Consider the following 72,089-nt stretch of genomic DNA (forward strand, 5'->3'; position numbering starts at 1 on the left):
GAGTTGAATGATATATGATTGGTTCCATCTAAACCGTATTCTTGTTTAGATCTAGGACACTTGATTGAGTTGTTATTTCTCTTGAGTTGAGTTTCGAGTGGGTTTGATGTTTCCTTTATATCATTTCATTCGGCCATTTTACATACCAGTACATTCCACGTACTGACGCCAATTGGCCTGCATTATTTCATAATGCTAAGACAGGTACCAGAGATCACTAACCGGTGCTCCGTTAAAGATCCCCACCCCCTCCCAGCTAGCGGTGAGTCCTCCTAATTCCGAAGGATGTTGAGCTCTTTTTGTATAGTTCTGATGTTACTTGTTTTATTTTGATTGTTGGTAGCCATGGGCTTGTCATGGGCACCTTCCAAATTGTAGATAGAGGCTTTATAGACTGGAGTGTAGAAATGTTGAATTGTTCTTTTGAGTAGCCCTTTTTAAAATTTCTTGTCGAGTTGATGATTGTTTGACCTTTGGCCCTAAGTTATGAATAGTATACCCTTAATTGAGTTTTCCGCTAAGAGAATGTGATTGAATGAATGTGTGACTGGACCAGGTAGTTCGCTCGGAGGTTAGAAATGGCCTTCGAGTGCAGGCCACGCCTAGGGTACCCTCCCGGGCCGTGACAATATTCCATACTCGAACCCTAGGAACTACGCTGCCAATGTAGGTAGGGATGGAACTGTTAAAGTCGAATGCTTCCCGTGGGATCGAACCGTTAAAGTCGGATGTTTTCCTTTTTTTTGTCCTAAAATGATAGGACTTGACTAATCGATGGAATCCATTATTAGGGAGGCGTTCATGCCCTAGAAAGGTATGGATGGACGTGGAAACAACATCTGATTGTTGTACTATCACTAGCTTATAGGTGATGGTTGTCGGATAAGAGAAACTCCCATCTAGGTCTTGATAGTACTCCGAGTCGGTTGAGTTAAGTGGCTTGTGATTGGTCCCATCTAAACCATTTCTTGTTAGACTAGGGGCACTTGAGTGAGTTGTTATGTGTATATATATGAGTTGAGATCCTGAGTTGATATTGATGTTTTCTTGATGTTTGTTTCATCCGGCCATTTTATATACTCGTACATTCCATGTACTGACGTCATTTGGCCTGCATCGTTTCATGATGCAGAGATAAGTACTAGATATCATCAACCGGTGCTCCGTTGAAGATCCACATACACCCCCAGCTAGTTGGTGAGTCCTCCTAGTTTCCGGAGGATGTTGAGCTTTCTTGTGTAGTTTTGTTGGCGTTTCCTTTATTTTGATTTTTGGTAGCCATGGGGTTGTCATTGGCACCTCCTAGACTTTGATAGAGGCTTCATAGACTAAAGTGTGGGAAGGTTGGACTACTACTTTTGAGAAGTCTTATTATAATTGTTTTGATGAGTTGATAGTGATTGGCCCTCGGCCCTTATATTACGAATAGTATGTTATGATTGAACCCTCCTTTGAGTGGATGTGATTGAATGATAGTGTGACTGAATCAGGTGGTTCGCTTGAAGGTCAGAAATGGCTTTTGAATGCCGGTCACGTCTAGGGTACCCTCCCGGGGCGTGACAGCCTCTTTGCTAGCTTGTGTAGCTGCTACATATTTTGCTTCCATCGTAGATGTAGTCATGATAGATTGCAATTTTGAAACTCAGCTCAGAGCTCCTCCAGCAAGAGTAAACAGATAACCTATGGTGGACTTGCTTTTATCAAGATCACCTGCATAATCTGAATCAACATAACCTTTAACAGTAAATTCTGATCCTCTATAACACATTGCAACATCTGAGGTACCCTTAATATATCTCAGGATCCTCTTAACAGTATTCCAATGCTCTCTACCAGGATTAGTCATTTATCGACTAACCACTCCCACTACTTGTGCAATGTCAGGTCTTGTACATACCATGGAGAACATTAAACTTTCCACTGCCAATGCATACGGTACTCGAGACATATCCATCCTCTCTGCTTTATTGCTAGGACTCATACTTGAAGATTACGTGAAATTAATAGGAAGTAGGATAGAAATTGACTTACAATCTTGCATCTTGAAGCGTCGCAAGATTTTCTTCAAGTAGTTCTTTTGAGAAAGCCAAATCTTCCTATTATTTCTGTCTCGGTGAATTTGCATCCCTAAAATCTTGTTTGTTGGTCCCAAGTCCTTCATTTCAAACTCCCTAGCCAACTGTACCTTTAAATTTATGAGACGATCTTTGTTGGGGCCTTCTACCAACATGTCATCAACATACAACAGCAAAATAACAAAATCTTCATCACCAAATCTCTTGTAATAAACACAAGGATCTGAACTATATCTGTTGTATCCAAGGCTTATAATGAAGGAATCAAATCTCTTATACCAACATCTCGGCGCCTGTTTGAGACCATATAGAGATTTGTTCAACCTGCAAACCTAGTTCTCTTTTCCCTATTCTTCAAAACCTTCTGGTTGGAGCATATAAATTTCTTTTTCAAGTTCTTGATGAAGAAATGCAGTTTTGACATCTAACTGCTCCAAGTACAAGTCAAATGTAGCACACATCGCTAGGACCACTCGAATTGTTGTGAGTCTAACCACCAAAGAAAATATCTCATTGAAGTCTATACCTTCTTTCTGAGCGAATCCTTTCACCACCAATCTTGCACGATACTTTTCCACTTGATCATTACCATTGCGTTTGATCTTGTAGACCTATTTGTTTCCAATGGCCTTCCTTCTTTGCGGTAATTGAACAAGATCCCATATTTTATTTTTATGAAGAACTTCAATTTCTTATTGCATTGCTGCCATCTCAAATTTTCATATGATTTAGGTAAATGATATGTAATTTAATTTTAAATCTGGGTGCACCCACTCATTAATAATAAGAAATATATTTTGTGCACTCATTCAGCTAAAAAAATTTACTCTTTAAGTTTGAACACCCTTGACGAAATTTCTGACTCCGTCACTCCCCATACCGTACAATTTTTTATAGGTTTATCATTCAAATTATGGATGTGTGACATTATGTAATGACGGAAAATGATACAATCTATCCAAACATTGTATTTATAAGAACAATACAGTACAATACAATACAATACAATACAACACAATACACATTATGAAGGAGAGCCTTGGAGTAACTGGTAAAGTTGCTGCCATGTGACCAGGAGGTCACGGGTTCAAGCCTTGGAAACAGCCTCTGACAGAAATGCAAGGTAAGGCTGCGTACAATAGACCCTTGTGGTCGGGCCCTTCCCCGGACCCTGCGCATAGCGGGAACCTTAGTGCATAGGGCTATCCTTTACACATTATGAAACAATATATAACAACCATCCAAACAAAGTGTTGAGGAGCCTAAATTTGAAATTTTGGGTGATTTGATCTAGTGATGCTCGGCTTCAAAGAAGAAGATGAAGTCAGTTTTTTATATAAAATTTTATATTAGTATATAAATGTATAAATACCTCTTTAATTGTGTATAACATTATATATTGGGTGTATAATATTGTATATCACGTTTTAAAACAGTTTGTAAAAAAATGAGAATTTTGTATATTGTTGTATACTGAAGTATAATGTTGTACATCAAATTGTGTTTTGGGCTAAAATATTTTTATGTAAATTTTGGGCTATATGTTGTCAACATAAGCTAGGTAATTGTATGTTTCTGAAATTTTTCCTATTTTAATAATTTTGTTGCTGTGTTTTGTGCTGTTCTGTTACTCCATTTGGGTACATCTTTTGTTACTCATTATAAATACAAAGCTATTTATATCTATCGTTTAATTAATTATTTTTTTTTTGTATTTCCCTTCTTGGATGAGAAAATCAAATAAAAATTTGAGTATTGTGATAAAAATTGAGACCTAAAACAATATATCAATCAATATGAAAATTGTGATAAAATATTCATATTAATCATTGTTTTTTAATGGGTGTCCAGTCGGTCACGGGTTCAAGTCTTGTAAACAGCCTCTAACAGAAATATAAGTTAAGATTTCGTACAATAGACCCTTGTGGTCAGACTCTTTCTCGAACTCTGCGCATAGCGAGAGTTTTAGTGCAGCGGGCTTCTTAATGGGGGTCCAAAGTTCAAAAGGGACATATAAAAGTGAATGGGGTGAGAATTAAAAAGTTGAGGATGGAGCATATTACTAATGGAGTCAATATGATCACATGAAAATTCTTTAATTACATTTACAACAATACATACAGTTGCATGGTTCCACATGGAAAGATGCATGCATGAAGACAAATGTGAAGAGGGAGCCCCCTTATCAGAAAATATATAGATGCATGCAGCAGCCTGGCATGGTAATGGCAAATGCAGCAGAGACATCATATCAAAGTTACCTTTTTTGAAGCAATATATATATCTACTGGTCCAACTTCCCAACCCCATGCACATATGTCTCTTTTATTACAACTACTCTTTCTACCACTATTTATGTTTTTTAGACCCATAACTTGTCCATATTTCTCTCAAACTTATCTTCCTCATTCTTCCAATATAATCCATTCAATGTTCTTGTGGAAATTCCTTTTCTATCTGCTTAAGTTGTCCTACATCAATTGTGGGTTTTGGATTTGGTCATTTTATACCTGGTTTTGGACAATTTTCGTCTCATGAGTTAGTTTTTAGGATTGAGTTAAGTACAAAATCAAATTTCTTATCAAGATATATATCGGAGTTAGACTCATCCTAATTCTTAATATACCTGATGTAATTGTGCTTCCATATTATGTTGTCCGTGCTCCGGTTGGCTAACCTGGTCGTGTGGGGATGTTAAATACTTTCACACGCATTAGTTATAGGATGTGTACTTGATTTTCTTAATGGTCTTGGAAGTTAAGTTAGAGTTCAAAGTTCATTTATTATCAGTTATACGATACATGTGTTGACGAGAGATGATAATTACTTCACTTGGTGAAATAGTTGAAGTTTGTATAAGGTGACTCATACACCACACACCATTATAAAAAATAAAAAAAACTAGGAACAAGGACATATTATACGTGCGTGAGTAGTGGCTTCACCACCACAAGGCTAAGATACGTTTAAAATTATAAGAATTTATCCTGCAGGATGTAACAAATTGGTCCCTCACAAATGAAAGAGATATACTATAAGACCACAAGACATCAGATTGGTACTTAATTGGACTATTCCTTGCTTTGATTTCAGCGTTTTTATATGTATAGTGTGTTCAATGCATGAACCCCCATGCAGTTTATTTTTTGGTTTTATTATGTCAATTATTTTTGTAACAATGTGACAAAAAAATATGTTTTTATTGAATTGAACATGTTCATTCATTTTGACTATTTAAGCATAACTTTCAAAGCAGGTTATATTGAGGAAATTATATTAGAGGAATATTTTTTGCATCTTCTCCAATTTATTAGTATACTAAAAGTGCCTTAATTAGGCTAGACCATTTCCTCAAACAAAACAAACACAATCCAGCATAGTGTTTTAGATGCTCTTGAGACATTGCTTAATTTTTCTTGAGTAATTATATTCTACTAATTAATTATTTTTAAGAGAAATCAATCACAACAACCAATTTCTAAGATATTTAAGCTAACAACCAAATCATGTCTAAATGCATTATTTCTTGAAGGATTTTGAACCGTACGTACTCCAAAAGGACCAGGACCGGACAAGATCAATTACATATATATAATATAATTTATTAATGATTAATAATTCAGATAATAATTATTAAAAAAAAAACTAGAATCTTGAAAAATACAAGTTTGTTGGATGGGTGTCAGGTCTAACATGAACCTCATCAGTTTTGTCTCTGCGAGACGAATTGATTTATATAAATTGCTTCGATAATATAATCCTATTTACACATTATAATTAATTTTCATATGTCTCCCTCATGTACAACACTACAGCTAGCTAATAAGACCCGAATATTTTGGTTATGTCAATCGTTTTAAATATAAATGCACGCACGTACGGTGTAATCAAAAATTAAATTAGAGTTACTAAATACTCTACGATACCGAAGAATCATTTTTACACTATGAGATCTCCTAAATAATAGTAATTATCCGATAAATTACCGGCATGAGAAGATTTACATCTCCCTTGCCTTGATAGTCTCCCAAGACAAGTGACTGGTTAATTTAATTCAAATGGATTAAATTAAGGAAGATCCCTAACCTTAGGATTAGGAAGAAATAAAGCCTTATGAATTGGTCTTTGATATGATGATATAAATATTGCTGATCATTTGTACAATTTTGTGGAGCTAATCGTGTTTAGGATAAAATTTAAAGAGACCTCGTATCTCGTATCTCTTAGAAGTTATAACAGTTCGACTCCTTAGTTTCTTTCAAGGAGGCTAGGCTTCATATACTCATTGTATATGTATTGTGCTCAGGGGCGGACCTACATGCAGCCTAGGGGTTCATCCGAACCCCCTTCGTCGAAAAATTACATCGTATATATAGAATTAATTTGTTGGTTTATGAGTATATATTTAATAATGAACCCCCTGAACACAAGCCAAAGACTTGGTCCAGCCGTAAAGGAGTTCACAAAATTGCAATTTCTGGAGCGAAACTCTGCGAGTTCGAGCCCGCGTAACAACATTTTTTTTCATATTTTAGTTTCAGCCAATTTTCATTTTTATTTGCTTAATAAATGAAAAGTCTAACCCCAATATTGTAATATTAAACTGTATTATATGTGTTTAATTATTTTACATAAATATTTTAGAGCACAACATAAAATGAACTACACTTTACAATAATTTTTTTTCTATTTTTATAAAATTAAGTAAAAGTTATAACTTTTTTTGAGTTTTCATATTTAAAATTAAAAAAAATATTCTCTCATACTCATTTTAAGTCAAACATTTAATTTTTATTTGATTAAGGAATAATATGGTTATAAGTAAGATTAAATAAATAAGATTGGATTTTGAAAGTATTCTCATATCCTTCTACTACAAAATATGCCTTTAACGTACAAATCAAGAATTAAGAAAACCCTCATTATTAAACTTTTATTTAATTATTTATCTTATTTTCATATATTTTTTTGGATAGTATAATCTTTTGTGTTCCTTATTTACTTTCAAAAATTGAATAATGTATATATACAATAATGACGGCGACAGAACACATAATTAAAATTTTAAAAATATATTTTCTCATATTGATTTTAATATTATGTCAAACGCGTACTTTCTCTATTTTATTGTTAGTGTTGAGCTAAAGTTGAATTTTATCTAGTTGCTTATATTTGATCCGACTCGTTCGTATATGATCCGATCCGACCCGCTTATTTGTAGATACTATTAGTGTGCTTACTTATTTTTTTGAACCCCCTCAATGAAAATTCTGGTTCCGCTACTGATTGTGCTATGTTCTATTGATCTACAAGGTAGGGGTCTAGCCTACACCCTCCGTCAAGAAGGTGGATTAAAATAATTTTGTGGAGCTAATCGTGGTTAGGATAAAATCTAAAAAGACCTCGTATCTCATATCTCTTAGAAGTTTTAACAGTCCAACGCTCCTTAGTTTGTTTCGAGGAGGTTAGGCTTCATATACTCATCGTACATGTATTTTGCTATGTTCTATTAATCTACGAGATAGGGGTCTAGTCTAACCCTCCACCAAGAAGATGGCTTAAAATAATATTAAAATTACTAGCAGATAATTTGTTAGAATTATAGGTTAAATTAAACTAGTAACTTAAATATTTTTTATATTGTCTATTTGTATATGAAAATTAAATGCTTTAATTAATAAGTAGTAGTACAAAAGAATGCCTATTTTATCTAGCTTTGCCTTCATCTCAGGACACTGCTACATTGATTGGACAATTGGACCCCTGTGTACCTCCTTGCCCATAACTACTTCCCTATCTTTCATGCTATATATATATACATATATAGCTCAAAATACATATCCATTATCCAGGGCACTCAAGACTCACAATCAAATCTCTAAGGCAAAAAAAAAAAAAGTATAGAAAGAAAAATGGCCTGCTGGTCAACTGAAAATGCTACCAAGGCCTATCTTAGAGCAATAAAAATGGTTAGTGTCACTTTGGTTACATCTTTTTTACCTTCAATTTCCAATTTATAATGTTGTCATTTTCTAATATTTGATTATTATTGGTATTTTTTTTTCAGGGAAAGAGAGCAAAGGAGCCAGAGATGGCAGAATTCATTTCAGCACTTGCTGCAGGCAACAATGCACAACTTATGGTTGTTGCATGTGCCGGTGCAGCCGACTCGGCCATCACATTAGCTCTGGTGGCTGCAGCGCACCAAACAGGTGGCCGAGTCATCTGCATCATTGGATCAGCTGACAAGCTGATCCAATCGATTAAATCTCTAGGACACAACTCAAGACACGTTGAGTTTGTCTCTGGAGATGCCAAAACATTACTAATGAATGACTATAGAGAAGCGGATTTCGTACTCATTGACTGCAACCTCAACAACTGCGAAGGGATTCTTCAAACAGCGCGAATGATGGGAGAAAACGTGAGTGTTTTGGGATACAACGCGCTTTGTATGGATTCGTGGAGGTGCCAGAGCTTTAATGCTCATTTGCTTCCTATAGGGGAAGGGTTGTTAGTGACTAGTAATAAAACGGCGAAAAAAGGGGGAAATTTGGGAGTTTCAGGGAAGAAGAGTAGATGGATTGTGAAAGTAGATAAATGCACAGGGGAAGAACATGTTTTCAGAATCAGAGGAAAACCAGTTGAAGCCTAAAGCTCTCTGTTTTGTGAACTCTCTTTTGATAGATTGATTACTAGTGTTGATTAATTAGGAAAAAAAAGATTTTGAACTGTAAATAGCTGCAATGTTTGATTAATGAAGCCTATTGAATTAGTAAATACTTTGCCATTTTGAATAATGCAACTGCCATTTTCAATGTTTCTCTTGCCATAATTTGAGATGTAGCATATGGTTAACATTCTCTACAAGATACTCAATATTCACATCAAGGGATTCTCAGCATCTCGTATAAAAAAAATATGTAACGTAGAATTTGAAGAAGAGTATAAATAAGACAGAAGTTTTCATAATTTTATTTTTTTATCATAAATAATCGCCAACAAGAATTTGGTTCTTTTTACGTATTTGATATTGATAAATCTGTGAATCTAGAAATTTATTTCAGCTAATTAAACCTTCTCGAACTGTTTCTTTTTAAGAACCAAAAAGATTTGTGCCAAAATGAATCTAGAAATTCATTTCAGCTTATTACTGAAATCATGCTAAATTTATATGATTTTGTGTAAACACCCGAGTAAAGTCATTTCCCTAAATATGTGTATGGATTTCATTTGGGATTGAATCGGCCAGCTTTCACCAACTACGTACGTACACGTTCTGGTTTGTGCTAGATGACTAGTACAATAATATTATACTTCACTTGTTGTACTTTTCATTAATTCTTAATCAAAGGGGTTACAAGTCTAATCTGATGGGCAAATACCAAATCAATAATTTAAGTATGAATTCGATCAGTTATGTTGACTGAAATTATTTGAGCTAATTATATGAAAAGATGCTTATGATCTGCGACTCATCCACATGAATAACAGCGTTATACGCACGTGTGCCTGTGCTTGTCATGGTGACTAAATATAATTGATACAAATGACTAGTATTTGCTATTTTAGAAAATCAAGATAGAAATAAATTTTACCACCTTTATCCTTTATAAAATGCTGAAAAAAAGAGTTAAATTGAGATCAAAGAAAAAAAAGGGGGGCTTATTTAGACATGCGACATAGAATCGTGATTTGAAATTAATTTGATTTGAAGTTAAATTGAACATGCAATTTAAATCTTAAGTTGTGTTTCTTTTTTTTTTTTGTAAACATGAAAATTCCACAAGCCATGAAAATATCAAAAAATTTCAATTCTTACACAATCTTACTAAATTAGAAAATTTTGGTTCATAAACAAGATATCGAAATATCCTAAGATGTCGAATTAATAAATTGCATATCTCCATGTTTCTTTATAAATAAATGTTTTTAATTACAAACTTTCAAATACATATGATTTTATAACTAAGATCCACTAGTCAACAATAGTAATAACTAGTTATTCTTTAATATGATCTGTTCACACGGTACATATAATCTATTTACATGAAGCATGAATCTTTTTCTGCAAAAATTAAAATGTTGAGTCTTGTTTTATATATAAAATATAAATTTATTGGTCAAATTTTACAGTTTAAAAAAAATGAAATCACAATTTGGAATCTCAAATTATATGCTTTTTGGAAAATTTGAAATTTGAAATCATAATTTCAAATCTCATGTTCAAACGCTGATTTAAAATTATAATTTCATATCACATGTTCAAACGCAAGCTAAGGATACTCAAGTCAAATCATCCTTTTATTTTCTTAAGAGGTGCGCAAAACGTAAACATGACAACTAGTTAAAATGGACTAGAGGGAGTAGCTGGTATCTATCAGTGTATTAGGGTGGTTGAGTGTGAGAACAAAATTTCACATTGGTAATTGAAACTAAATATGAGTTGTAGGAATATTAATTAATGGTGTGAGATCTTTGGAAAACAATATGGGATTGGCTCAAAGCGAATAGTATCGGATAGAGATTTTTTAAGCTGACTTAGTCAAATAATTTATATTAAAGTCAATGATTCAACAAGACCACTATGAAAATAGTGAAGCAATTGGTGATGCTCGGTTTACTGCCTTTTGCTAGTAAACTGTATTGTAAATATTGAAACCAGTAACAACAAGTAAAGGTAATAAAACACAGAATCTGAAAAATTAATGCAGAAACAGAATCGAGCCCACTGAATGCACAGTGTGTCCTTAAGGAAATTATTCCCCTCAAAGTACCCGAGGTTTTGGAATTTTTCCTCCCAGGATAGAACGATTTACTCACCAAAGTAGAGGTACTGCAAATCTTTGATGACTGCGAACCACTTGAAGGATGTATATCACACGATTTTAGGAAGTGCAGAAAGAAGAAGAAGAAGATGGTATGTTCAGAATTTCGTATGGAACATTCTGAAGATTTACAGATATATATAGACTGTTTACACCTTTTCAGAAAAGGCACCTGTTGGGAAAAGGTTTGCCTGTTGAGAAGGTTTGCAACTTTTCGGACAAGGTTGCAACCATTCAAAAATCCGTTGGAAAAAACGAAGGGAAATTTTAAATTAATCCGGGAAAGAAACGGGTCGCGGGTCGCGGGTCAGGATTTTATTTTTCACTTAATTAATTAAATAAATAAATAATATTAATTAATTAAAAATTCAAAGAAAATTTGGTCCAAAAAGATTATCAATCAATCATATCAATTGTTCAAATCCAAATCCAAATCCAAATCCGAAGCCGAAGCCGAAGCCGAAGCCGAAGCCGTAGCCGAGCCTAGCCGAGCGAGCGACGACGACGACGGCGCGAGGGGAGACCCTCTTCTTGACCCTTTAGCAACATGAAGGAGTGCTTCTACTTTTAAGTAGGAGACTTTTCATTTCCACCACCTATGTGGGACCAAAGCTTATTTAATAAAGCAAGAGAGAACATATCATTTCCTCTCCACTTCTTTTTTCCTCAATTTCCCATTCAACCTATCAATTAAACCCAACACCTTTACCATGTCAAGGATAGCTTAGAGACCCATGCACAAGAAGAACTATAAGCTTTGACAGCCATAAATAGCCGATCATGTAGATGACACATAGTGAATTGTAATAATGGGCCACATAGTACTTAATTAGTTCGAGGGAAGACCTGTGGATCATGATGATGGACCACGTGAAACTTATTCAAAGGGAGAAAAATTATGGATAAATTAACCATTTACACATGTTATATTACCATATTTACTAATACTCCCAACTAGTTGGAAAAATAGCAAAAATTCCTATTTTTTTAATTTTCTCACTCTTTCACTAATACATCACTTTTACCTTATATCAGTTACCTAAATTCACGCCTATTCTTTAGCCTCTTTGATGGCAGTTTCTTGTTTTCAATTTCAGTTCATCTATTACTCAATTTCAAGAATCTAAGTAAGGTATATTCAAGTTTTTCCTTTAATAGTATCTCACTTCATTCTCACCTTCTTCGATTTCCTCTGCTTTCTTCTGTAAAAAAAATTTCTCACATTGTTCATTGATACACATAGAATCCGCTCCATCTTTTAGTGTTGGTCTCACTCAGTTGAATAAAAATCAAGAAAATCTTGATTCACCGGACGAGGTTAGATCCAAACATTGTTACGATCCATCAGTGATGGATAAGCTCCGTGAGAAATTGAAGTCGAAATCTCAAGATCAACATTCACCCAAAGAAGCCGACAAGAAGATTGAAGGGGTTTCAACACGCCCTAATCTCCCAAAGGTATGAGTTTCTATAAGTTTTTTCTAATGTGTTTTTATGAAGATTTACTACTTTTGATACATATAATTTTATGTATCAGATTCGTATGTATCAAGCTTACATGAGAATATTATACATCATGTTTATATTTTTTTTTAAATGTCATTTTTATAAAGTTTTACTGATTCCTGATACATATACTTTATGTATCAGATTCTTATCTATTTTCTGATACATCGTCTTTTTCTATCAAATGCTCATATATCAGGATTTACTGCTTTTGATACATATTATTTATATATCAGATTCTCAGGTATCAAGCTTACATGAGAATCTGATACATTCTGTTTATATAATTTTTTTAAATGTCATTTTTCTAAAATTTTACTGATTTCTGATACATCTACTCTGCGTATCAGATTCTTATCTTTTTTTTGATACATCATTTTTTATCGGATTTTCATGTATCAAACGTTAATGCTCCTGATATATCTTGTTTATGTATCAGAATCTCATGTATCAAGATATAATGCTTTTGATACATCATGTTTAAATACAAAAATTAAGTTGTATTTAATCAGATTTCATGTCAATGCAGGGAATGAAGTACGTCATCAAGAAGATCCCCTCACACTCTCTAAGATTCGGCACTGCATATACGATTAATTTTATTGATGATTTCAAATCATCAATAGGTGATGAAGATATACAATTATTTCGACAAATCATATTTGGTCACTATCTAGATATGCCCCAGTGCAATTTTCAACGGCAAATCATCAAATGTCTCTTACTTCTTGAGGTCGAGCAAAAAAACAGAGAGGAATTGCACAGTATGAGTACATGTCTGTAATGTCTAGAAGGCCAAGGATGGTTATGTCAGCGACATCGATGATCCAAAAAAACCTAAGAGAGATTGCATACCTCCTGGTCAAGGAGAACCGATGGACGTCGAGTAGTTTTTTTAAAAAATTTATAGTAGTAGAATGTACAATTATGTTTTTACACCAGTAGTAAATATTTTTTTTGGTTATTCAACAATTTAGCAGACTTTTAAATTTTTCTAATATTTATGTATCATATTTTAATTTATCAAACTTGAATGCTTCTGATACATCTACTTCATGTATCAGATTGTAATGTATCAAGATTTAATGATTCTGATACATCTACATTTATGTATCAGAATCTCATGCATCAATATTTACAGCTTCTGATACATATTGTTTATGTATCAGATTGTAATGTATCAAGATTTAATGATTCTGATACATCTACATTTATGTATCAGAATCTCATGCATCAATCTTTACAGCTTCTGATACATATTGTTAATGTATCAGATTGTAATGTATCAAGATTTAATGATTCTGATACATCTACATTTATGTATCAGAATCTCATGCATCAATCTTTACAGCTTCTGATACATATTGTTAATGTATCAGATTGTAATGTATCAAGATTTAATGATTCTAATACATCTACATTTATGTACCAGAATCTCATGCATCAATCTTTATAGCTTCTGATACATATTGTTAATGTATCAGATTATAATGTATCAAGATTCAATGATTCTGATACATCTACATTTATGTACCAAAATCCCATGCATCAATCTTTACAGCTTCTGATGCATATTGTTTATGTATCAGATTGTAATGTATCAAAATTTAATGATTTTGATACATCTATATTTATGTATCAGAATCTCATGTATCAATCTTTACAGCTTCTGATACATCTACAACCTATATCAATACAACATGTTATGTATCAACCACAATCCAGTTGACAAACTAATACAACAACCTTTAAAGTATCAACCTTAATACGTCGAATGTTTATATATCCGCTATTCTTATGTATCAGATTCGAAATTACTATCAATACCAAGTAACTTACAATGAATATAATTACCAACCATCCATGTATCAATTATTGATATTCAATTACTATTCTGGTTAATTGATATATGTATCAAATACAACCCACAATATAAAAAAAACTATGTAGATGTAAGTACATGATCCAAATAGAATTTATCCTGGCATAAAAACACCATTTCTCTTTGGGATGAAATTATAAGTCTTTCTGTTGTGGCCTTCATGGCCACAACGACTACAGGAATTTGTGTTCGTTCTTATCTTCTCACTAGAGTACTTTTTTCTTCCTTTCTTTGGTCTTCCTGGCATCCTTTTGTATCTTGGTGGCTAGACGAATTCTTCCAAAATTTCTTTCGGAACAGAACAATCTTTCTTATCTGGCATTGAAACCATTGAAAATTCATAAGTATTTGCCAACGCCTCTGGCTTGTAGTAATCAGAACAGTATGGCTGCATGTTTGTAATGTTCTTGCTCTTAATACTACAATTGTGTGTGAACATGGTATCTCGTCTAGTTGAAACCTGCCACAATTGCACGTTATCCTTTTAAAACACACAATGTATCTTATACCTGACTCATAAACAGAATAAAGATATTCTGATGAAACAAGAACCTGCATTAAATAATTATTACAGATATGTATCAGTAATGATGTATCAAATACAGAAATGATGTATCAGGCAATACTGATAACAGGAAATACAGAACTGATGTATCCTATAGCCATGTATCAAGCAACTATGTATCAAGTAGATAACTACTTAAAAAAAATAACTGGTGTGTACCTTCATTCTCGAACACTTCATTGTGTTTGATACTAGGATATCTTCGAATTTCCTACCCAAAAGTATGTTTTTTATAAGCTGCTATTTCCCTATTTTTGCAGTTCCAAGCACCAAATAACATTCTCGTTTGCTCCAAAAAGTCAATTATAGGCAGCTCTCGTGCTTTAACAAGACATTCATTGATATGCTCTGTTTTTTATTTTCTTTCATAGTCAAGCTCTGTTTCTTTTTTTAAAGAATTTTTTTCCTTAATTAGCATGGTAATTGATTGAAACAATCAATCATAACTTGAATTACGTTACTTTCCATAAATAACCCAACAACATTAATTGTTTTACACCCCAAAACTGATGTATCAGCTCAGCAAGTAATGTATCAAAAATTTGAAAAAAAAAGGGGAAATCGCGTAATTTCATAAAAATAAGGGATACATCGTAATTGAGTCTTTTCAGTATGTGATTTAGGTAAAGTATACAAAAATTATTGGGCATATAAATAAAGTCCTATATTGATACTGAAAAAGATGGGAAAACATTATATAGGTGTAGGAATATTCTTATTAGCATGTGGCTTTCTGGAGAAAACACATAATATAACACATAATATCACAACATATTAAAACTATTTTTGGGCTAGTTTAACTCAATGACAGAAAACTACTATGACTTCTCCCCATTAGCAAGTTGGTGCTAATATGTCCACCATTAAGTTAACACTTCCAATACAACATACTAATATTTAGCTCACAGTTTGTACTATAATCATATAACAAAATAGTAAACTTATTGACTTAAATCTCTCTTCTGTCATTTCCATTTTCTTAAATCATATCATATTAATTTCTCTTGGTATATGTTTAGGAGAATAAACTAGAATAAGAAAGAAAGTTCCAAGAAGTGTCTTTTTTGTGGCCTATTGGGAAGAATAGTTAAATTCTGTTTCTCTATTACTTACCACAAGTGCAGAATCAGAAGATAATGTATGAATGGGTCGTGGTCTCTAAAGACCAGGGGACAGAGAATTTATGCACGTTGTTTCTCTGTTAGACAAGAAGTTCTCAACTTGATCAGATCTACATCTCTGCTTCCCTATACAGAGGCAAACCAAACTCTGACTTGTTCTGCTTCTGAACTACCGGCTATTCTTATGCTGTATTGTCATTACTTCAAGGCTCATTTCCTAATTCATACAAACTTATTGTTCAAGCCTCGAAAACACTAGCCTTTGGCATAAATGGAAGGTAAGTCTACATACAATAAACCATAGTGGTTTACTAATAGTAGCCTTTGCGCATTACCAAGAGTTGTCATCATGAAAACTGTCTCTGGCAAAAATATTAAGTAAATAAAAAAGGATTAAAAATGTTATTGAACTATACGTAATTGAACAAAAATGATCTTATTTAATAGTTTGGTCTAAAAATATTCTGTCTTTAATAGTTTGATCTAAAAATGTTCTTATTCAATAAGTCAAAAATACTTTTTTTCAAATAAATATATTATTTTATTTCTTTTTAAATACATTATTTTCCTAATAATAGCTTTTATTATTAGCAAATGTTATCCTACTTCAATTAGAAAGAGATTAAGAAATACAAATATTTTCTATTTTATTGGATTTTTGTTATCATTATCCAAATAAAATTAATGATGAATTTACTATGATCTTATATATATGACATATATTATCAGTTATAAAGGTACATGCATGTAGGTATTCTATTTTAATTGTTTCCTACTTATTTAATAGTTAAAGTGATTTTAAAAGAAAACAAACAAGAATAAGGTTCTTTAAAATTAATATTTTTATGAGAAATAAAATGTGTTTAAAAAAATTATAGTATATTTATTAGGTAAAAGGCATTTTTGATTCATTAAAAAATTTGGACCAAACTATTAGCGGAAGGGGCATTTTGGGTCAAAACTGTTAGCAGTAGGGACATTTTTGAACCAAACTATTGACGAAAAGGATATTTTTAGACCAAATTATTAATTGACGACATTTTTGTTCAATTTCACATAATTTAAATGTATTTTTTACCCATTTCCTTGAAGTAAATTAAGAAAAATAAAATCTATGTGGCTATTTTGGAAGCGAGTTTTGTTGTGTGAAAATTGTTATTTATTGATTAAAAAGAGAAATAGTAGTGAATTTATAAATTAAATGAGTTTTCCTATACCTAATAGGCTAGTATTTTAGGATGAACACTCATATTCAGTTTTATATAACAATTATTATTAACGTAGATCGATCAATGCTTGAAGAGGCAACTCAAAATACTAGCCTAATAGATTGTCAAGAGTGGTTGAATAAAGTGTGTGAGAAAGCAACAAAAAGAGTTGTTTATTTTTCCCTTCTTTTGGTCCCAATTTGTCATCAAGCTTTTTTCTTGCTTGCTGAAAACTCAAATGGTCATCTTTATCTATAGGTGATGATGGAATGATCTAGTTAGAGATATTTACTACTCTTTAGGATACTCCCAATTATCTTTTTCTAGAATCACTCTAAAATTCTTTCTTTAAATTCTCTAGAATTGGTTGAACATTCTAGAGAAGGAAACAATCTAAAAAATAAAATTGGTAACTATTTAAGGTCAGTAAACTAGACACAAACAGAAAGTGAAGTACGTAAATTAAAGTATACATTCACTTTTACATGAAGATCTCTTTGGTCAAAGGAGTAAGAAAAACTACAATCTACCATGTTAGGATTTGCCTCAAAACTTCACTAACTTCACAGATAGTTTTAGATTATAACTCAATAACTAAAGGACCTATAAACTCGAGTACCTTAAACCCCTACCATCAACACAATTATAGTTGCCCTTTTCAACACCATACTCCTAGTCTATAAAGCTAAACAAACTTCACAATTGATCACCTACAACAATACTTCTAATAAAGCAAAATAGGTTACAATTAAAAAACACAATTCAAGTCTAACCAACTCAAGAGCTAAAGTAGCTTCGTCTTTTGGAACAAGTTCTTTCATTGCTTCTTGCAATGAGTCCTTATTTGCCAAGAGTGGTTTCAATGTTTGTGCAAAATAATGTTGTCTTTAATAGTAGTAATGTGGTGCTTTTTAGCACTCATCAAGCCAAAATAATTAATGTTTATATATGCACCAATAAAGCCACAAGGGCCCCAACAAATAGACAATTACAAAAATAAACTACTCCATTTGTCTCAATTTATGTGACAGTTCAAATGTCAAGAGTTAAATAGTTTAATTTGATCATGGATTCAGACATAAAATCTTTTTTTAAAATAAAGTTTACATATTTGAAAAGTATATAAAAATTATTATAATTCACAATAATTGATAATTCAAGATCACTAGAAAAAAAATATTGAAAAAAATATTATAAAAAAAAACTTATTTAAATCTCAAAATTCGAAAGATATCACATAAATTAGAACAGATGGAATATTGCCTCCCCACACACAAAAATAACAACAATTTGGAGAGGACAAAACAAATACACATTACTAGTCGTATTTTTTTTATTTGACTCGGATATGGATTTTGGGGTGGTTTGTAGGTTTTATTTGAACACTTCTAAGTAAAAATGACAATGTCATGGGGTGTCTTATTTTGGTCGTCTCATTTAACTAAATATACCCATTGTATGTTTCTTTTTGCACAAATATCCAATATTAAATAAGTTTTAGGCAAAAGTATATATTTCTTTTCCGCTTCTTTTGTTTTTGCTTCTGTTGCGTCTGAAATTTAGTTATTTTTAACTTGTGTTTCGGTCATATATGATTGAGCGCAGACATACGTAAAAATAAAAAAGTGTTAGATGAATTTGTTACATTTGTTGTCATTTTGATAAATAAATGATTGGAATTTGTTATTTGTGATTATGCAATCTATGTTTCAAATTTAAGCCTATTTGAAATAGATTTGAGTGTTGAAATTTAAAATATAAAATTATTATTTTTTGTCAAAAAAAATTAGTCAATTTCATCATGTGTTTCAGTCATGCATTAGTTAAATGATAAATCTAAAATAAGTATTTGTGCACTTCGTTCCGCCCTAATGCTAAGTGCTTACAAGCTAAATCATTCAAAAATCATACGTTGATACTTATATTTTGCAACTTATAAGAGCTTTAATTTAATTTTTTGATAAAATATTTTACTATTTTATCTCTTTTATTTTTAAAAAAATTCAAATACTTTCTCAAAATAGATTGCTTATTTAACGAATCACTTTGAGCAAAAAATGAACACATTAAATGTTTATCAGCTATTCTAAATTATCTAACCCAAAGTGGCTCGTAATTTTCTTTTTTAAAAATGGCTAAACACTTGAATCCTCCATGATTAAACGCTTGTTTATGCTTTGGTTAAAAAATAAAAAAGGAACCTCCCCCCCACCCCCATACAAAACAACAACAAACTAGTAGTACTTGAGTAGTACAATCCCAGCAACCTAAAGTGTTGATTCTTGAATCTTCACAAAAGACAGCTGTGAGAACCTGGTTTTTTAGCAATTAGCACACAGTTTGTACCTTAAAACATGCTAATACTGCTTAATGAAGTAATAAGTTTCAACTCCACCTTCATTAATGGACTCCTCGTCATCAATTATTTTATCTATTTTATCAGTCTCTGGGAAGGTCACCTTAGGTCATTCATAACATGGTCTACACGTTACTTTATGCCCAACAACTTGTGACTCAAAATATACACCCAAATTAAATAGCGTTCATAGTTTGATCTGACACGAAATTTAAGAAAAAAATAATTTGTAATTTGTGGTCTAATAAAAAACGTAGATATTTGTATGCCTATAAATCATTTTATTAAGACTAAAATAGGCATTTTAAAATAGAATAATTATAGTAAATGATCATTTGGTCATTTTAATTATCGAAAAAATGGTTCTTCGACGTATATTTCATGTATAGAGTGCATTATAATGTATATTCAGAGTATAGTTCATGTATAAGTAATCTATATTGTATATTCAGTGTATATTTTCTATGACTTTTGACAAGCTATATTGTATTGTATATTTCATAGGATTTTGGCTATTTTTTATGTAAATAAACATGGCTACATTTGTTTTGGACTAATTAGTTTATTGTATATATTTGAAATTGTCTCATTTAAAATCAACTTATTACTAAATATAAAGATGCGTCATTCTTTTGGGGACTGATTAAAAAGGAATGTGGGTAATATAAATTGCGACAGTGGGAGTAATACTAATTGAATCTTGCGACCTACTAGCAGTATTTAGCCCGCCTACGTGGCATGCCTCAATGATCAGAAAATCTATTTATCATTTTTTCTCCATTTTATTTTTTTTAAAAAGGTAATCTATGTACAGTAGAACTCAATCGTCACTTTAACATTTATCGAAACATCCCTTCTCTTCTCCCCTGTTCAAACGTCACTTTCCTCCAATTATAGCCTCCTCTCATCGTTCCTTGATTATCGTTTCACAAATCATCGCTTCCCTTGATTATTGTTTCACAAATTGATCCTCCTTTATTTTAATCCCTAATCTGTTACTTTTAGCCATCTTTACGTACTTCACTCTTTTTCTCTATTTTGTGATTCAATTTTCTATTACATCATCAGCTTATTACGTACTAGGGTTATAAATAATGGTGCTTTGAAAGATCCAACTTTGAATCTTATGTGTATTCTCAATAGGATGTTCACAGGTGAGTATAAAAACTATAATTACATCGTTCAAAGTGTTTCAAGTATTATTTTTACAGTAATAAAAATAGAATCTGGCACTAAGTAATATGAATTTTGTTCTTTTCTTTAGTGTGTAACTTTCCCGTCCTTCCCACCCTAGAGAGGTCATAGGACCACTAACAATTAACAAACACGACAAGAAACATATAACATGAACTAGATTCGGTACTATGACCCAACATGAACTAGATTCGGTACTATGCAAAATGCGTTAAGGCTTCTCTTTCATTATTATTATGTTCTAGGGCTTCAAAAAATGCCGATCTATCTTCTTCAGCGAATTTTTATCCATCCTTTTTATTATTGAATTTCCTTTATTAATCTTTTCCTTTTTGTGTAAATGTATCTTTTAATTTGTTTCTTTATAGCCTATTCTTATCAGTTTCTTCTTCAATTTTTCGTTTAACGAGGAAAAGGGACCTCCTTGCGAAAACAAAAGGATTCACGCTAGATCAAATAAAACAATCTATTGATTTTAATTTTCAAATGTGAATGGACTTCCACTAAATAATTGTGAAGCATTCAAAATATTAGCCATGATTCCAAAAGGTGGGAGCTTCAAAATAGTCCTTTTTTTATAGTCCTTTCTTTGTCTTCCGTTTTTTTTTTTTCAATTTTTTTTATGATGTCTTTTCCTCTTCTTTATTTAATTTAAATTATTTACAAATGTAATTGCAATTAAAATTTTCATAAATGTAAATGTAATTTATTTAACGCATCAACAACCATTTTAATCAAAATTTTACAGTTATTCCATCATCGGTTTGAGAAATAGAAGAGATGCAAGAAAATTGAGAAAGTTCTCTTTTTTGATGCTATATGAGAAGGTAGAGTTGTTTTCCTTTCTTCCTGCAACTTTCTGGGCTTCCATCATCTTTCTTATTTATTATAAAAAATAATTCATATAGTCTCATTTATTGTACTTTATTTTTTTTGTTTCGGGTGCCCCTTTGTAGAGATTCTTCAAGCTAACAAACACATAGTTTATTCATATTTTTTTATTATTCCATTTGTTAGTATTTATAAAACTTTTTTTTCTGAATAGAAATATGTCTTTTAACTAATATGAAGGGATAAATGTATAATAAAAAAGATATTTTCTTAATAGAAACATGTCTATAAGCTAATATGAAGGGCTTGATGTTATACCTTTACTTTATTTACTTATCAATAATTAAAAAAATTTAAGATAAAATACATGTTACTTTTGTTTCAAAATTAGACAAACAAACTTAAAACAAAGAAAATCTGTAAGTTTTTCTAAAATTGATAGCTAATTATGCAAATTGTGAATATAGCTTTTCTTATTAAGATATAAATTTTATTAAAGTTCATTCTTCTCTTTGAATATATCTACTTCCTCGGAATCAAGTCTCATGTGATGAAAAGTTAGAGAAAATATAAAATTATGAATGAATAATGAGAAGTATTAAAACTTAAAATCTAATTCTTTTGGTATGAGGATTATAATATTCAAAACTATTTTTAGTTTCAAAAATTATAAAGAATTTTACATAAAAAAAAATAATAGGGTGTTTTTATATTCACTAGTAAACAAATAAAAAGGCATCCATTTTGTAATAATTTTTCATAATTTATTTTAGGTAAGGCCAAGTTGAGAATTTTTACCAAATCAATTCCACATGGACACATCCTGTATATAAATACAGAATATGCCTCCCCAAAGTAACGTAAGCATAGGGTTGATTACATCTCTAGCTCTCCTACTTCTTTCAAGAATTCAAAAAAGAAAAATGGGTTGCTGGTCTGCTGAAAATGCCACCAAAGCCTTTCTCAAAACCATGAATATGGTAAGCACTACTATGATGAAATCTAGTCAAACCTCTCTGTAACAGTATTGTTTATTCGAATATTTTTAACTACTATAGCGAAATGTGTTATAGAGAATGATTTCATAGAAAATATGATTGTTATAGTGAAATATTGTTATAGAGAGGTCTGACTGTATATGTTAAAGAGTTTCCTTAGAAAAGATTTGTTTTCCGATTGAATCTCTTGCTAATATTGTGTTCATCTGATTAATTCAGGGAAAGAGAGCCACAGAGCCAAACGGGGCAGAGTTCATTTCCGCGCTTGCTGCAGGAAACAATGCACAAATCATGGTAGTTGCTTGTGCCAATGTTGCAGACTCCACCACCCTTGCCCTGGTGGCTGCAGCACAACAAACCAGAGGACGAGTGGTCTGCATCCTCCGGGGCATAGAAGAATTACATCTCTCCCAAATGGCTCTAGGCGCGAATTCTAGTCACCTTGAGTTTGTTGTCGCGAACTCTCAGACTCTAGAGATGCTGCTGCCAAATTACTACAAAGATGCTGATTTCATAGCTGTGGATTGTAACATTCAGAATCATGAAGAGATTCTTGAATCATTGCGAAAAAACAGAAGGGATAAAAGTACCATTGTTTTGGGATACAATGCTTTTTGCAAGGAGTCATGGAGGAGCAGCCCTTTGAGGACACAATTGTTGCCTATCGGAGAAGGGCTGCTACTGACCAGAATAACTGCAAAGGCGAAAAAGGATACTGATCGAGGACACTGGATTGTTAAAGTAGATAAATGCACGGGGGAAGAACATGTATACAGAGTAAAATCTCCTCGAAGGAGAGTAGTTGAAGCCTAAATCGCAATATATTATACCAGATAAGCTAGTCTTTTTAGTAGATTGGAATTGTAAATAGTTATTTTATGTAGAATTAAACTAACAAAGATCAAAATATGCAGGAGGAGAAGTTTAGATGAACCTAAAATGACAATTTTTTTGACACTTGTTAATCGATGATAAATCCTCACCAACGACCTAACTTGAACAGGATCTGTTCTATCTGTATATTTGAATTCTAATTGGGGCTGGTAGAGTAGAGGACTGTAAATACTTGTGCCAATTGTTCCAATCTGGATTGGGAATAGCCGGGATAGCTCAGTTGGTAGAGCAGACGACTTTAACTCCTCGTGTCACTAGTTCAAATCTGGTTCCTGACACATGACTAATTTGTATGGTTAGGAGATGGTAAACCAAATCTCATGGATGAACAATGACCATTAGCCCCCGTGGGCCATGGCCTTAGGGCCTTGTAGCCTATACTAGAATTGATATGAAATTCTACCTCCTCGACCACCTAACATACAGAAGGCAAAGAGAATGGCTTTGGCAGTTTCCATGAGCATTTTGTGAGGATTTTAGATTTTTAATCATAAAATCTAATAGTAGGAGAATATCTCCCACAATCACTTAATTCAAGCGCAGCTCTATTGGGACAAAGCATGCCTCGAGCTTCTCTAAAATGTTTAAGCAGCAACCATGGTTGAATTAATAATATGAAAGTCGAGGCACAAAACAAAAACAAAGCAATGATCCTCAGGTAAATGGAGGAACATTCATCTTTTTACAAACAGATTCATAAGAATCCATGAAACAAACAGAGGAAAATTCTCCAACATGAGAAATCCTAAGGTAGTTAAATGGCATACAAAGATACAAACATTCACAAAATGGTGAAGTCCTCAGTCGAAAAAGTTCTCAGACTGACTAAATATTTGAAGCTTCCAATACTCGTGAGAGGTTAGTACGAATCTATCTCCAGCTAATCAGTTAGGAGGATTGAAAATTTGCCACAGGCAATAGTTGATGGAAGAAAATCATTAGCATTAGGAAGAGTTGGCTAAATTACCAAGTTCTCGTACGATTGTTTCCATAGTTGGTCTCTCCTCTGGACATTCATGTGTACTTAACAAAGCAATTTTCGCTAGTTTTGTTGCTTCAGACTCAGAGAAACTTCCACGGAGATTCACGTCCATCAAGTCATGGAATTTGAACGATTCAGCAGCAGCACGCATAGAACTGGTGAATTTTCGCTTGCCAGAGAGAATTTGGAAAATAAGCACTCCAAAGGCATAAATATCACTCCTCTCAGTAAATCGGCCTATAGTGGAGTACTCTGGAGCTAAATATCCCATGGCAGCACTTGCCTTGAGGGCTGAAAAGACGGTATCATTTGTGACGAGCTTATGCAGGCCTGAATTTGAAAGCAATGGTTTGAATCGCTGGTCAAGGAGCACGTTCTCAGCACAGATATTCTGATGCACTAGAGCTGGCTTATTAACCTTGCACCCGTGCAAATACTCAACGCCTGCTCAAGAAGATAAGAGAGAGATAAAAGGAAACCCCTTGTTAGATCCACTCTATAGTAAAGCGCCAAGATTGACAACTTGTATGAGTTTGAGTTTCATGCTTGATTTAACAAACTCAGTTAGCCTTTTATTTTTTGGCTGGACTAGAATATAAATGAACGATAAGTGTATCGCCATCTAGGTGCCAAGAAATGCATCTTCAGTTCTTTAGGGTTTTACTGACCCAATTTTTTGTAAGAAGCATGTTAACGCTATTAAACCAATTCAATAAGTTGAATTAATACATGTCAAACATTTCCTGCTTCTAGTACCTGTCACTATTGAATTGTTGATACCGTAAGCTCGCGAAAAGTAGTATTATGTCAAATTACTGTACTTTAGATCTTACAAGATAGAGTTGATTCAAACGCTGACCTTTTGCAGTGCCACTAATGATAGATACCCTCGTGGACCATTCAAGAGCACGAGCTTCATCATCCTTCACATCTAGGTAGTGCAACAAGTTTCCTCTTGGCACAAAATCATATACGAGAAAACATTCTCCCCTGCTTTTAGAGCAGCAGAAACCTCTCAGCCTAACTAAATTTTCATGTCTCAGAGACGTCAAAACATTTAGTCCTCTTAAAAACTCGGCTTCTTCTGACTTGCAGCTAATTTTGGCAATTCTCGTTACAGCAACAAGTGATCCATCTCTTAGAGTCCCTCTATATGTAGTTGAAAAGTTGCTCTTAGCCAATAGATTCTTATCAGCAAAGTACTGTGTAGCCGACTCCACCTCTTCCAAATTGAATCTGTATCTCTGCAGAATCTCTTGGGAAACCCCACCATAACGCCGACCCTCAGCCAAGGGATCCCAACCAATCGAGTACTCAAGACTGACTAGGGGAGAACCATTCTTCCTATTAACCTCCTTGGCCTGGTCAACACTTAGACGGCTATCACACATTTCCAGTCCACCTCCAAGCTTCTGTTTTCGTCTTCTATAGTGCGTGAATGAAAGAATTCCTATAGCAGATGCAATAATAGTAACCACAATAACCCCTACAACAACAGATGCCTGTGAGGTTTTAGACGACTTTGTGCAGCCATTTCCGCTACAATTTAGATTGAGATTAGCTGTCTCTGGAATATCTCTAGTAGATAAACCACCTGAGCCACCTCCATAGGGCTCTGGTCTATTAAGATTCGAGCGATCCAAAGATGTACAAACTCGCAAGGACGGAAAACCCACACCACATAGTCCTGGATTGTTCTCATACAGGAATCCTCCAACTAATCTCTTCAAAGCTTCAGAAGACAGAAAACAAAAGACCAGATAAGATATAATTTACCAAAAAACTATAAGTAGGACACTTATGGAGCTACATATACATTACTCCCTCCATCCAAATTTATGTGGCACTGTTGGTATTTCGAGATTCGACCTTCTAAAACTATGACCGTGAATTTGGACATAGAAGCTTTATATTTTTTGAATTAAAATTTATATATTTGAAAACTACGTAAATAGTACTATAAACCACAATAATTAACAACTTAAATTATCTAAAAAGGCATATAAAGAAATTTCAATCAAAAAAAAACCTTGGTTGACTCACAAAACTCCAACTGTGTGGCATTAATTTGGACGGAGGGAAAGTACAATGTAGGGTGAGAAGATTCATTACCAAGAGGCACATTGCCAGACATCTTATTATTTCGAATATCCAAAACTTCAAGCAAGGGAGCATCCGCAAGTTTTGAAGGAATTGAACCGAAAAGATGATTAGAACTCAAGTCCACCCTCATCAACACTCCCAAGTCACCCAAGCTAGCGGGGATCGCACCAGTTAACTGATTGGATTGCAGAGCCAGGACATTGAGCTTCTTTAGAGTCCCTAGTTGAGTGGGTATGCTCCCAGTAAAGTGGTTATAGCATAGTTGCAAAACTGTACGATATAAAACAAGACAATAAACTAAGTGAGACAGACTCCATAATCGAAACGAGGTTGTAAATGAACACCCAAAAACCAAGCTTAAAGCCACCTTTAGAACATATGGGGATGAACTACAACAACAACATACCAAGTGTAATTCCACAGAGTGGGGGTTCGGGGAGGGTAATAAAGAGGTTGTTTCCAATAAACTCTTGGCTCAAGAATAAACAGTTCAAAGCGGGATGGAAAAGGAAATAATGGAAGTGAAAGAAGACATGGCAAAATACAATAGAAAGTACAACAAATCATTCTGAACAGCAAATATAACAAAATAATATGATAATCGAAGTACAAGATCAAAGGACAAGAAACTAAGGGAGTAATGTAACAACTACTAGTATGAAAGGAATACAAGGGATGAACTACCAGACTGAAATTGGACTTCTAAATAGAACAAGTTCCAGTTTGTGAAATGGAGGTGGTATATTATAGAAATGAAGACAACTTCAATTTTTTCAGTAAGACATAAATTATTAACAGCAGAAGCTCCTAGCTTTTCCAACAAGAACTCAGCACATTTGGACAAAATATACAGAAAGAACAAGGAAAATGTAAAGCTTTCATCTTTTATAGATTTTGAATCAAATTTTTAAAATTTGTCTTCAAAAATATTTCATGTTTCCACTCACAAAACTTCAAATTGTTTCAAAGTAAAATGCATATCCAAACACGACTACAAGTTCCAAAAATCACAACTTCATAAACTCACATATCCAACTTTCTAACTTCAAAGTTCATGCCCAAACAGGAGCTTAAAAAATGCCCAAAAAACCAAACAAAACATAATGTACAAAACATAAAAGTTTCTTAGTTACTGACCTTGCAAGCTTGACATGTTTCCAAGTTGTTGAGGGATCTCACCAGAGAGATTATTAACATTCAAATACAGATCAGTGAGCTCTGTCAAATTAGAAATTTCTCTTGGTATCTCTCCATACAATGAATTATAATGCAAGTAGAGTCCACTCAAGTGAGTTAGCCCACCGATGGCTGGAGACAACTTCCCTTTAAGGCCTTTACCTTGTAGAGAAATGTTAGCAACTTGACCCTTTTCATTACAAGCAACACCTTCAAAAGAACCATCACATGGATTACCAGAAACAGTCCATGATGTGAGCAAAGCATTTTCAGGGTCAAGACTTGCCTTTAAGTCCATTAGAGCTTGTAACTCAGCATTTCCATTTACAGAAACTGACAAGAGTATGAGGAGAAAACAGAGAAATAATGGAGGAAAACCCATGTTACTTACCCCCTTTTGACTGGAAATGGTGGAGTGAGCTTCTTGTTTTGTTTCAGAGAAGTACTACTGACTCACTTGGTTACTTTTTTTTCTTTTGAGCAGTGGTACTAATGTTTTTATCTTCCCTAGGAAATAAGTTATCCAAAAATTAATTATTTTGGAATAAGTTATCTTATTTTTATATGATATAATTTATTTTATCATTATAGTATAATAAATAATAGAATAAATTATATCAAATTTGATAATCAAATAAAATATTAAAATTTTATTCTTAAATTATTTTTTTTATCCCGAAACAAAACCATATGAAGCGTTGTGGATTTTTCAATCCTAAATTAAAAAAAAAATTGTTGAAAGTGCTACATCAAAAAATAAATTACTTAATATATGAATTTAACTTAATCAAACATAAACGTAAATGCGGAGTATTGGGTGGAAAATGGGAAAAAAATGTGTGTGCTTTGGCTTTTGTTTGTTTGTTCTTTTGAAGAAAAAAAAAATTGTTCTTGTGGTGTGTTTGTTGTGTTGTCCTATGTTCTTGGGCATGATAGACACAAGAATCGAGGGAGGGTTCGTATATCGGCGCTGGATGCTACGAGAAAATGGGATTCGACAAATGAGAATAGACAAAGTTATGGAGATGTCTCCATTGCTAACATTGGTTTCGTTTCATTGATTATTATATTATAAATAATTATTTAATATTAATTGTTTATCTTATTAAATTAAAAATATATTTTTATATTATTCTTGCAATTAATTTATTTTGACAATGTTCATATTTGTTTGTAATATTTTCAAGAAACTTTTTTAGGAGTGAATTAGTAAAATTATCTTTTTATTTATAATTTTTTAAGTATCGTGCAAAATAAAAATTGATCAATTAATATGAGCTACAGAAAGCAAAATACAATTAAATTAGGGATTAGTTATATATAGTGTAGTTATGCAGGTATTAATTATGTAATGTATAGTTATGCAAGTATTAATTATGGTTTAGTTATGTTGATATTAGTTATGCAGAGTTAGTTATGTAGAGATTACAATACATAAGTGAACTAATTCTTAGTTTTAAATATCAAAAATCTTTAATGAGCGAATATTTAGTATACCTATTAAAATAAACAACTATCTAAATAATACATAGATTCTCTCATAAGTTATGTAAGTATAAATTATATAGGATTACAAAAAAAACCTACCAAACAACGTATAAATTAATACATGAATAACTTTTATACAACATTTGAAAATCTATCAACCAAACATGGTATAAAATTAATACATGAATAGCTTTTATCCTATTTACAAATCAAACATGATATAAGATTAATACATGAATAACCAAGTTATTCATGTATTAGTTTTGCCCTTATCCAGTAACCAAACGGCCCCTTACTTCTCTGCTAAAAATACATGTTCACTTTTACTTGTTATTTTTAACATGTTATGAAAAAAATATTTTTTCTTGATGTTTTACGTACCCTTTACAATGATGTGAATTGTGGTAAAATACTTATATTAATTCATTTTTACTTATCCACTCTTTCAAAATAGATTTTTACTTTACTTGTCACTTTTAACGTATCAAGAAAAAATAATTAATTTTTATATATTTTTTTATTAGTATTAATTACTTAATCCCAAAATTGCTTTTCAAGAATTAGTACTCCCTAAACATCAATAATTCTCATATAAATCATCATTTCTTATGAATCATGCAAAGTTCAAAATGAACAAGTAAAAATAAAAATAAGAAATATTATATTCTTAAAAAGTGTGTAAACTTTTAAAATGATTAAATAAAAGTTGACAGAATACAATAATTTTTAATATAGTATCAATGTTCATGGCAGTAAGTTATTCTGAAACAAGAATCTCGAAATTAAAGAAAAAAAACTACTCCTTAAAGAAAAGAATATCACTACAACATCGAAAAAATGGACAAAAACTATTGAAAGAGTGTGAGAAATTACGGAATGTACGAGATTTCCCCAAGTCACCAAAATATACAAGGACTTGGCATGAGCTTTTGTTTTGGGAAAATGAGAAATATTCTATTGAAGTTGTTATTGCCTATAGCCCATATATAGCACATATATATTATTGTAGTGAAAATGATAATTTTGTGTTACGATTAATTTTGGTGTAATGATTATAAATATAGCATAAAAAAATTATTTTATTTAACGATCGATTTTGATGTGATTGTGTATTGTTACCATTTTTATTTTTTTAATTTTGTCTTTGTCATTTATTTAATTATACTATTTTATCTTTTACCTTATCATTTTTATTATAGTTTTATCTCATCCTTACTTTTTTGTAGATTTATCCTTCAAATTACTGATGGATGACATATGTAACAACAAGAAATAATATAATCTATTCAAATGATACAGTACAATACTATATAATATTATACCTTATAAAATGATAGTAACAACTATCCAAACAAAGTGCAAGGTGCATCATCAATATAACTAATTTAATGAAGTTGAAGTCGAACCCCACAGTGCCCATATAACCTCTTTTGCACGTTGTGCCTTTTACTTCAACTTCACTAGTTTCATCAATTATGATCGCACACAAAGGGATTGAATTAAAAAGTTGTTTTTTTCATAAAGATATATACATATATAAAGTTACATAACGACTCACTATATGGTGATTTCAACTTCACCATGCATTGTCTTAAAGTCACTTAGCTTAAGTGGACGTTTGGGAAATAAAAATGGATGGATAAGAATATCTCATGGATTATGATATTTTGTGGAATTATTTTACTTCACGTTTCATATATGATATTTTATTATATTATTTATATTAAAATAATGAGATAAAATAATTTTGAAACTAAATAATATTCATAATTAAATATAAGATAAATTAATGTCATTAAATATCTAAAATTATTATTTTTGTCTCACTAATCAAACGACATTATACTTATAAATCTCATTTTGATCTACTTTGGACAGCACATAAAAAGTAGTACTATGGTGGTCCTCCAATGAGCAAAAGGTAGCAGAGTAAATTTAGTAATAAAAGTAATGCTTTTTATGGGAGGATCTGACACAGTTTTGACGGGTTTTAGTTGTCTTGTATTTATAACTCCCTTTAATTTGCAATTGCTATAGTAAAATAATCATAACATCTACCTATCCACCAATTTGTGGTGCAACAAAAGAACGGTTTATTTTGAGTTTAAGTTTTGGGTATGAAAAAAAAATTCATTGGAACACTATCCCGATGAATTCTACAGTGTGCGATTCGAATTTAATTGGAGTTTCACGAATTTTGAACACCAAATAAAAAATCACAAAGAAAAAAGACCTACCTATATATAACGTTACTTTTTTTCATGTTTTATTTTAGTATTAATTATTATTTTTTAAAGATATAATAATATTAAATATTAATTAATAAAAATAATATAGTAAAATAATTATGCCAGTTATTATTTTCTTAATGAATATATTCAATTCAAATATGATAAGTAAAATTTGGACGGAGAGAATAATTCATTAGTCTCACAAGTCACAAGACCTTGTACTTGTTATTGATAATTTGGTTATGGACCAAAAATAAGATAATTCTTGTACGTATTGTTGTGGGCGCGCAAATGCAAGCAATATCAATTGTTGCTAAAGCTTGTGTCTTAAAGGTTCGTACGTGGGACATGTTGCTCTTATGAACATTAATGTAACCGTAAAATAAATATTAATTTTGCTTTACATATACTTTGTTGATTATCCCGGAAACAAATCAATAATCCTTAAATTTATATCAAATCAATTAATTTCTCATTAATTAGGTTAATCGATTGATATATTTATAAAATTTCGATAACTAATAAGTTAGAGTTGTTTAGTATAACAAAAAATATCCAATTGAATCGCCGATAAACACATCTACTAAAAACTGTTATATATCTATTAAATTTGTCGTAATCCTAAATATATAGACCAACCAACACTTAGGGATCATTTGATTGCTGATTACATAGTGAGTAATTCATGTATCCAAATTAGCATAAATAATATATATTTGGTTATTTAATTAGTTGTTATATATAAAGTTCAACGCATTAAGTACGGTTTTGGTTATCAGTTTATAGTTTTGCATCACTAAAATATATATAAGTAATTATGAGTCAAATTGTGTATTTATTTATATAGAATAAAAGATGAAATAACTAAAATTCTCTCTTTTAATTTGTTTGATTTGATAAAGAATACGATGGTTAAACTAACTATTATTCACTTTGAATTCGGATATAAAATCTTCAATTTTTTAAAAATAAAAATTACTTATTTAAAAACTACATAAAAGCACTGTATATAACTAACAAAAGTTGACATTTTCAAATTACTTAAAAAGTATTTTAAATTATGATTAAAAAAATATGTGTTGACTGTCCAAATTACTGAGTATATGAATTAGTAATACATAATTATTAAATTTGTATAATTTATAATGCATACATAATAACCATAACCAGACACCAAAAGGACCCTTTAGTGTTTACACTAAATTAAAGTATGCAACAACTAAGTGATTAAGTTGAAGAGCTGAAAATATATGCTCCATGTGTTTTAATTTATATATGGTATATATTTTTATTTATTATTTTTCCATTAAAAATACATTTTAAAATTGGAAAATAATTCAACGTTATCTTCATATTGTATTCTTAATGCTAAATTTCTCTAATCACAGAATGGCATATATATCTTATTTAAGGCTACAAATTCAAAAAAATTTATTTGTTTCTTAAATTTCGTATCAAATCGAACTACGATATATTACATAAGTTGAAAAATAAAGGGTATTAATTAAACATTATAATTAAGTGTTAAAAGTCTATGTTTAAATAATATATGTACAGTATTTATTAGACTACTTACATTTTGAACTTTAATTTAATATGATGATATCACCATCACCATTTTATTTTTTTTAATCTTTTTTTAAACAGACCTTACCCAAGGATCTCACTCCTCGTGGCGGTCAAGGGTTGAGCCGCACACCTCCAAGCCTTAACATAAAAAGAAATAAAATACAATAAGGGGGACATAAAACCTTACCTCCGATCCTAGGTAGTTCATAAGTTGATCAACCTATTAAGGTTTGTCAACTCATCCCTGATACTATTAAATTGTAAACCTAGATACTAGGCACCTAAAAGAGAGGACTCCTCTCGATACAAATATCTCGAAAAGCATAAATAAGGGAGACCCTCCCCTTACAAAAGTAAAAAAGAAAATCCTCACATGATGGCCTATTCAAAAGTAGCTATACTTAATGCTAAGAAATAGCTAAGTTGAACAGGAAGAGCATCCAAAAGGTGATACAGAGACTTTTATATCAAGGATCAGAAATCAGCCCATCAAGGAGGATGTTTAATCCTTTTCAATTTTCTTCATCTAAAGATAGGCATCCCAACCTTGTCCAATTTGAAGTATCCTTTGATTTCCTGTGGTGGCTGCTGAGGGTCGTAGAAGTGCTGAATATTGTCAACCATATGGCTATACTTTGAAAGGGAGCCTGCTGGGAAATTTGCTTCCCTGTAGACATGTTTACACTGAAAATGATCCAACATATTACTTAAGTCTTTGAGCTCTAGGACATAGTTGATGATGTTTCATGGGGGATTAATTTCTTGCTTGATCCACTTCATCAATAGCTCTGAGTCTACCTCCAAGATCACCCTACTATAACCATGTTGTATGCACCATGTAATTTCCAGAACTGCAGCCATAGCTTCAGCTTGGTTATTAGAGACAATGCCTAAAGGAGCAACAAATGCATAGATAAGGTTGCCTATATGATCTCTTAAGATTCCTCGAGCTCCAATCTTGCCAGGATTATCAATTGCACTTTCATCTGTATTTAACTTCACACTAAAATGGGAGGGTTTGCATCATTAGACTTGAATGATTTTTATATCATGCTGGCAGTTTTCAACCATGTACAGTAAGTCATTCCATCTATTAGGCCAAGAAATATATGGAAATTCTGTAATAAGCAGCATGTAAAGATCTTTGGTGATGGAAATTTTCACTCTAGTGCTACTAGATTTCTTTCTCCCATATTTGCTCGCACACCTATTCTTTCAAATATTCCAGCACACAAAAATAGGAGTATCTTGAATTATAAGTCTATGCACCTTATTCTTGATCTTGTAGGTCCACCAGTTCATCAACAGGTTCCTAAGTGAACTGCTACAGTGTAGTACTCCCCAATAACTGAAGAAATGTCTCCATATGTAGTTAGCCAAATTTCCACTAACAAAATGTGCTTAATGTTGTCCCATCCTGATTGATAGCAACAAGAGCATTGTGCCACTCCTTACCAAATGAAGTGATTTTTTCATTGATTGGGAGCTTGTATCTAATGGTTCTCCATAGCAAGAATGAGACCTTGAAGGAAATGTTATTATGCCAAATGCAACTGTCTGTTAAGGTCCTATTCTTTTTCTTTCTTACAAGCTCCCAAATAGAAGAACATGAGAATTTGTCATGAGGGTTTAGTTTTCATATAGCTTGGTCCTGCTGATCCGGATGGTATCTGAAGGTACTGTAAGGATTTGATGGATAAGGTGAGATAGAGTATGTTTTCTCACCATTTCCTCATTCCAAACACCATTATTCATGAAATGTGAGATTGTAGTGTTGTCCAATTTGGAAAGGTAGTTATTGTGGTTAGCTAACGGTCCAATTCCCAACCAATCATCCCACCAAAACTACAACTTCCTAAATGAATATTCTACTGTATGTAAGGTTCTATCTGACTCTTGTTGGCCATCATATGCTTTCAGATAAGTGACTGGCCAGTATGCCATTTTTTGATGATTGGATGTGCTCTTTTACAATACTTGGATTTAAAAAATTCATCCCACATGGATCTTTTAGATCTGAATGTCCACCATTACTTGTACTGGAGAGCAAGACAAACATCTTTCAGGTGTTTCACTCCTATCCCTCCTTCTTCATAAGAAAGGCTAAGTGTTTCTCATGAGGCCCAATGGTACTTTCTCTTTTCTTTGTTCCAACCCAAAAGAAATCAGTTATGAGGCATTTGATTTGTTTGAAGGTAGTTTTTATAGGTATAATAGCAGTCAATAAGTGAATAGAAAGTGACTGGAGAACTTATTTCACCAATGTAGCCCCCTCCCCCCCTCCCATAACTCAGCATTTTTGTTTGCCAACCCTTGATTCTGGAGATTACCTTGGCCACCATACTTGTAAAATATATGATCATTTGGCCTCCAATATATATTGGACAACCTAAATAAGTGATGGGGCCATTAGTACACTTAAAACCAGAGATAGTGATAATCCTCTCAATAACATCAGAAGTAATGTTAACTGGTATCATAAACTGGCTCTTATCCTTATTAATGAGTTGTCCAGAAATTTTTTCATAAATATGCAAAGTTCTAATAATCAGCTTCAAAGAGTACTTACATATTTTAGTAAAGATGATTACATCATCTGCAAAACTCAAATGGTTGACCTGAGGACCCTTTGTCTCCATATGGAAACCTTTATAAAGATAGTAGTGATGCAGGTTGTTCAACATCCTGGAGAGAACTTCTGCTCCAATAATAAACAATGCAAGAGACAAGGGATCTCCTTGTTTGAGACTACTTGTAGAGTGAAAAAATTCATATCTTTTCCCATTAATGATGACTGAGTATCAATTATTGGACATAATTCTTCAGACCATGTCTATTAATATTTCTCCAAAACCCATTCTTCTCATGACTAAGCATATATAGGACCAAGATACCCTATCATATGCTTTTGCCATGTCAAATTTTATAACCATATTATCTCCAAGTTTTGGCCTTTTGATATTGTGAATGATTTTTTGAGCTAGCATGATATTCTCAGAGATGCTTATACCTTTCACAAATCCAGATTAATTTTTAGATATAAGAGAAGAAAGAATAGGGGCCAGTCTGAGTTAAAGTAATTTATATATAATTTTGCTGGTGAAATTACTTAGGGATATAGGTCTATATTCAGAGAACTTATTAGGATGATTTACTTTTGAAAGCAACACCAAACAAGCATGAGAAATGAATTTGGGAATAGAGTGCCAACAAAAAAACACTTGATCAATTCCAGCATGTCCTCAGAAATAATATCCCAACAAGCATGAAAGAATTTACCATTAATCCCATCAGATCCAGCGACAGAAGTACTACTCATAGAGAATACAACCTGCTTGAGTTCTTCCTTGTTAGGCATAACATGTAATAATTGGTTTTTCTAATCAGTAATCATAGTAGGGATATAATTTAGCACTTCTTCATTGATAGCGCCATTTTCTCCTGTAAAGATCCTGTCAAAGTGAGCACAAGTAGTCTTAGCAATATTTTCATCACCTAGATAGTACTGTCATTTTCATCAGTGATCTTGTGAATGAACAATCTCCTTCTTCTACCCCTGATGATAGTATGAAAGTACTTGGAGTTTGCATCTCCTTCCTTGAACCAGTGCAACTGAGTCTTTTGCTTAAGAATGGATTGCTCAGTCTTAAGAAATCTGATATACTGAGCATTGATAAGGTTAAGCTTGGTTCTGTTTCCTTCATTATTGTTAACAATGATATCTTCCTCAGCTTTTTTAACTTGCTCTTCAAAGTCTTTGACAGAACCAAAGATATCTCATATTAAGCTCTTGACCAGTTACTGAGAGTGTGAGTGACCTTTTTTAGTTTCTAATGAAAAATTCTCATTGGAGTGCCTTCCATAGGCCTTTCTCAATAATTTCTCACAGTATCCTGAAAGGTCTCATTTTCTACCCAACAATTCAGAAACTTGAAGTATCTGATGGTACTTTTGTGTCTATCAATACATTCAATAAGGAGTGGACAATGATCAGAACCTGTAGAAGCTAGGTGAGTAATAGTGGTCATGGGCATATTCTCTAGCCACTTATCATTGACCATAGCTCTATCTAGCCTTTTCCAAATTTTAGCTTCATTGCCTCTATTATTGCACTAGGTAAATTTTTGTCCATGATATCCTAGATCAGTTAGTCCACAAGCTTTAATGACACTTATAAACTCAAAGCTCTTATTCATGTTATAAGGCTGCCCTCGCATTTTTTCTTCTATATCTTTTATCACATTGTAATCTCCCATACTGCACCAATGTTTGTCTATATTAGAGAAGTGTAACATCTTCTGCCACAGATCTTTCCTCATGTAGTCCTTATATTTTGCATACACAAAGGTAGTGATATAAGATATAGGATAGGATACATGCTTGACTTCATATGTAATTTGTTGTTCATCTTGATCCAGAATATTGCAGTCAATATCTTGGTTCCAAAAGAGCCAAATTTTAATATTGGAGTTCTGAGTAGCACTCTATCCATTCTAAGCTGGAGTTTGTAGAAGTTAAGTTGAGAAGTATTGGAAAATAGTTCAAGAATAGCAATCATAGAAAGATTGTGGTAGTCCTTGAGTTTTTGAAGTCTGTCTAATGCACCTTGAGTATTAATACTGCTTCCATTTCAGCATATTGTGCTGATCATCAGATTTTCTGTGTTCTAGATCCAGAAGCATTTTTCTTGATTTCTTCATCCTCATTAAGTGGAACTTCAAGCTGATCAGGGTCATCTTCCTTTTCTGATTGTATTGCCCTGTATTCATCATTACACTCCTCTGAAATAGCTCTCTTGTTAGGGACATACATTCCAGTAGAGTTTTCCTGAATTTGGATAGGGAGCATACAAGTTCTAGCTTGTTCTTGAACCAACACATAATTCACCTCCCGTTGAGACCCTTCTTTTTATCTTTTGTCTTTCATATCATGTTTCTTTTTTAGAGAGTCTATCTTCTTTTTACAGTAGTAGATTTGTTGTTCAATCCTTTGGTGCTATCATTTTGATTTTTCTGATTAGCCTTTGAACTTTTACCCTGGGCATACCCACTGTCTTTGGTCTAAATAATTTCCTTAGTATTTTTATGAGGATAAACACCACTCCCTATAAATCAATTATCAGAATCAGCTATTTGTAAGTTGGTGTATGTATCAACTTGCATAGAGGTAGCAGGAGCTTTATGGGCTTTCCTATGGTCAACTAAAAGATCACCCCTACTCCTAGTAACCCCTTTCTGTAGTTTAGTGTTTTTCTCCTTTACACCCCCATCCATATCTCCATTAACTACATCAGCAACCAGCACATTAAAAATATTGGGGGAGCCATGGAGATTGGGAGCATTGAATCAATATCCAAGCCCCTCACATTGTGGGGAGTAATAAGATTAGCATCCAGTTTGGGATCAGAATCCTCTTCAGTGTTGTTGTGCTTTTTGGGGGGGAATATTTCTCCCTCATTATCCACCTGTTTGGCATTATATCTGTTTATCTGTTTATTGGGACTTTGGGGATTGGGATTTCTATGATTTTGGGACTGGAGGAGTTGACCCTGGAGTACATCAGCAACCAACACATTAAAACTATCGAGGAAGCCATGGGGGATTGAGAGCATTGAGTCAATACCTGAGTCCCTCACATTGGGGGGAGTAGTAAGATTAGCATCCAGTTTGGGATAAAAATCATCTTTAGTGTTGTTGTGCTTCTTTTTTGAGGATTTTTCTCTCTCATTATCCATCTGCTTGGCATTATATCTGTTTATTGGGACTTTGGGGATTGAAATTTCTATGATTTTGGGACTGTGGGGGTTGACCCTAGGCTTCAGAGTCAACATTATAATTGTGATAGTTATATTCATGATAATTATGATTGGAGACCATACTTGTTTGTTTTTTATTCAGATTCTGTTTGTTGGTGCTTGTGGTAGCTTTGGTCTATTCACTTGTTGGCCCTTTCCCTATCTCTGACCTGTCTTCTTCTGTGTTTGCCATTTTTCATGATCTTGCTGGTTTTCATCCTCATCATCATTGAGCTTCTCCTGCTGTTCATTGCATATTGTAACTTTTTGGTTCTGATCCTCCCTTTTTTTCCTAACAACTTTGTTCCTGATTTTTTCAGCTTCTTCTTGTTCTTTTTTTCTTCTTATTTTCAGCATCCCTCTTCTTGATTGTGCATATACTACTAATATGGCCTTGGTGTTTGCAATAGTCACAATAGTTAGGAACACCTTCATACTGCAAAGGTTGCCATCTACCCTCTCCATTCCATCCTCTTCAAATCCCATCCAAACATGGTGGGGTCTTTATTTTGTTAAGTCAATTTGAATCTTAACTTTAGCTACACTACCCCTAGTTTTCTTGTAAGTAGCTAGATGAAGAAATAGCACCTTGCCAATAGGGGATAGTAAAGGAATGACTACCTCTAAACAATAGCAATGCTAAGGGAGTTCTGGTAGAATAGCCCAAACAGGATCCAAGGGTGTTTCCACCTCAGGCTTAAAAGTTGGTGTCCATATCTGCAGTCTCATAAGTTGACCCTCTATGAACATTTTTCCTTTAGACCAAACTGTAGAGTGATCATATTCATTTTCAAGATCAATATACAAATGTCTAGAATTAAAGTGAGTAAGTTTCACATTACCTCTGAGTTCAGTTAGTAATATGAACTCTTTTCTGATGATTTTCATCTTAGGCATGGTCTTAGTGAACTTACCAATAAGAATGTATTTGCACCTCCCTGCTAGCTTTACCATGAAATCTTCCTTCCTGAAGACTACATCCGGGTAACCTTTCTTAATAGTAATTTTGGGAGGGCTAATCTAAATTGGTGCATTCTTCGTAGTCTCTTGGGCTCTCAATCTGGTCACCATAAAATGAGGTATCATTAGATTAGGGGGATTAGGGATATTAGTGTTAGGAAATTTGGTTTGATTGGGATTTTTGAGAGGAGGGGGGTTTTGATTTTTGCCTTTCTGAGGTCTATTAGGATCATGTATGCTGTTATTGAGTTTGTAACTGTCAGAGTTACTAGATACCTTCAGGGGGTTGGTATTAGGAATGTAAGATTTTTGCTTGGTTTGTTGGCTCTCATTTAAGGATTTGTGATGATTTTCAGAACCATTCCTATTGGTATTTTGATCCTTGATCCCCTGCTCCTGTGTAACTTGTATCTGATCCTTACCATTGTCCTGTTGTTTGTGCATTGTACTCACCTGCATGTTAGAACTTTGCACAATATATCTACTAGTATGGTTAGTAGACTTACCTCGAACCCCACTGGAAACATTGTTGGTACTTTGTTGCTCATTGTATTCATTCTTATGTACTGCAATCCTTTGAAGTTTCTGAAATGTAAAGACATCTTGTTCCTGCAGGCTCGCCATGGCATCCTCCACTCTAATTGTAGTGTTGCTTCGAGTCATTTCGATTGCATTTTCATGCTCCTGATGCTGGAATTGATTTTGAGCCTTTGCCAATTCTAAAATTTGAAACTCACTGTAAACAACAAATTTTCGAGCCGAGAAAAATAAATAATCAAGACCAGAAAATTGGAGTAACAAAGTGTAATATTTGATTTCAAAATGTAGTGCGGGTTACAATCTCTATGATAATCCTCTAATTCTTCAAATAATATGAAACACGTTGAACTTGAATTTAATTTAGAGTCAAGGGCTTGAATAGCTTGATCTTGAATCTTCGTCTTCAAATTTGGATTTGAATTATTCGTCACGAACACTTGTATGGTTATGACGAACAGTGAATGTGAACAAGTAACTTGATCTTGATCTTCTTGATATTCTTCTTCGTTCTTGATCTTGAACTTGAACTTGAATTTGATTACTTGAACTTTATAGCTTTGTAGAGAATTTGCGGTCTTTGATCCACGAGCTCTCTTCTTGCTTCTTGTTCTTCAAAAAACTCTTTTTCTCAGAATAATAAGGACCCCTATTTATAGTTGTAGGGAGTGGTATGAGGGTGTGATTTGATTGGTTGGTTTGAACTAACCAATCAGATTTCTTTGTTGAAGAGTTTTAATTTGATTGGTCAGAACATGTCACATGGACACGTGGCATTATTTTAGTTGCTCATTTAATTTGACTTAGATTGCCACATAACTCTGACTTGTGGCATGATTTTAGTGGCTTATTTAATTTGACCTGGATTGCCACATAACTTTGACATGTGGCATGATTTTAGTGGCTTATTTAATTTGACTTGGATTGCCACCTAATTTTGACATGTGGCATGATTTTAGTGGCTTATTTAATTTGACTTGGATTGCCACCTAACTTTGACATGTGGTGTGATTTTAGTGGCTCATTTAATTCGACTTGGATTGCCACATCATTTGGACTATTTTCTTGAATTTAATATAGTCTAAATTAATTTACGAATTTAAATCCAATATAATTCTAATGTTTACAAATGCCCCCTACTTCAAATCTCGTCGAAGTATTTTATACAAAGACTAGTTTTGAAGTATCGATCAAACGATAATAGTATGTCGTGCAATTTAATATGCATTATGAACATATTAAATTAATATGTTCCTCCGATTGGAGTAACATAGTTGGAGTAAATGATGAGACTCCAATTGGAATATATATATATTATATATATATATATATATATATATATATATATATATATATATATTATTATTTGAGCCTTTTGTTTTTCGTTTTTTTATTATTATTTTTTTTTCATTTTTTTCATTTTTTTTTTTTTTGCAAATGCCTACCCTTTATTCTTTCTTCCAAATCCAATTAGAATTCTGAAAGGACACACTCCTTTTAGAATATGGATAGCCCAAATTTTCATAATTTCACATCCAATTAGGATTTGGAGAGAATAAATTTGTATCTAGAGTCCTACCCAAAAAATAATTATAATTACTTTGGAAGAAGGACTCTCTCACCATCATTACTTGTCTATAAATAGACTCTCTCCTTCTATTTATTTTCATCATTGGTATTGACAATTTTGATACTCCTTTTTGCACATCCTCTTGAGTTCAACAATACACGAGGTACATTTTTTTTTTATTAAAAAAAATTGCATCGTTATACATATGTACCCGCAGTGATGTTGTAAACGACTTTTGGGAGGGTAAAACACAGTTTTTTTTTCTTTTTTTTTTTTTGCAAATGTCTACCCTTTATTCTGTCTTCCAAATCCAATTAGAATTCCGAAAGGACACACTCCTTTTAGAATATGGATAGCCCAATTTTTTACAATTTCACATCCAATTAGGATTTGGAGAGAATAAATTTGTATCATTTTACTAGAGTGCTACCCAAAAAGTAATTACAATTACTTTGGAAGAAGGACTCTCTCACCATCACTACTTGTCTATAAATAGACTCTCTCCTTCTATTTATTTTCATCATTGGTATTGACAGTTTTGATACTCCTTTTTGCATATCCTCTTGAGTTCATCAACATATGAGGTACATTTATATATATATTTTATTTTATTTTCGTTTTTTTATTTTCGTTTTTTTTTATTTTTTTATTTTTATTTTTATTATTATTATTATTATTATTATTTTTGCAAATGAAAATATTACTTCATATGCAATAAACTTTTATTCTATTGTTCCAAGTCAAAGACTTTACACCGTCTCAGACAAAGACTTTACATGATTTGTGGCAAAGAAAAGATATTCCATAGTCCGAGCTAAAGACTTTACACCGTCTAAGGCAAAGACTTTACATAATTTGTGGTAAATACTTTACACCGTGTGAGTCAGAGGCATTCTATTGGTCCAAGTCAAAGACTTTACACCATCTGAGACAAAGACTTTACATGATTTGTGGCTAAGAAAAGGCGTTCCATAGTCCGAGCTAAAGACTTTACACCGTCTAAGGCAAAGACTTTACATGATTTGTGGCAAAGACTTTACACCGTCTGAGTTAGAGGCATTCCATAGTCCAAGCTAAAGACTTTACACCATCTGAGGCAAAGACTTTACATGATTTGTGGCAAAGAAAAGGCATTTCATAGTTCTAGCTAAAGACTTTACACCGTCTAAGGCAAAGACTTTACATGATTTGTGGCAAAGACTTTACACTGTATGAGTCAGAGGCATTCCATAGTCCAAGCTAAAGACTTTACACCGTCTGAGGCAAAGACTTTACATGATTTGTGGCAAAGAAAAGGCATTTCATAGTCCGAGCTAAAGACTTTACACCATCTAAGGCAAAGACTTTACATGATTTGTGGCAAAGACTTTACACCGTCTGATTCAGAGGCATTCCATAGTCTAAGCTAAAGACTTTACACCGTCTGAGGCAACGACTTACATAATTTGTGGCAAAAAAAAGGCATTTCATAGTCCGAGCTAAAGACTTTACACCGTCTAAGTCAAAAACTTTACATGATTTGTGGCAAAGACTTTACACAGTCTGAGTCAAAGGCATTCCATAGTCCGAGCTAAAGACTTTACACCGTCTAAGGCAAAGACTTTACATGATTTGTGGCAAAGACTTTACACTATCTGGATTAGGCATAGGCCTTGCTTAAAGAATATAGTCGTTCATAATTGAGATTCATTACCATGATTATTGAATTACTAATTTAAGCGCTAACACTTTTTTTTTACAGATTGAATCATGGTTTACTTTAGAGATTTGACTTCCTTTTCTTTAGAGTTGCGATACCTTTTGTGTTTCGATAGTACAAGAGATATATCATTGTATGAGGGCACCAAGCCAGGAGAGACTTAATTTATCAGAAACCAACCTTCTTAATCTAAAACATATCCAAAATGTATAGCTCAAGTCCCTCAGGATCGTTCTAAACAAACTTCAAAAATGAACTTCACATGCAGGAAAGTTGACAGATTCACATTCACATGTTCTTATTAAAAAAAATATTCATATCTCAGCATAGAGAAGCCGAAAATAAGATTCATAGAACTACAACATGTACACTAATCACAACTAATAGCTTTACGGATTTATACGAATATTTCTTTGAAGTCAATTCAATTCGGTCTTGATTGGCCCTCTCTAATTCACATGTTATATATGACAATCTACGAGAACATTGTGATGCTCAAATAATAGCGTGCCCCATTTCTTTTGAACTTATGAGACTAAACATAGGATGTAACTCATGGATCACGGTGGAGAGGGTCAAGAGAGACTATGGGTTCTTTGGATACTCATGCGACTGAACTCAAAATGTAATTCTAAGAGCCTACGTACCTCAGTGAAGAGGATCAAGTCATAATGTAGTTCTGAGAGAATGATGTTTTTTTTTTGGTCCTAACTTTTGCCTAGGCCGCCTCTTTTGAGATTTTCAACCTAGCGGACATTTTTTTTTATGGGGTGCCGTGCACAGTTTATACTCTTGCGGGCCAAGAGTAACATGCAGTTTATACTTGTACCTTAAGGAGTGTGTTTCTTTTCTTCAAGAATAGTATCTCTTTATGAACTTTCCGTTAATGGGGCCAATGCGCAATCCTTCTTGAGTCGACCAGTTTGTAAGCGCCACATGAGTATACTTCTTGTACCACATATGGTCCATCCCATTTGGCGGAGAACTTGCTTCCAGACCGACGAGAAGTAATAATGGGCCTTCTTACAACAAGAACTTGATCACCCACTTGGAAGCATCTAAGACGAACCTTCTTATTAAAAGATCGAGCTAGACGAGCTTGATAACATTGCAGACTTTGTTGGGCCTCTAGTCTTTTTTCATCAAGAGCCTCCAATTCTTCAAGGCGCAACCAAGCATTTTCTTCATCAGTGAGCCCTTCTTGAATGGCAAGGCGCAATGACGGGATTTGACGTTCAAGTGGAAGAACTGCTTCAACTCCATAAACAAGAGAGTAGGGAGTTGCTTGTGTTGGCGTGCGATACGTAGTCCTATATGCCCAAAGAGCCTCTTCCATTCTTTCATGCCAATCTATCTTAGACTTGGAAACAACTTTTTTCAACAAGTTGCAGAGTGTCTTGTTAAATGCTTCAGCGAGACTATTAGCAGCCGCATAATACATAGAGGAATTGCGTTGCTTGAAGATAAAATGATCATATATCTTCCTCATTAACTTGTTATCAAATGGCTTGCCATTATCTGTCAATATGTATCGAGGAATACCAAAACGGTAGATAATATTAACTCGAATGAAGTTGGCGACATTCTCTTTCTTTACTTCTCTAAGAGAAACAACTTCTGCCCATTTTAAGAAGTAGTTAGTTGCAGCCAGGATGTACAGATGTCCACCAGAGGACTTAGGCAATGGTCCAACAACATCCAAACCCCAAGCTTCAAATGGCCATGAGGCAATAGTTGGGTGCAATACTTATGGGGGTTGATGTATAAAATTCGCATGGAATTGGCAAGCTTTACATCTTCGGACGTAATCCAAGCAATCTTTCACCATGGTTTGCCAGTAATATCCCATCCTTTTTATGTGAAAATGAAGTTTTGTTCCAGACTGATGCGCTCCACATACTCCAGAAAACGCTTCTTGCATAGCTTGAGTAGATTCATCTGCCCCCAAACATCGTAAGAGAACTCAGTCGAACGACCGCCTATAAAGTATATTTTTATAATAAAGAAAACGAGGGGCTCGTCGTCGGATTTCTGTTCTTCTCCGAAGGTTTTCTGGCAATATTCCATAACACAAATAATCTATTATTGGTTGTCGCCAATCGTCAATTTCAGCTTCCGAAGTGGCGATAACTTGTCGAAATTCTTCTTTATGCTCATTTGGAGGCGGAGTTATCCATCTTTGGCAAACCACAACTTATATTTCATCAGGAGATACCAATGCAGAAGCTAAAGCTGCCAATGCATCAGCCTTTTTATTTTCCTTTCTTGGGACATGTTGAATAGTCACTTCTCCAAGCCACCCTATCATCTTTTGAGCGTAATTACAGTATGGGATTAACTCAGGCTTCTTTACTTCATAATTACCCAAGACTTGATTGATCACCAACTTGGAATCCCCAAAAACTTGTAGTTGCAATTGTTTCATATCAATGGCCATCTCAAGCCCAAGTAAGAGTACTTGATATTCAACAACATTATTGGAGCAGTTTTGTGTTAGAGTGAAGGAGTATGGCAAAACTTCTCCATGGGAAGTGACAAATACCACTCCAGCACCGGCTCCTTCACGATGTGCAGCACCATCAAAATACATCTTCCAAGGTGGCTGAATTTCCACTAGCATTGCGTCTTCATCAGGTAATTCATCAGATAACTCCCAATCATTCGGAATTAGATGATTGGCCAAGAAATCTGCTAGCACTTGTCCTTTTACTGCCTTCTGAGATATATACACAATCTCAAATTGTTGAAAATGGAGGTACCACCTTGCTAGCCTATCACTTAAGACAGGCTTGGACATGACAAACTTGATAGGATTCGCTTTAGAGACAAGTTGTACAATATGAGCCTGGAAGTAATGCTTCATCTTCTGAATTGAGAATACGAGTGTCAGACATAACTTCTCAATAGGTGAATACTTGATCTTGTTTTGTGTCATCATCCTACTCAAGTAATATAGGGCATTTTCTTTCCTTTCATCATTTTCTTGTGCGAGAAGTGCTCCTACTGATCTTTCTTGTGCTGCAATGTATAAAATCAATGGTTTTCCAGGTATAGGAGCTACAAGTACTGGAGGTTTCATCAGATAAGACTTTATATTCTTAAAAGCATTGGTACAAGCTTGGTCCCATTCAAAAGGAACATCTTTCTTCATAAGGCGACTGAATGATTGACATCTCCCAGCCAGATTTGAGATAAACCTCCTAAGATATGCTAATTTTCCTTGTAAGCTTTTCAACTCATGAATATTTTTTGGCTCAGACATCTTCAAAATAGTATCTATCTTATCTTGATCAATCTCGATTCCTCGATGTCGAACAATAAAACCAAGAAACTTTCCCGAAGTAACTCCAAAGACACATTTTAAAGGATTCATTTTGAGTTGGTATCTTCGAAGTCGTTCAAACACCATTCTCAAATCTTTCAAGTGGTCATCACTCTTCTTTGATTTCACTACTAAGTCATCGACATAACACTCAATATTTTTATGAAGCATGTCATCAAAAATATTCTGCATGGCTCGTTGATAAGTGGGTCCAGCATTTTTTAAACCAAAAGGAATCACTTTGTAGCAATATATACCTTTAGGAGAGCGAAATGCAGTAAGTTCTTCATCCTTTGGTGCCATGCGAATTTGATTGTATCCAGATGAACCATCCATGAAGGACATTGCCTCATATCCAGTTGTAGCATCAATCATAAGCTCAGGGATTGGAAGAGGAAATTCATCCTTAGGGCATGCATTATTAAGATCTCTAAAGTCGACACAAATTCGTATTTGGCCATTCTTTTTCTTACAGGTACAATGCTCGAAATCCATGTAGGATATTTGACTTCACGAATGAAACCTGCTTCAATGAGCTTGTTAACTTCAGTTTCGATCAAAGGAACCAGTTCAGGTCTAAAGCGACGTTGCGCTTGTTTAACAGGACGAGTGCCTCGTTTTACAGCAAGACGATGAACTGCAACTTTAGGGTCTAACCCTGGCATCTCTTTGTAACTCCAAGCAAATACATCCCTAAATTCCATAAGCAGCTCAATATATTTCTTCTCTTCATCTTCATCCAGCGAAGCACTCACATATATAGGCCTTATATCATCATCAACCCCAAGATTTACTTCCTTCAATGCATCAACAGTATTCTTTATCCCTTCCTCGAGTTCAGGTGGCACATCTTCAGCATCCTCATCTTCTTGAGGATCACCATCATTAAAAGATATGTGATGGCATGCATGAATATCAACAAACCCATCATCATTTTTTGCATATAGTGGAGTACTTTCTTCATCACAAATTGTGATGTGATTTGATGATCCCACACTTTCTTCATCTTCATCTCGCTCCCTAGTGTGAACTATGGTATGAGTTCTTGCTCTCAGGATATCTCCACATAAAACTACAAGTTTTGTTTCCCGCCTCATTCTAGAAGGGATCAAACTGGGCCAATTCTTGGGTGAATTATGCTCCCGAGTATGTACCCGTTCTTCCATTGTTCTATAATTTCCTTGCCGCTTGTATTTCTTCTTCATTGGTCCCAATCGATCAAACACTGAAGTGTTTGAAGTTGATTCTATTAGCCGACCAGATGTAGAAACGTTAGGAGTCATGCCACTAAGTCGATCAAACACAGAAGGCTTCTTGATGAACATCATTGGTTCTTCCACAGGGGTAATAAAGTTGATGCTCATCCTTTTTATAGAGATTCGGACGGGTGATGGTTGTTTGTAACCCAAGCCTTCGCGCGATTGCTTGTTATCATACCCTCTCTCTATCATCATCCTTTGAGTTGGATTTAGGCCATGATTTGCCTTTTCAATAACTTCATTTGGAAGCTTCCCTACTTTAGCAGCTTCATTGGGATTGTATCCCGCTTTCACCAATAACTAATATGCATTCGGGTCAAAAACCTCATTTGTACGCTTTTTAGGAAGTGATTCATGTGAATCATGATTCGATGGTCTGACAAATCCTTGCATCATTTTTGAAGGTGATTTAATTGTATCAATTTGCTTGATAGGGAATGTCAACTTGCTACTCTGCAACTCAGAGGGTGGGATCTTGACTTTGTTTGTCTTTGGGACATAGTGAGAAACAGGAATCATTCTCTTACTTGAAGATGCCTCACTTGTCTTAGGTACTTTACTCATATCTGAAAGCGTTTTATCCTTTTCAATCATGACCCTCGCATTATCAAGTGCTACATCAACCTTTTTTGTGATATCAGCAGGTATCGCGTTATCAACTTTAACATGATTCTTTAAGTAGAATTTTACATCAGCAAAGTGCATTTCCATCTCGGTGAAAGGTTCATCATCAGCAACTACCTTCTTTTGAACCCCATCTTCAAAGTATTTGAAATATTGATGGTAGGTGGACGGTACTACTTTGTTCTCATGTATCCATGGTCTTCCTAACAAGATGTTATACGAGGTCTTTGAGTCAATAATATGCATCCATGCACTCGAACGCATATCCCCCATCGTTATATCTAATTTGACAACACCAATGGCTCTCTGCCCCCTTGATTAAAACCTTGAATCATCAGACGACTTTCAGACAATTCATTTATCGGTATTCCAAGTTCTTTCACAGTACGAATAGGGAGAATATTGACCCCAGATCCATCATCCACTATGATCCTATTTACTTTATGTCCACGCACAAAACCTACCATATATAAAGGACGATTATACAACACTTCACCCAATAAAAGATCATCATTAGTGAATATAAACTTCGCATCACAAGTGTCCACTTCTTTAGAGTGAGGCTTTATAGGGCCTTCATGTGATGGAGGTAATGATGGTGATGAGCTTTCTACCATCGTCTCTTCTCTATCAATGTTACAACACGAGGCCTTGGTGTCATGATGAGAAATCTTTTCACGAAACTAACTTGGCAAGAATTTCTCTAATATCACCGAAGGACATTACTTTTGATAGTAATTTCCCTTGAATCTTGACTTCTTCACATTCTTCTTTACCCTTTGAGTTTTAGGGGTAGGTGGATGGCACCACTTTGTTCTCATCTTCGCTCTAGTCACTTGCTTATTTGGTTCTCTTTACAAGCTCATTTTACGACGTCTTCGTCGTGTCACTAAAATCCATCCTTCATCATCACTATAAGCACCGCAAGATTGGTTTTCCTCTAGAGATTTATCTTCCCATATTACTTCATTCATCAAAGGAACAAGCGATGATACGTTAACATTTATTGGTTTGAAGTCACCAAATTTAATCATCTTTGATGGTGATGTGGCTAGGTCATCACCACTATCATGTATTTCGACAAAGTTGCAAAGAACTATAGGGTCGAGTGAACCAAAAGTGTCAGAGACTTGATTTGAACTCTCCTTCTCATCTTCAAGCAATATCTTTCCTTCACGGGCCAAGTCCATAATCTTTTCCTTAAAGATAAAACACTTTTCAATAGGATGGCCCATCAAACGGTGATATTTGCAGTAATTTGGATCATTAATCCTCCCAGCCTCATCTGGACGCTTCATTTCAGGTAGCTCAAAGAGTTTTAACGCCAGAAGCTCTTCGAAAATTACTGGAACATCTGAGTCTAAGAAAGGATACTCTTTTGCCTGCATTTCCTTTAAAGTCAGCTTTCTACTAGCGTTATTCTGAAAAGTTGTGGTCTTCACCCTTTGATTCTTGCTTAGATTTGTAGCCACTTTCAAAGGTACGGCATTAACACTCATCGACTCCTTGTTTCCAAACTTAGGTGTCAATTTCCCCCTTTCTTTACCTCCATTTTGTCTTTTCCCTTGCGAGGCCCATAAATAATTGGTCCTTCAATCCCGCTTGCAGACATGCTCAACTCCATAGCATGAGCACGTGTGGCTAGTTCCTCAAATGATTTGGGTTTAATACCCTGTAGGATATAACGAAGTCCCCAACGCATTCCTTGAATACACATTTCTATTCCGAAAGTTTCACTAAGCCTATCCTTACAATTGAGGCTTGCATTTCTCCATCGGTTGATGAACTCAATGACGGGTTGATCTTCCCATTGACGTGTATTTGTGAGTTCAACCATGCTCACAGTATGCCTTGTGCTATAGAAGCGATTAAGAAATTCATGCTCAAGTTGTTCCCAACTACCAATAGAGCCTGCCTCGAGATCCGTATACCAGTCAAAGTCATTTCCTTGTAAGGAGCGCACAAATTGCTTGACCAGATAATCTACATATATTCCAGCGTTATTGCAGGTTTCAACAAAATGGGCAATGTGTTGTTTTGGATTTCCCTTTCCATCAAATTGTTGAAATTTTGGAGGTTGATAACCTGCAAACATCTTCAAAACATCGATTCTTGAAGTGTATGGCTTTGCATATGTGAATGATGACTTTGAAGACACGTCATACTTATCTTTGATAGTTCCCATAATGACGTCCTTCAGTTGATGAATGGGAATTCCTCCTTCAGTAGATACTTGCAGCTCATCACCCACATTTATTTGCTTTGTAACTGAATCTCCCTTTTCTTGTATCATCGAACGTTTTCGAGGTGCATGACTTGAGTTCCCCTCCATGACATTCTCAACTCTGTCCGTCAACTTGACAATTCGATTATCCTGATCTTGCACATATTTTGTTAGACCTTCAATTGCCTTCGTCAAACTCGCCAGTTGTTCTTCAACAGTTGAGGTGTTAGTCATCATCGCTTGGATGACCGTTATGGATGATGGAGCAAAGCATGGATTTTCCCTCAAACTGAAATCTGTCTGAAACAAGTTACGTGGAGTGACTGAGGCAGATCTAGTGATCAAGACATCATCTTCATCTTGAATAGTGCAATTCCTCGTGTTAAAAGGACTAAGTCGAGCCAACGTCTTTTCAACAATATCAGCTATATTCTCTCCTTCTTCCAATTCATTCGGAAAGAATCTTGCCCCCTTTGAAGATGGAAGATCAAAAATGGGAACTGATGCGGACGGCACTTGAAGTGTTTGTTGTCCTAACAAGTTTGCTCTGTTCCTAGTGATGGGTCCCAAACTTTCTATAGTAGCATCCATTATGTTCTCCACCTTAGAGGAAAACTTGGAATCAGTAGCCTTAGCAATAATAGTCCTGGAGTCAAACTTCTTAGATGCCATTTAAGTGTTCTTGGAGTTTGATGATCGATGTGAAGAGATGAGAGGTAGAGATTGTCCCACTGGGCGTGCCAAATTTTGTAAATAACCAAAATTTTCGAGCCGAGAAAAATAAATAATCAAGACCAGAAAATTGGAGTAACAAAGTGTAATATTTGATTTCAAAATGTAGTGCGGGTTACAATCTCTATGATAATCCTCTGATTCTTCAAATAATATGAAACACGTTGAACTTGAATTTGATTTAGAGTCAAGGTCTTGAATAGCTTGATCTTGAATCTTCGTCTTCAAATTTGGATTTGAATTATTCATCACGAACACTTGTATGGTTATGACGAACAGTGAATGTGAACAAGTAACTTGATCTTGATCTTCTTGATATTCTTCTTCGTTCTTGATCTTGAACTTGAACTTGAATTTGATTACTTGAACTTTATAGCTTTGTAGAGAATTTGCGGTCTTTGATCCACGAGCTCTCTTCTTGCTTCTTGTTCTTCAAAAAACTCTTTTTCTCAGAATAATAAGGACCCCTATTTATAGTTGTAGGGAGTGGTATGAGGGTGTGATTTGATTGGTTGGTTTGAACTGACCAATCAGATTTCTTTGTTGAAGAGTTTTAATTTGATTGGTCAGAACATGTCACATGGACACGTGGCATTATTTTAGTGGCTCATTTAATTTGACTTAGATTGCCACATAACTCTGACATGTGGCATGATTTTAGTGGCTTATTTAATTTGACCTGGATTGCCACATAACTTTGACATGTGGCATGATTTTAGTGGCTTATTTAATTTGACTTGGATTGCCACCTAATTTTGACATGTGGCATGATTTTAGTGGCTTATTTAATTTGACTTGGATTGCCACCTAACTTTGACATGTGGTGTGATTTTAGTGGCTCATTTAATTCGACTTGGATTGTCACATCATTTGGACTATTTTCTTGAATTTAATATAGTCTAAATTAATTTACGAATTTAAATCCAATATAATTCTAATGTTTACACTCACTCATCACCATCACCATCAAATTAACATTCCAACTATTAAACTACTACTATTTTACTTCAATTACAATTATCACATATAAGTCATGTTAGCATTTTAAACAATTAGTAACATATTAATACACCATTATATGCCACAGAACATAATTTAATTAGAATATTTACCTCGTACAAAACATTAATTAGTACTCGCTATCAAATCGAAGGCCACTGCATGATTATTTTGGGGATTAATTAAGGGAAAATATATTAATTGCTGTCTTGCAATATGTGGAGAGATATCGTAATTAGTTACATCATCTATCATTAATAACAATAAATAGTAACCGTGATTATGACATTAAATTACAATATTCTCAAACCCCATTTGATAGAAATAACATAGAAACAAAAACTTTGTACCAAAAGAATGGGAGAAAAGAAAACTTTTATTTTATCGATTAAAGAAACAAGGTGAATATATATATAGTGACAAACTTAGAAACACAAGAATATTGATCGTTCCAACAAAACAAATTGATTTATATTCTAGTGTACATATTAAGATAAAGTAGTGCACCGTCTGTATATTCATCTAGCCTAGGAAAACACACAAGTAAATTTTCAATTTTGTCACAAGTAAACAAACACATTTCGATTTGATCGAAAAAGAAGTTTTGAATAAAATAAAAATGGTAGACTACAAACAAAAAGCTGATTTTAATTTTATTATGCATTGGTTTTGTGTCGTGTTGCTTTTTAGGCATGCTTAGATAATTGTGCCTAATTTAATTTTAACATAATGTACAGTGTCGTACCCATGCTAGCTTTTGCATGGTCTCACTATATATGAGATGCTAACCAATATAATTGTTTTATTCAGTTGCCAGCACATGCATGTTTGATTTATCTCCCTATCCAAGACTTGGCTGGCTACGTATATAATCTTTTGTCCTTGGACATATATTTGGGTATTGTTACGGTGTTGGGGAAATTCTCATGTAAACATGGCATAATAATAGTAATAATAATAATAATAATAATAATAATAATAATAATAATAATAATAATAGTAGTAGTAATAGTAATAGTAATAATATTACAATAATAATAATAATAATAATAATAATAATAATAATAATAATAATAATAATAATAATAATAATAATAATAATAATAATAATAATAATAATAATAATAATAATAATAATAGTAATAATAATAATAATAATAATAGTAATAATAATAATAATAATAATAATAATAATAATAATAATAATAAAAGTAATAGTAATAGTAATAATAGTAATAATAATAATAAATAATAATAATAGTAATAATAATAATAATAATAATAATAGTAATAATAATAATAGTAATAATAATAATACCAAATAATAATAGTAATAGTACTACTATTACTATTACTATTAGTAATAATAATAATAATAATAGTAATAGTAATAGTAATAATAGTAATAATAGTAATAATAATAATAATAATAAGAGTAATAATACTACTAATAATAGCAATAATACTACTAATAATAGCAATAATAATAATAGTAATAATAGCAATAATAATAGCAATAATAATAGCAATAATAGTAATAATACTACTAATAATAATAGTAGTAGTAATAATACTAATAATAATAATAGTAGTAGTAATAATAATAATAGTAATAATAGTAATAGTAGTAATAGTAATAATAGTAATAATAGTAGTAATAGTAATACTAATAATAGTAATAGTAATAATAATAATAATAGTAGTAGTAGTAATAATAATAATAGTAGTAGTAATAGTAATAGAAATAGTAACAATAGTAATAGTAATAGTAGTAATAGTAATAGTACTAGTAATAGTAATAGTAATAGTAATAATAATAGTAATAATAATAATAATAGTAATAGTAATAATAGTAATAGTAATAGTAATAATAGTAATAATAATAGTAATAATAATAGTAGTAATAGTAATAATAATAATAATAGTAATAATAATAGTAATAATAGTAATAATAGTAATAGTAATAGTAATAATAGTAATAGTAATAGTAATAATAATAATAATAATAATAATAATAATAATAATAATAGTAATAATAGTAATAGTAATAGTAATAATAGTGCAAGAAATCTTAAATAAAATTTGTTTGCTTTAGAGGTATGTTAATAGAATTTTTGAAGATAGTTGGAGTCTTTCTCATGAGCAAATGAAAGAATATAATATTTTTATTTTTCGAATTCAAATGAAAGAATGTTGCTCTTCTATTTTTAAATTAGTGATTTCGTCATTTGATCAACGTCCCTCAAATATTTTTTGTACAATTTTTTTTTGAAGTACTTATCCTTACAAAGAAAAGAAACACTATTGATAAGATAAAAATTCTTGAAAGAAATCAGTTTTAATTAATTAAGAGTTATTAATAGAATATTCATTTACTATGTTATAGTGGATCCAATTTACTCTTGAGAGGTTATAAAGATGTTGATTGGGCTAGCTAGTGACATAATTGATGGAAAATTGACCTTTGACTATACTTTCTTACTTAATGATGGTGTTATTTCATGGAAAAGTAAAAAATATACTTACACAATCCTTTCAATCATGGAATCTGAATTTTAGATATCTAGTGATGTCCAGACCAATATATGTATGGTGTTAAATAAATATAAGAATGACACACACATCAATACAAGGTAAGAACCCCTTAGCACGTATTTCATACCGATGTGCTTAGCAACCAGTAGGTAAATGGAAGAATGGATCCCTAGCTACTTCATTATGTGAGACTTCGAAAAGGTTTCACGTGTGGTATGATGTCAAGTGTAATTGTGGATATACAATTAAACATAAACTCGAATTCATATCTTTTTAGGATAGGAGATCAAATAATTAGTTATTAAATAGTGAATGCTGTCTGGAGTATTACGAGTAATATGATTCTTATATTTTTAGTGAATTCTTTTCGTATGCGATTGAATCCTTATGTTGAGCTTCTGTATAACCTTATAGGTCATCATCTGAACAATCCTCTCTTCTCTTGTGTTCGATACTGATGAAGATTAGATATATATATATATATATATATATATATATATATATCAACTTTTTCATGGTCATATGAATGGTTTTAGCCTTTAGCAATATTCGAGCTAGGTGAAGTGTGATTCTTGGTTGTATTATGGAAAGGCACTTATTTTACCTTTGTATTGTCTGTTTTAAATTATGATCTTGTTATGTGCTATTTAAATTGAGGATGTTTTGAAACACTATCTTTCTTTGCTAAACAAAAATAATATCTGCATACACTTTATTGATCTATTCTTTTTGAGCCAATTTATAAATACTATAGGTATGTTGTTATATTAGGGAAAGGTGTAGTTTTATAGAAATGGGAAAGACGATAAAGGAGTCGCACTCAGGTTGATTACTACTTGACTTTTTCCTGTTTGAATTATGATCCTTTCCCAATGCCTGTGTAAAAGGGAAAGAACAAAGGCATCTAATTCTAACCTTTAAACAGTTCCTTTTTGGGAAGGGACACTATTATTCTGTTTTTCTACCTTTTTTTTCTCTTTTTGTTCAAGGACCCTCCACCATGCTTATATAATAGTGAGATTCTTCACAACTGGACACTCTCTAGCTTCTGTGTGTCACCTGCAATTTAATTTGAATTCAGCAACACAACAAACAACAAATAGTGAAATGACTTCTTCCATTCCCTTTTTGATGTTAGAAATTTAAATTCCATAGCAGTCAGAGCAAACAACATATATATATATATATATATATATAGGAGTTGTACTTTTAAGGGGTCGTATTTGGTTGTTGATTAGAATTATGCAAGTTTTTGATAGACAAAACGTGTAGTGGAACCTAATTAACTTAAGATTATTATTTGAATATTGACATTGCTTAGTATTAGTATATAATTATGATTGGGATTGTAGAATCTAATTATTCCAATCTAATGGAGAAGCCATGACTATTTGAGTATATCACGTAACATACTTAAAATATTCATACTCAAGACAATATCTTATTAAAAATTCGATTAATGAAGAATAGTAGGAAAAATAAAAACAAATAAAAGAACAAGAATTTTTTTTTATTGAGAATCCAATAATTAACTATTGATTTTCAATTTTTAGAAGATTTATTTTCTAAAAAAATACAGTTGTCATGTTATTAAATATGTATCAGAAATTATATTTTCGGGGGTAATGACCATGGACTAATTTGACAAAGTTGAGTGACTATAATGACCAATTATCCAAAGTTGAGTGACTATCCAAGCTTCTTCATTTAATATGATTGTATAAGAAGGTAGAAAATTTTGATATTTTTCACAATTTATAGGGTTTACATGTTATGAAAAAAAAATACAACTTATAAAGAAATTCAAATTGCATGTCTAAACTAACTTCCACTTTAAATCAATTTGATATTTCAAATCATAATTTCATATCATATCCAAAAAAATTGGAAGATGAAAGACACAATGAAAAATTCAGTTCTTCACTCTAGCTTTTCTTATAATATATGGTCCCAATGTATCGTTTCTATATGGTGCCCCGTACATTCTTCGTTTTAACTCGAACTGCCTCCTTTTGCTACAAAAATTGGGCTGGATTGGAAAGTGTTGCTGTGGAAAAGTATCAAATTAATTGGTTAAGTGGATCTTTTATAAAGTGTACTTAATTTCACAGTATGGAAAGTCTCTTGTATCTTTTCTTTGGTGTTTCAAACATATATATATAGAACGCAAATGCATTGTAAAAATTTTACTAATAAAAGCGCGCTCGCACAGACAAAAAGCTAAGCTTAAATATTACTTCCTCTATTTCAAAATAATTGTCATCTTTACTAAAAATAGATGATTCATAATATTTGTCATTTTAGTGGTTTGTTTCCACCCTTTACCTTTAGTCAAAAATATTAATACGATGCAAAAGAGAGAAGTATTAAATAGAGAAAAGTAATAATAAATAAGGATAATTTAATTAAATCTTCTTCTAGAACAACAAACTAAGTGAAATTCCCTATATAGAGTTGTTGAGTTTTGGTTTTTTTCCCTTCCTTTATGGATAAATAAACACTCAATTTGAACTAGCCCACTTTTGCCCATAAGCCCAGTTCTTATAGTGCATATGTAAGACTTGTAAGTCTTATTTTCAGATAGGAAAAATTACTTGATTGGGTGCTTTTTAAAAATTAATTACTGATTTTAGCGATATTTTTTATTTATTACCATTTATAGCAATACATAGCAATATTATGATAAATCTACACTTGTATTAAAAGTGAATTATGCATACAATATAAATGTATTATAAGCGTTTTAAAATATATATTATGTTTGTGTAGTAAAAAACTGACATAATGTATTATAAGTCTATTAAAGTATGTGATAAATGCATTATCCATCCATAAAACTTGTATTATATATGTTTTATAAATAGTTCTCTGCAATATGTATTAAAACTGTATTATAAATGTATTATAAGTGTTCAGTGATTTTTTTTATTGCTATAGATGGTAAATATTTTCTTATTTTGTATATTTATGTAAGTTTTCCTTTCAGATATACACAAGAGAAAGAACAACAGCCAAATAGAGAAAAAAGAGACAGATTTTCGTACCCCATTCTAGCCTTAGGAGTCAATCTTCAAATCGCAATTTCCACTTCGTTTCTTGTCCGATTGAGATTATTTTTGGAAAGATTGTTCCTCCCAACTTATATTTAATTGGGAACTGACAGAGGTGGATTTAGAGCCCTGTAGCTCCAGATTTATGATCATGAACAGTAGCTGCATTTTTAGTGATTTTACTCCTTTCTTCTCTAGTTCTTTGGTGTTATCTTGTAGTTGTTGTTGCTCATTGTTTGGCACTTCTTTGGTGGTCATTTTGTAGAACACATTTGTAGCTCTTGCTGATTATAGTGGAGCTTTGGCCTTGTGGTTTTTACACTTCACACCAAAGAAGTTTTTCACGTAAATTTGGTGTCTCATATTGTTGATTTATTCTTGATTTGACTTGTTTGGTTTGGTTGATATACTTGTTTCCCAAATATTAATTATTCTTTAATTGGTTTGCCTCCTCTTGATTCAAATAGAAGAAAAAATTTAGATTTGGATTGTCTTCCGCTATTGTCCTGTCGTGCACCTTTATTTGTGTTTGTCTTTTCCAACAAAGTGGTATCAGAGCGTTGATTGTTGTTGATTGTCTATTTGAATGATGGAGTCAAATATAAGAAAAATGACGTGTTTGAATGGTCGCAATTATCATAGTTGGAAGGCAAGATGAAAGATCTTTTATTTGTCAACAAAATGCATTTACTTATGTATGCTTCTAATAAACTGAGTCTATGAATGATGAGGATTGAAAATTTGAGCACCTACAAGTTTGTGGCTATATCATAAAATGAATTGAAAATAATGTTAGAAATTACATTGTGAACGAGACACATGCTAGAAGTTTATAGGATAAGCTTGAGACACTTTATCCTTCAAAGTCTTGAAATAACAAGTTGTTCCTATTGAAACAATTGATGAATATTAGATATAAAGAGGGCAATCCTATTTCTGATAATATAAATAATTTCCAAGGTGTCCTTAACCAACTGTCCGGAATGGGTGTAAAGTTTGATGAAGAAATATAAGGACTCTAGCTTCTTAATACTCTGCCAAACTCTTTTCAAACTCTTCGAATTTCTTTGACTAATTCTTCTCCTAGTGGTGTTGTAACTATGGAATATGCTAAGAGTGGTGTTTTAAATGAAGAGATGAGAAGAAGATCTCAAGGCTTATCTTTTTCAGTTTCACACTCCGATGTTTTGATAACTGAAGATAGGGGGAGAAGCAAGTTGAGAGGTTACAATGACAAAGATAAAAGTAGAATCAAGTCAAAGTCTAAGTACAAAAATATTACATGTGACTATTGCCACAAGAATGGGCATATCAATAAATATTGTTAAACGTACAAGAAAGATATGAGACAACAAAAAAAAGATGGCGATAATGAAAATCGTGTTGCTATTGTTGCTAAGGATAATCTTCTTGTTGCTTGTAATAAAAATGCCATTAATCTTGTTTTTGATGAGTCTAGCTGGTTTGTGGATTTTGGTGCTACTTCACATGTCACTCCAAAGAAGAAATTATTTTCTTCTTACACTCCAAGTAATTTTGAAATGTTGAAAATAGGCAATGATAATGAGGTTGAGATACTTGGCATTTGCACAGTTTATTTGGAAAGTAATAATGGTTTGAGTCTAGTTCTCAACAATGTCAAACATGCTCTAGATGTTCGCTTGAATTTTATTTCTTTAGGAAATCTTGATGGTGAGGGTTATGTTAACACCTTTGGTGCTAGCCAGTGGAAGCATGCTAAAGGTTCAATGATTGTAGCTCGAGGTGACAAGTTGTCTAACTTGTATGTATTCGAGGGCTCTATTTTTAAAGGCTCAGTAAATATAGTGGAGAATGATACTTCATCATAGTTATGATATAGAAGGCTGAGTTATATGAACGAGAAGATGATTGATAATTTAGCTAAGAAAAATTTGCTTTCTGAAGTGAAACAATCAAAGTTGAAGAAATGTGTCTATTGCTTAGCTGGTAAATAGAAAAAAGTTTCTTTTTAGAGTCATCCGCCTTCAAGAAAGCTTGATTTACTGGAGTTGGTACATTCTAATTTGTGTGATCTTTTTAAAATAAGGTCTCATGGTGGTGCACTTTACTTTGTGACTTTTATTGATGATCATTCTCGCAAACTCTAGATATACTTTTTGAAGTCCAAGAATCAAGTACTTGATGTGTTCAAGAATTTTCAAGTTTTGATTAATAGATAGACAGGAAAAAAATTGAAATGCATCCGCTCAGATAATGGTGGTGAGTATATTGGTCCTTTTGATAAATATTGTAGAGAGCAAAATATTCGACATTGAAAAAATCCTCTAAAGACTCCTCAGCTAAATGGTTTAGCAGAGAGAATAAGCAGAACTCTAGTTGAGAGGGTTAGATGTATGCTTTCAGATGCTAAGCTGTCATATTTTTTTTGGACAGTAGCACTTAATACTGCTGCCTTTATTATCAGTTTATCTCCGTCTGTTGCTTTGAATGGTGGTGTCCCTGACAGAGCTTGATCTGGTAAGAATGTATCTTATGATCATCTTAAAGTATTTGAGTGTAAAGCCTTTGTGCATGTTTCTAAGGACGAGAGGTCAAAGTTGGATGTTAAAACTAGGCAATATATCTTTGTTGGCTATGGTCAAGATGAATTTTATTATCGTTTCTTTGATCCAGCTGAGAAGAACCTTGTTAGAAGTCGTGATGTTGTGTTCTTTGAAGACTAAATAATTGAAGATCTTGATAAAGTTGAGAAAGTTGATTCTCAGAGCAGTGAGAGCTTAGTTGATGTTGATCCATCCTTTGATCATTGCACCTGAAGAAAATCTTCAAAATGATGAAAATCAAGTTGATAATGAAGAGGGTGATAATATGCAGAATGACCAATGTGATGTTGATGCTCCAGTGCAAGATAATGTGGTTGGTCAGCAACTAATTATTATTGATGATCCAGGAAATTCTCTCAGAAGATCTACTAGAGAGAAAATACCTTCATCTCATTATTCTCCCAATGACTATGTACTCTTGACTGACGGTGGAGGACCAGAGAGTCAAATGAGGCCATGAAAAGTGAAGAAAAATAAAAGTAGTTTGATGTTATGAAAGATGAAATCAAGTCTGTACATCATAATCATACCTTTGATTTGGTTAAGTTACCTAAAGATAGAAAAACTTTGAAAAACAAGTGAATTTTGAGGATGAAGCATGAATATGGCAACTCAGTTCCATAGTATAAGGCTACATTAGTTGTGAAAGAATTTTACCAGGGAATTGATTTTGATGAGATATTCTCTCTAATTGTGAAGATGTCATTCATTCGTGTAGTTCTAGGCTTGGCTGCAAATCTAGACTTAAAAATTGAGTAAATTTATATGAAGCAGTCGGAAGTTTTTGAAGTCAAGAGAAAAGAGAATTATGTTTGCAAATTGAAGAAGAGCTTGTATGGTATAAAACAAGCTCACAAGCAATGGTACAAAAAAATTGATTCTTTTATGAGTCAACAGTGCTTCAAGAAGACTTCTTCAGACCATTGTGTTTTTTTATAAAAACTCTCTGATGGTGACTTTTTAGTGTTTTGCTTTATGTTGATGACATGCTTGTTGTTGGTCAAAATGCTTGCAGAATTCAAAAATTGAAGCAAAAGTTGAATAAGTCTTTTGCTATGAAAGACTTGGGATCACCAAGGCAGATTCTTGGCATACAGATTGATCATGATAGAAAGGCCAAGAAGTTGTGATTATCACAAGAGAAGTACATTCATAAAGTACTTCATATATTTAACATGGAAAAATCTATGGTTGTTAGTACACAATTAGCTTGCACTTCAAATTGAGCACAAAGCATTGTCCCTCCAGTAATGGTGAGAAGGAGATATGAAGAAAAATTCTCATGCTTCAGTCGTTGATAGTTTGATGTATGCAATGGTGTGTACAAGACTGAAAATTGCTCATGTTCTTGATATTGTTAGTCATTTTCTTTCTAATCCAGGAAGAGAGCATTAGAATATTATAAAGTGGATTATGAGATATCTTTATGGCACTTTTAGTCTGAGTTTGTGTTTTGGGATAGGAAAGCCTATTCTTTGTGGTTCCACTGATTAAGATATGGCCAATGATGTTGATACTCGTAAATTCACTTCAGGCTATTTGACTACTTTTGCATGGGGAGGTCTGTCTTGGTAATCTAGGTTGCAAAAACGCGTTGCTCTATCTGCTACAGAAGCTGAGCTTATTGATGTTGTTGAAGCTTGTAAAGAGTTGCTCTGGATGAAGAGATTTTTGGGGGAACTTGGTTGTGCTCAGAAAAGGTATGTGCTTTATTGCGACAGTCAAAGACTCAAAGTGCTATTCACCTTGGAAAAAATTCTACATTTCATGGTCAGTCTAAACATATTGATGTGAGATACCATTGGATTCGAGATGTGTTGGATTCGAAGTTGCTTGAACTTGAGAAGATTCATACGGATGATAATGATTTCGATATGATGACTAAAGACTTGCCAAGAGGAAAGTTTGAAGAATGTTGCATGATCGCCGGAATGGTGGTTTCCTCCACATAGTCAGAAGGGGGAGAATTGTTGGATTTTGATTTTTTTCCTTCCTATGTGGTTAAATATAAGCCCAATTTGGACTAGCCCACTCTTGTTCATAAGCCCAATTCTTATGGTGCATATGTAAGACTTGTAAGTCTTATTTTCAGATATACACAAGAGAAAGAACAATAACAAAAGAGAGAGAAAAGTGAGAAAAGAGACGGATTTTTGCACTCTATTCCAGCCCTAGGAGTCAATCTTTAAATCGCGATTCATATTTCGTTTCTTGTCCATTGAGCTGATTTTTGAAAAGATTGTTTCTCTCAACTTAATTTTTAATTGGGAACTAACATAGGTGGATTTGGAGCCCTGTAGCTTCAGATTTCTGATTGTGAACAATAGCTGCGATTTTGGTGATTTTACTTCTTTCTTCTCTAGTTCTTTGGTGTTATCTTGTAGTTGTTGTTGCTCATTATTTGAAACTTCTTTGGTGGTTACTTTGGAGAATACATTTTTAACTGTTGTTGATTATAGTGGAGCTTTTGCCTTATGATTTTTACTCTTCACACCGAAGAGGTTTTTCACATAAATTAATTTGGTGTCTCATATTGTTGACTTATTCTCAGGGGCGGACCCAAGGCATGTTGAGGGGGTTCATCCGAACCCCCTTCGTTAAAAAATTACACTGTATATATAAGATAAATTTTTTAATTTATGTGTATATATTTAATATTGAACCCCCTGAGCATAAGCCAAAGGACTAGCTCAGTGGAAAATGGGGTTCAATATTTCGCTTTAGATTGTCTCAGCTCGCGAGTTCGAATTCGAATAAGCACATTTTTTTTCGATTAGCGTGTTTAATTTTTTTTTAACCTCCTTCATAAAATTTCTGGGTCCGCCACTGCTTATTCTTACTTTGACTTGTTTGGTTTGGTTGATATACTTGTTGCCCAAATATTATTTATGCTTGAATTGGTTTGTCTCCTCTTGGTTCAAATAGAAGGAAAAATTTAAACTTGGGTTGTCTTCCGCTATTGTCCTGTCGTGCACTTTTGTTTGTGTTTGTCTTTCCCAACAGGGTCTAGGGAGGGTATAGTGTACACATACCTTACCACTATCTCGTAAAGATAGATAGTCTGTTTTTGAAAATTTCTTGGCTTAAGTGCATCAAATCCAAGTAAAATGAAAAGAAAACAATAAAAAAAACAGTCACTAATATAAAAAATAGTGCAAAATTTACACGAAAAATACTAACAACAGTAAAATACTGATAATCATATATAATAACAATATATGACAAGAACTATAAGTATTAATTTTTTTTTCTGGTTAATATTTTTTTAAATGGATGTACAAAACGAAACGAGACAATAATTTAAAGAAGTACTTAATTAACTAGCCTTTAACTTTTCATGTCGAGCTAGTCTTGTCCAAAAATAACGACTTTACATTTAACGACTTAACATTTTCATTTGAATAGCAAATTAAAAACAGATCAGACAAGTTATCGTGTACCACTCACGAGTGAAATTGCCAGCACAATGACAAACTAAATCACAAACGCACACTCATTTATTTGGTTGTATTTGGCTTTATCTGTTTATCGTCTCTATCAAATTCACTATTACAAAATTTTATACCACACACAAAAAATATATTCTCTTCATTTTAATTTATTTATTATATTATTATTTTTTTAAATTATTTTAAAAATATATTTTTTTTAGTAACTCTTTAATTTCAATTGTTCACGTAAGATATTTAGGATCATAAAATTAAAAAATATTTTAGTATATTTGACATATCTTTAAATTAATAACACAAAATTTTAAAATATTTTACTTTCTCAAAAATCATATCAAGTCAAACTAATACTACTACTACTAATATTATTATTAAAAATAATAAAGCTAGGAAAGAAAAACACAGAGAAGATAGAATTTTTTTTATTTCTTTCGAAGAATGAAAATACAATGAATAAAAAACCTTTATTTATAAGTGAAAATTAACTTTGTCCGAAAGTTACTAACTTCTAACTTTCTCCAGAAAAATAAATAGATATTCACAACAATATATAAAATATATTTATAATATGTACTTTATTTTATGTTTTTTTCTTCTTCTTCTTCGGATGGACAACACAATTGGTATGGTGTGATATCTTACACATCAGATTGGCAGAAAATAGCCGAATTTTAATTATTTGGCACAAAATGACCTTTTTACAAATTACCATCTAATAAACAAATAAGTTTGAGTAAAAATATGGATTTTCTTGGGCGGTTCTTTTCAAATTTTTACCTTTCTCTTTCGTGCTTCTCTCTCGTAGAATTTTCTATTCTTTCTTCTTTCCTATAATCTCTCCATTAAAAGTTCACTACAACCGCAAATTTTTCCTTTGGAAAAATTATGTGAATTGGCAAATATTATAAGTTTATTATTTAATATAGTCATAGTTTCATATAATTATGAATTGCGATTACAGTTTAATGAAATTTGCTATTATATAAATTTGGTGGCTCATATACAAATTTAGAAGCAAATTTAAGGCTCATATAAAGATCTCTAAAGTAAATTTGTATTTTTCTTTGTATTTGTACATTTCGGCGCTCATATACAAATCTTTGGGGGCTCATATACATATATCTAAAGATTTGTATTTATATACAAAGTGAATTTAGGGGCTCATATACAAACTACTAAAGCAAATTTGTATTGGTATATGCAATCTCTTTGAGAGTCCAATTTGTATAATGTAGCGAGATATACAAACGAGAAAGTCCAATTTGTATAATGCAACGAGATATACAAACGGAAATTGACATAGCAACTGAAACTATAGCTATGGAACGTAATTAGACAAACTATAGTTAAAAAATCTAATTATGTTCCAAGTCTTTGCCAATTTTGAAAGATCCTCTTTTTCTTCTTAGGTAACTCAAATTTCACGTTTATTTTGTATAATGTTTTTGTGTGCTTTTTTCCCCAGAAAATCTAAGATTTTAAATTTTTTATCTTATAGTTCAGAGTAAGGGTTTCTACAATTTTTTTGAGCTTTTTAACTATTATTGTAAATTCAATAGGTAAAAGTAGTTCTTCAAAGAACTTGTAAAGAAAGATGGTAATGATTCCAATTTCAAGATTCTCTACCTATAACATCAATTTTACCACACGAAAAATCATCTCATTATCCAACTCGAAGCAAAAATCAATAACGAGGTTGGACAAATTAAAGAAAAGCAAAGACAAATTTCTTATGATCCGTTTTTTGGTAAGTACTTATGATCCTGTTAACCATCACAAATCTAGTCATAATACGCACTAATCAGTTGATATATATGTATACACAATTAACAGTGTGTATACAAACCTAGTTATATATATACATATAGTGGTGGAGCCACCTTGTGCCTAGGGGGTCATAGAATGAGTTATTTAGGGTTTTCATATTCATCAGATTTTATAAACAATTTGTTATTTGTTCAAGTTGCAAATTACTTTTAAGATATAGTCCTACTTCAATTAGGATTAGAATATTGTCTGTCAAAATAAAGTATTTTGAAGGAGGTTTTTAAGGAAGGTCACGAGCTTACCTCAAAGGGGTATGTTCTATAGTCTTGTATATCCGTATCGTTGTATCGTTGAGTTTTAAGGAGTGTTTTGAGGAAGGTCACTTTAAATTATTTGATGTTTTTGATATTTTGGAGGTAACTTTTGTAAATACTAAGAGGTGTCCTAGAAGAGAGGGTCAGTATCAGTGGGCTATTTCCAATGAATAGGGGTTCTGAAACCATGGCAACATCCATTGTGAGAGATGGCGGAGGGAGATGATAGTGAGTGGAAATAAATCATGGTAATTTTGGTAATATATGGGTTCAGGGTAGGGAAGGCTGACAAACTGGTTTCTCAACTGTAGGAGCAACCTGTATTTGAAGTAAGGCAATTGTGCACTAATATACTAGCTATATTCCCTTTTTTGGGCATTACAAAAAAAAACATTTTCTTATTTGGTATAACAAAGTCCTCTTTGTTCGCAAATTGTGTTCATCATCTTGATAACAAGCATCAGCTATTAAGGAGCAGGTTGAAAATATTTTTCATTTTTTAATTATGTATTGCTTACAGAAAACTTTGAGTGCTTCATTGACAAATATCATAAAAAGATCATATGAAAGCCTGAGTGTGGTTTGGCCACAAATGTGTTGAGAAACCTACATGTTTGGTCAAATGGTTTTCATGTTTTTGTGTTATAACTCAGTGACAACTCATGCATTTGTGTTATAACTCAGTAACAACTCATGCATTTGAAAATGGAAGCATGAGTGTCAACCTCCGCATCTACAAAATTTGCTTTCATATCTGACAAATCAAAAACAATTCCTTTGCAGGAAATTCACCAATTAAACTCTTCTCCATGACTTTCTTTTAAATCTTTACTGATTCATCTATTGTGCATCCAAATTTGAATTTAACTTTGTACAGTTTTCATTTGTGAAATACCTCTTAAAAATTTGTCCTATTCATACATTCCAGTCTAGTAAAAAGAGCTCTATAAAGTAAGTTGAATTCAATTCAAGTTGCAGACTAAGAAAACTTTGGAAACTGATAGGATATCCCCACTTTCTAAATGAAAGATGCTTCATGTCTAGTTATTGTGTCTCATGAGGTGAAAGTTATATAGAAAGTTTTTTCATTTTCAGTAGGGAATAGGTATTGATTGTGGAGGCATCTAATGTCCTGACTGTTTCATTCTAATTTTCTTCTTTGGCAACAAGATCTTGTTGGTTTTATTAGGGTAGAATTTATTCATTTTATTCAGCATCATACACTGCTGATGTAAAAGCTGTTATTATGTCATAATCCTATATTCTCTCTCTGGCTGTAATTCATTTGGACAAAGTAGAGTTTCTGATGGCTCATTACATTAAAGTAGAGATTTACTTGAAATTTCAGGTCAAATTTGTGTAAATGGAGTACTTTGTCATTCTAAAATACAAATGATAATGTTGTCATTTATCGCTCGGCTTTTCCCTTGCTCTGGCCTCAAACAATTAATTAATTTAATTATGTTAAGTGGTAACTAGTAAAGAGGGGGAAGACAGTCCATGAGGCTTCATTCAATGGGTTGCATGGTGGTCCTTCAACTTATGCAACCATGTTATGTGAGCCAGATCAATGTTCTCCTTAAAATCCCTGCAAACTGTCTTTGTTGTATGTGGATGTAACGGAACAACATGACTCAGCTTGCCTTTCTAATTAGCTTTTGGATTTTGCTCCCTGCTATGTACCTTACTAGAAAGTCTACCTATAGTGAATTCATGCTCCTTCACTAGTGGTGTGATGAGAGGATAATCAGGGGCAGTAAGTGCTTATTAATTCGAGCAAAGCATAAATATCTTTTCTTCTGTCTCAAATAGAATGACGGGGGTTTTTGTTACATCAACAAAAAAAAATTTGCCTTCTGGTACCAGTGATTTCATTTTCAATCATGTCAGATTTGTTCCTTCAAAATGACTAATACTGGTAACTTTATTGATTTTTGGATTGATTTAAATGTATCGCCCTTGGTCTGTAAACTATAACACAGATAGGAAGGAGAATTAAGGAGAAGAATACCTATTCTAAGTGAAGCAATTTGTTTTTCCTGTATCCATCACCTTTCTAAGATGGTCAAGTTTTTTTATCAGTTGGAGGACCATTTTATCACTCATCGCTTAAGCAAACGCAAAGGCTACGACTTCTAAGGATATTCTGTAAATAAGGATAGGGGTTTCTGGAGAGCTTACAACTCTCTGACCTCATCTATGATCTGATTAAGTTAGTGTAGTTAAAATGTGGGAAATAATTTAAAGATACAACTATCTAACTGATAATATCACTTGCACTTTGTTTGCCACTCTGTATGACAATACACCATATCATTTAATACAAGCTAAATGTCGTGTTGTTAATACACCATTGAAGTCATCAAAGATGAGAATAATGTCTGTTACATTGAATATGAATGATTCAAATTCAGCGGTGAAGTTGGAAAGAAAAGTTCATCCGATTATGGACCAAACATAGTGTTGTAGTAAAGTCAATGTATCTAAATCTTGAACAACACATGCTTCATTTGTGTATATAAGCATCATAGTTATTTGTGTATAATTTAATCCCCCCTTCACACACACACAAAATCTTTCATAGTAGTATAGAAAATAAAGATAGGTACATTAATCAAGACAGAGAAAAATCCCTTCTATTTTCAAACTCATCCTTCTATGATAAAAAAAATATGAAATATATATTCAATAGGAAAGGAGTAATAGAGTCCCTTGCTTATTTGGAATGGGAGTGAGAAGTTAAGTTGCATGATTTTTGTTAATCTATGCCATATATTTATATTGTCAAATCATGGTGATTATTTGGGAATCCACAAGATTTGGTATTTTTTCATTTTATGTATTACTACTTTAATGAGAAATGATTACATCTTTAAGTTGGCCGTTTCTCCTCCAACACTAAGTTAATTCCAAAAAACATGATTCTGATCGTATTAATGTGACGATCCTTCAATTATATTAAGGATTGGGGCTTGAATAATGTTTCCTTCTCCCCCTATATGAAATAAATGCATCTTTTAGGTTTGAAGTTTCCCCTCCAATACTAGGTTAACTCCCATAGACAAGGTTCTGGCCATGTTAATATTACTACCGTTCAATTAGGTTAAGGTTTAGGGCTTGGATAAGTTGAAGTTGGAATTAGGAAGGGGTTTTGTTATGTTTTCCTTCTTTTTTGTGTTTTTACTTTCACCTCCTCCTCCTCCTATGGTAAGAAATGATTACATCCTTTAAATTGGGATTTTCCCTCCAGTACTACGTGAACTATAGACTAGGTTCTCACCATGTTAATGTTACTGTCCTTCAATTAGGTTAAGTTTTTGAGCTTGAAGAATTTTTCCTCCTAATACTACCAATTACTATCGATTACCCACCAACTATTACCACCGCTATTACGACACTAGGTAATTCCCATTTTCCTCCTCCTTCGACGATGACTCTGAAGTTGCTGCCTCCGACGACCATGTAAATTTGTGCATAAAAGTAGAATGAATGAGCGTTAGATTGTTTATTTCTAGCTGCCAAAGGTTTGATGGCCAAGTTATTTGGAATTGGAGTGAGAAGTTAAGTTGCGTGTTTTTGTTAATCTATGCCATAAATTCATATTGTCAAATCTTGGTGATTGTTTGGGAATCCACTAGATTTGATATTTTTCCCTTTTATGTACTACTACTATAATGAGAAATGATTACATCTTTCAGTTGGCCTTTTTTCCTCCAACACTAAGTTAACTCGAAAAGACATGATTCCGACTGTGTTAATATGATGACCCTTCAATTATATTAAGGTTTGGGGCTTGAATAATATTTCCTCCTCCATCTATAAGAAATGAATACATTTTTTAGGTTTGATTTCCCCCTCAAATACTAGGTTAATCCCATAGACAAGGTTTCAACTGTGTTAATATCACTACCGTTCAATCAGGTTAAAGTTTAGTGCTGGACTAAGTTGAAGTTGGAAATTAAGAAGGGGTTTTGTTATGTTTCCCTTCTTTTTGCTTTTTTACTTTCTCCTACTATGGTAAGAAATAATTACATCCTTTAGGTTGACCTTTTTCCTCTAATACATCATTAAATATGTACAAGGTTCTGACCATGTTAATGCTAACGCTCTTCAATTAGGCTAAGGTTATGAGCTTGAATAATTTGTCTTCATCCTACTACTATCAATTACTATTGACTACCACCAACTATTGCAACACTAGGTATAGTTCCTTTCTCCTACTCCTTCGACGACGATGCTTATGCTTCCGCCGCCTCTGCCTCCTTCTCCAATGACCATGTAAATTTGTTCATAAAAGTTGAATGGATGAAAGTTATGAGAGATAAGGGTTCAAGTAGTAGTAGAGGCAAAAGTGTGTTAGATTATTTATTTCTAGTTGCCAAAGGTTTGGTGGCCAAGAATATCGATCTTGGTGGGATATTTTGGATATCCAATTAAATTGTTTTTTGTATAAAAGTTGAAGTTGATTGAGAACCATGGGAGACCAGAATTCAAATCTTAGCAGAGGCAGAAGAGGGTTAGATGATTTATTTCTAATTGACTAAGGCTTGGTGATAGAATTATCTTATATCTGTTTTGGTGGGAGATGTTAGATACCTTGTTGAATTGTTGAGGTGCCTGTGCTCAACTGAATCTACACCACCATTATTACCATCTTGAAAGCTCTTCCTCGTGACTCGTTCAAGCTTTCAAATTACTTGCTGAGAGTTCTAAGTGGCAACCAGTAAGACATCATAATTATGGATAAAACTTGATGCATCTTATGTCATGCTATTATTTTAAGTTTCAATATTGTCCTCATCACAATTTTTTTGCTTCTAATAGAAATGTACATAAATACTTAAAAATCCAACTAAATTTCTTTTTTTTTTGAATTCTCAGATGCAGGTGATTTGAAATTTGTGGCTGTAATATTCGTTGGATGAAAACGAGAAGCTGACTTTGCGAATATTTGTAGCTTGGTCTTTTATTTTGGCATGTTCAAGTGCATCTAATTTGCAATTTCGTAGGATTGATTTCAGTGTTATTCACTTGTTTACTGTTATTGAACAAATTTGTGATTCATGTATTATCCTGTATGTGGTATTTGGCATCCTGAGAACCATATAATCATATAACACCTAATTAAAAGTACAGTTGCTTAGTCCTTGGTGTATAGTTTAGATGCCTGGTAACTTAAACTTATCTTTTTCAGTGTTTTTTGATTTTCGTTTATTCGAATGGAATCTTTGAAATATTTATTCATACTTTGCATTTTGCAACATTGCAATTTGTAACAAAATAGAACACAAATATGCTGGATGAACCATTATTTTGTTTGTTGTTATATGCTTTTTGCACTTCTAATTAAAAGAAAAATAGAAGATCTCATATTATTATACCCAAATTGATACCAAATTAAGCTAAGATAACGAGTTGAAGAGCAGCAAGGGAAGGAGATGATGGAGGAAGGGATGAGTTGCATTAACTTGTAGTATATTGATACCTACATATGAGTTGTGAGATCAACTTTATACTTTTAGTTGATTCCCGTTTGTTTGCGTAAATGAAAATACAGTGGTGACAACTAAATAGAATAAGCTCAACTAACTTTATTTATATGAACTTGTGTATGAAGCAACTTTGGTTAGATACCGTCGTTGTTTCTAAAGTAGTGTGAAGG

At 32.9% G+C, this 72,089-nt stretch overlaps 3 protein-coding genes across 3 annotated transcripts; 2 read left to right on the plus strand and 1 right to left on the minus strand.

The window, feature by feature from the left end:
• The first annotated feature begins 7,931 nt into the window (after window positions 1–7,931).
• Window positions 7,932–8,834, plus strand: LOC129896030 (uncharacterized). The gene is made up of 2 exons (XM_055971846.1): window positions 7,932–8,044; window positions 8,143–8,834. The coding sequence occupies exons 1-2, from the start codon at window positions 7,988–7,990 to the stop codon at window positions 8,728–8,730; spliced, it is 645 nt and encodes a 214-aa protein (XP_055827821.1). The 5' UTR covers window positions 7,932–7,987; the 3' UTR covers window positions 8,731–8,834.
• A 13,609-nt stretch (window positions 8,835–22,443) lies between these two features.
• LOC129896020 (uncharacterized) lies at window positions 22,444–23,517 on the plus strand. Its single transcript, XM_055971838.1, has 2 exons — window positions 22,444–22,546; window positions 22,784–23,517. The coding sequence occupies exons 1-2, from the start codon at window positions 22,490–22,492 to the stop codon at window positions 23,375–23,377; spliced, it is 651 nt and encodes a 216-aa protein (XP_055827813.1). The 5' UTR covers window positions 22,444–22,489; the 3' UTR covers window positions 23,378–23,517.
• Window positions 23,518–24,006: 489 nt separating this feature from the next.
• Window positions 24,007–28,172, minus strand: LOC129896815 (LRR receptor-like serine/threonine-protein kinase GSO1). The gene is made up of 4 exons (XM_055972794.1): window positions 27,681–28,172; window positions 26,553–26,813; window positions 25,300–26,172; window positions 24,007–24,884 (listed from the first exon to the last, which is right to left on the minus strand). The coding sequence occupies exons 1-4, from the start codon at window positions 28,099–28,101 to the stop codon at window positions 24,403–24,405; spliced, it is 2,037 nt and encodes a 678-aa protein (XP_055828769.1). The 5' UTR covers window positions 28,102–28,172; the 3' UTR covers window positions 24,007–24,402.
• Window positions 28,173–72,089: the final 43,917 nt, after the last annotated feature.

This window comes from Solanum dulcamara, chromosome 7 (assembly GCF_947179165.1).
Source record: "Solanum dulcamara chromosome 7, daSolDulc1.2, whole genome shotgun sequence".
NCBI classification, from domain to species: domain Eukaryota; kingdom Viridiplantae; phylum Streptophyta; class Magnoliopsida; order Solanales; family Solanaceae; genus Solanum; species Solanum dulcamara.

Excerpts from the sequence above, each read along its gene's own strand:
- LOC129896030 (XM_055971846.1), top strand. The coding sequence starts at position 7,988 with ATGGCCTGCTGGTCAACTGAAAATGCTACCAAGGCCTATCTTAGAGCA. Across the intron at positions 8,045-8,142 it reads ATCTTAGAGCAATAAAAATG|GGAAAGAGAGCAAAGGAGCC; the intron begins GTTAGTGTCACT and ends TTTTTTTTTCAG.
- LOC129896815 (XM_055972794.1), bottom strand. The coding sequence starts at position 28,101 with ATGGGTTTTCCTCCATTATTTCTCTGTTTTCTCCTCATACTCTTGTCA. Across the intron at positions 26,814-27,680 it reads AAACATGTCAAGCTTGCAAG|TTTTGCAACTATGCTATAAC; the intron begins GTCAGTAACTAA and ends TATATCGTACAG. Across the intron at positions 26,173-26,552 it reads GTCTGGCAATGTGCCTCTTG|CTTTGAAGAGATTAGTTGGA; the intron begins GTAATGAATCTT and ends TGTCTTCTGAAG.
- LOC129896020 (XM_055971838.1), top strand. The coding sequence starts at position 22,490 with ATGGGTTGCTGGTCTGCTGAAAATGCCACCAAAGCCTTTCTCAAAACC. Across the intron at positions 22,547-22,783 it reads TTCTCAAAACCATGAATATG|GGAAAGAGAGCCACAGAGCC; the intron begins GTAAGCACTACT and ends TGATTAATTCAG.